This window comes from Cryptomeria japonica, chromosome 4 (assembly GCF_030272615.1).
Source record: "Cryptomeria japonica chromosome 4, Sugi_1.0, whole genome shotgun sequence".
In the NCBI taxonomy this organism is placed as follows: Eukaryota; Viridiplantae; Streptophyta; class Pinopsida; order Cupressales; family Cupressaceae; genus Cryptomeria; species Cryptomeria japonica.
Genome location: NC_081408.1, coordinates 295,053,279 through 295,125,367, shown reverse-complemented (window position 1 = coordinate 295,125,367; position 72,089 = coordinate 295,053,279). Strand labels below are relative to the sequence as shown.

At 35.3% G+C, this 72,089-nt stretch overlaps 1 protein-coding gene across 9 annotated transcripts; it reads left to right on the top strand.

Annotated features, from left to right (window-relative positions):
* Nucleotides 1–13,504: 13,504 nt before the first annotated feature.
* On the top strand, nucleotides 13,505–41,903 carry LOC131057782 (uncharacterized). Of its 9 annotated transcripts, XR_009109050.2 has the most exons (5): nucleotides 13,505–13,863; nucleotides 14,006–14,090; nucleotides 14,233–14,309; nucleotides 19,232–19,335; nucleotides 19,478–21,413. XR_009109050.2 is itself a non-coding variant. In XM_057991950.2 (3 exons), the coding sequence occupies exons 1-3, from the start codon at nucleotides 13,727–13,729 to the stop codon at nucleotides 41,760–41,762; spliced, it is 324 nt and encodes a 107-aa protein (XP_057847933.1). In that variant the 5' UTR covers nucleotides 13,505–13,726; the 3' UTR covers nucleotides 41,763–41,903. The 9 variants fall into 9 exon arrangements, 2 of the variants coding, with proteins under 2 accessions (XP_057847933.1, XP_057847934.1); XR_009109045.2 differs by lacking the exon at nucleotides 13,505–13,863 and having other exon boundaries at nucleotides 13,870–14,090; nucleotides 14,253–14,309; XR_009109044.2 differs by lacking the exon at nucleotides 13,505–13,863 and having other exon boundaries at nucleotides 13,870–14,090.
* Nucleotides 41,904–72,089: the final 30,186 nt, after the last annotated feature.

Below are 72,089 nucleotides of genomic sequence, written 5' to 3'. Positions count from 1 at the left end.
TATTTGCTTTTACCGGCAAATAGGTCCAGGTTATCTAGGGTTACACCGGCAGGTTTATCTTTTCCAGATCAGGATAGCATGCTATGGAGATGATTTATTATTGTTGTAAATGCATTTAGCCAACATGTTTAATCGATTATTGCATTGGATATTATATTGTATGAAAAATGTTTTTATTGTAATATCTTGTAGAGTCGACCTACTAAAATTGGTCTTAGGGTATGGTATAAATGTAAGATCTTATTTGTAAGATCAAGTGTGGAATGCGAAAAAGAATTGAGTGAGGGTATATGCGAGATCAAGTAAGGATATACACGAAGACATCATTTGAAGGTGAAGTTAGGTTTTTGTAGAAGCATATCAGCATTACATCGGTACTGAATCCAGCATATGAAGATGCTATTTTGTGTAGTACATTCTTATTGGATTTAACCATCCAACTGTAGTCAGTGTGACTCCCATTTTGTGATTGAGCAGTGAGCTCTAGGCTGTTGGCCTTTCTGCATGTGCAGACCCCATTTATGTACACTTACTATCTGCAGTAGTATCATCTAATTGTGGGTAAGGTTTCCCACCGTGATTTTTCCCCTTACAGGGTTTCCACGTACAAATATTGGTGTCATGTGTTGTGGATGACTTTATGTTTATGTTTCATGTATTAATCCTTATCAGTATAGCAATTTACTATTAACACTGTCTACCAGCATTCTTAACTAGTTTACCGGTATTAAGCATTAAGTTGGTTAATTAGTTTTTGGTTTGAATTTATTAGACAACTGATTCACCCCCTCCTCTCAGTTGTCTCCGAGACCTAACAATTGGTATCAGAGCCTAGTCCTCTTTTGCAGAAGTTTAACAACTTGAGGAGATCCAATGTCTACTAATTATTTCAGGAAGGACAGTCCTAAACTTGATGGAACCAACTATGGGATATGGAAGATCAGAATGGAGACACATCTGAATTGCATTGGTAAAGACATCTGGGAAGTTACTAAGAATGGTTATACTGTTGCTGTAGCTGGTCAGACTGCTCCAACTACCTTAGCTAAAGATGAAGAGAATGATTGCAAAGCAAGAGAAGAACTTTTGAGTGCATTATCAGATCAATAAATCATGGGATTATCAAATAGGTCTATTGCTAAAGCTATTTGGGATCACTTGGAAACACTGAATGAAGGAGATTCCACAGTCAAAATTGCAAAACTTGAAAGCTTCTGAGTCAGGTATGAATATCTGAAAAATGGAAGAAGATGAAAGGATTTCTGCTTTTATGGAAAGAGTAAATGAAATTGTTTTGGGTATTAAATGTTGTGGAGAAACTCTGAGTGATGATGAAATTGTTTCAAAAATCTTAAGAGGTTTGCCACCGGCATATAAAATGAAGGTTACTTCTATAAATGAGTTAAGAACAATGCCTAATACATCAGTAACTAGGGATACATTGATTGGAAAACTTTCAGCTTTTGAAATTCAGGAATTTGGTCCTGTTGCTACTATAAAGACTGATTTGGCCTTTAAAGCATCAACATCATCTACTCCATAATTTGACAAATCATACTAGAGAGCCTTTTATGCAAGAGAACTTGAAGAATCCAGAAAGGAGAATTGAGAGCTTGAAGAACTTGAAGCACTATTTGCAAGGAAAATGCCAAAAGGTACAATTGGAAGTAAGTATGAAAGTAAAGCACCCTTTAAATGTTTTAACTACAATAAGATTGGTCATATGGCTTCAAGATGCCTTGATAGACATGCTAGAATAAGAGAAGAAGCTAGAAGAACATACAAGACTAATCCTAAATATCAGAGATACAGATTTAAAAAGAACAAAGATAAATCTTGTTACATTGTTGATGAAGGTGTGACTGATGATTCTGATGAGGATCCAATAGACAATGGATGGGTTTTTGTTGCTATAATAGAAGATCAACTGGCACCTACTGCTCAACCGGTAGAACAAGCCCTAGCAGCTAAAGTTGAAGCAAAGGATGAATGGATCATTGACTCGGGATGCTCACATCATATGACTGGAGACAAAGGTAAATTCTTGAACTTTCAAGAATACAATGGAGGGTTAGTAAGATTTGGAGATGACAAAGCCTGTTCAATCAAAGGTAAGGGTTCAATATCTCTTGATGGTAAGCATAACACTGACAATGTCTACTATGTTGAAGGATTAAAGCATAATCTTTTTAGTGTTGGTCAATTAGTTGAGAAGGGATTTCAGTTACAATTTAAAAATGGAAAATGTAAAATCATGAATAGAACTGGTTTGGAAATTGCAACCGGTAATTAGACTAGAGGCAATATCTTTCATTTGAATAACAGTGAAAAGGCATGCTTAATTGCACATATAGATGAAAGTTGGTTATGGCATAAGAGACTATGTCATGTAAACTTTGATTGCATGGTAAAAATCAGTACTTCTAAGGCAGTTAGAGATCTACCTAAAATTGTGAAACCTTAGAATACAATTTGTAAGGAATGCCAATTTGGAAAATAAGTTAGAGCTAGTTTCAAAAGTATTCCAGAAAAATCCAATAATGCTCTTGATTTAATTCAGACTGATTTATGTGGTCCAGCTAGAACCAAAGGCTTACAAGGTGATAGATATTTCATGCTAATTATTGATGATTATTCTAGAATGTGTTGGGTTACTTTTCTCAGAGAGAAATCAGAAGCACTTGGAAAGTTCAAACTATTCAAAGCAATGGTTGAAAATGAAACCGGTAAGAAAATAAAATGTTTAAGATCAGATCAAGGAGGAGAATTCACATCTAAGGACTTTAATACATTCTGTGAAGTGAATGGAATCAGAAGACAGTTATCAGCACCTCGGACACCACAACAGGATGGAGTTGTTGAAAGGAAAAACAGAACTATCTTGGATGCAGCTAGAAGTATGTTATTAGAAGCAAATCTACCACATGTGTATTGGAGAGAGGCAGTTAGCACTGCTGTCTATACATTCAACAAAGTTCACATCAAAGGTGAAACCGGTAAGACCCCTCATGAACTATGGTTTGGTAATACTCCTACTCTTAAGTATTTCAGAATTTTTGGAAGTAAATGTTATATTAGAAGAGATGAGTATATTGGCAAATTTGATCCTAGAATTGATGAAGGAATTTTCTTGGTTATTCATCTAAGAGAAAGGCATATAGATGTTTTAATAAAAGATTGTAGAAAATTGTTGAGAGTACAAATGTAAAGATTGATGAACAATTCAGAGGAACTTCAAGGTATATAGACTCTGAACCGACAACAGAAATTGTGACAAATGAACCTATACTGAATCCACCAGTACAGAATGAAGATCCAGTTACCCCGGTATCATCAGAAGATTCCACAATAATTGAAGAACAACAACAAACTAAGACACCCCGGTATGTAAGATTGAATCATTCTGAAGATCAGATACTTGGAAACAAATTTAAAGGAGTTATGATAAGAGGAAGATTGGCAAATGAAGAGGTATGTCTTATTTCTCAAATTGAACCATCATCTATCAATGAGGCATGTGAAGATAAATTTTGGATTAAAGCTATGGAAGAAGAATTAGGACAAATTGAGAAAAATAATACTTGGACATTAGTTCCCCAGCCTAAAGATAAAAATGTAATTGGAACTAAATGGGTATTTAGAAACAAACTTAATGAAGATGGTAAGGTTGTCAGAAATAAAGCAAGACTCGTGTGTAAGGGATATTCTCAGAAAGAAGGAGTTGATTACAATGAAACCTTTGCACCGGTAGCCAGAATTGAGGCAGTTAGATTATTTTTGGCTTTTACAGCTCACAAGGACTACAAAGTTTATCAAATGGATATTAAATGTGCATTTTTGAATGGAGATCTTGAAGAAGAAGTATATATTGAACAACCTGATGAATTTTCTTTGACATATGACAATGATATGGTTTGCAGGTTAAGAAAAGCTCTGTATGGATTGAAACAAGCCCCAAGAGCTTGGTATGCAAGATTGGATAAGTATCTTTTGAAGATTGGTTTTACTAAAGGAAATGCAGATAGCAATTTATATTACAAAGTAACTAATGATGACATCTTGATTATTGAAGTATTTGTTGATGATATAATCTTTGGAGGAGAAGATGGATTATGTAAGGAATTTTCTCTTGAAATGCAGCAAGAATTTGAAATGTCTATGATTGGAGAAATAAAATTCTTTTTAGGTTTGCAGATTTCTCAGACTAATAAAGGTATATTTTTGAGTCAATCCAAGTACTTGAAATAATTACTAAAGAAATTTGGGATGGAGAACTCTAAACCGGTAAGCACACCTATGACTACAAATGATAAATTATCTCAAAGGGATGAATCTACACCTGTTAATCCAACTAGATACAAATCTATGATAGGAGGTTTACTGTATTTGACACAAACCAGACCTGATATTATGAATGCAGTATGTATTGTTTCTAGATTTCAGAGTAATCCTAGGGAAAATCATGAATCAGTAGTAAAAAGGATTTTCCAGTACCTACAAGGCACATCAAATCTTGGATTATGGTATCCTAAAGATGAAAATTTTGATCTATGTGCATACACAGATGCAAATTGGGTAGGAGATGTAGATGATAGAAAAAGCACCACTGGAGGAGCATTCTTTCTTGGAAAGAGATTAGTTTCTTGGTTAAGTAAGAAACAAAGTTGTACATCTTTATCAACAGCAGAATCAGAATATGTTGCAGCAACAACTAACTGTACATAGGTATTATGGCTTAAGCAAATGTTGAAAGATATAAAGGTAAAATGCAAGGAACCCATTACTATATACTATGATAACACTGCAGCAATTGATATATCTAAGAATCCGGTATTACATTCTAAAACAAAACATGTTTCTATCAAACTGAATTTTCTAAGAGAAAAAGTTGAAGAAAAGGAGATAAAACTGGTTTATGTGAATACTAAAGAACAGCTTGCAAATATTTTCACAAAACCTTTGCCTAAGGAGACTTTTGAGTATCTCAGAGATCAACTTGGAGTCATACCACCACTGGTAGAGACTTTGAAAGTTGATGATTGTCATCAACCGACAGAATTAAAAAGACAAGTCTTTTATTCCAGTATTTGATGAGGAAGCTACTTCTCAGGGGGAGTAGTTGGTATTTTGTATGAACTTGACTTTGGCATTTGATGTCAAAGGGGGAGAGATATCTATGGAAAAACACATTATCATTTTGGGGAGAGATTTTGAAAAACACATTATCTTTTTGGGGAGAGATTTTGAAAAACACATTATCTTTTTGGGGAGAGATTTTGAAAAACACATTATCCTTTAAGGAGAGATTGGTATTGAAAATTAATCTTTGGATAAACACATGTTACTCCCAGGGGGAGAAATGGAGATTGTTGGTTTTTGTATTTGGCATTTTTGTTTTGGCACTTTGATGGTTTTTCCATCTTGTGTTGCCATCAATGCCAAAGGGGGAGATTGTTGGTATTTTGGTATGGTTTTGTCATTGATGTCAACACCTACTGAATACAAGCACTTTGGAGATCCGACAACATTCACCGGTAAGCAAGTAAACTGTGCAACAGTTACTAGTATATGGTTCACCGGTAGGATATATTGTTCACTGGCACTTGGAATGATATGGAAGACACTTGGTAATGTCAAAGATATCATGTGGATACTTTGTTTTGAAGAATTAATCATTGGTATATTCATATTTGCATATTTTCTTTTACCAGCAAATAGGTCCAGGTTATCTAGGGTTACACCGGCAGGTTTATCTTTTCCAGATCAACATGGCACGCTATGGAGATGATTTATTATTGTTGTAAATGCATTTAGCCGACATGTTTAATCAGTTATTGCATCGGATATTATATTGTATGAAAAATGTTTTTATTGTAATATCTTGTAGAGTCGACCTACTAAAATTGGTCTTAGGATATGGTATAAATGTAAGATCTTATTTGGAAGATCAAGTGTGGAATGCGAAAAAGAATTGAGTGAGGGTATATGCAAGATCAAGTAGGGATATACACGAAGACATCATTTGAAGGTGAATTTAGGTTTTGGTAGAAGCAGATCAGCATTACACCGGTACTGAATCCAACATATGAAGATGCTATTTTGTGCAGTACATTCTTATTGGATTTAACCATCCAACTGTAGTTAGTGTGACTCCCATTTTGTGATTGAGCAGTGAGCTCTAGGTTGTTGGCCTTTTACATGTGCAGACCCCATTTATGTACACTTACTATCTGCAGTAGTATCATCTGATTGTGGGTAAGGTTTCCCACCGTGGTTTTTCCCCTTATAGGGTTTCCACGTACACTTATTGGTGTCATGTGTTGTGGATGACTTTATGTTTATGTTTCATGCATTAATCCTTACCGGTATAGCAATTTACTATTAACATTGTCTACTTAACTAGTTTACCGGTATTAAACATTAAGTTGGTTAATTAGTTTTTGGTTTGAATTTATTAGACAACTGATTCACCACCCCCCCCCCCCCCCCTCTCAGTTGTCTCCGGGACCTAACAATGTCCACAACAAGGACAAGCATTAACACCATTTCAAGAATAAATAAAACACATAAAATACATACTAATTATTGAGTTGAGCTTCGTAGGGCCAATGTTACTATTAATAATAGACACAAGACTACATGAGTCCTTCCTACACCAACAACATCTATACTAATCATCTACATCAAAATCAACATCCTCAACAAAATCCTTTTCAAACAAAATGCATTAGAAATGCCATCCTCAATAATGCACAAATCATATTTTTTATTGTAAGAACAACAATTCTTTCCCTCTACTAGGGTTCCCTCTACTAGGGTTTGTGTCTTCACCAACAAATTAGCAACAAAAAAGAGGATTCACCATCCTCCACAACCCTTTCATGTGCCAAAATGTCTTTCATCAGAGAATGCAAGATCAAGATCTCCATCATCTACATCCTTAGAGTCACCTTCACCTTTGCAAGATGAAGATTTCACATTTTCTATCACTAGGGTCTTGGGATTCATCATAGTAAGGGTGTGGTTACATGGAGGGGGGATTCCTAAAAAAATTCAGTGGGTGTTGCTGAGATTTTTTAGGATTATTTTAAAGCAAGGGGTCCCATTAATTTTGTAGTGTAGTTCAAGCTTGAAAGTTTAAGCTTTTAAATTTAAGGAAGGTGGTGGTCTCAATCATTTTTTTAGCATATACAATTCACATGAGTAAACAAATATTAAAAATTAAAAAATTAATTAATGAAAATTAAAAAATTGCATATACTTGACAAGTGGCAGGAAAAAAGCCTAAGATGGCAGGGCAATTTCTATCCCCCCGCCAGTAAGCCTTCGTGGAATGAACATGACCCCAAATGTTTACCAGTCATTCTTGTATCAATAGGAAACCAAAGGCCGATACCGCTTATAATGACATGTGCTATCACCATTTTGATTGATGATAATTAAATGGAATTAATGGAGTTACTATTTGTTGTGAATACACGTTTTATTAAAATTTACATGTTATAAGAAATTACAAAAAGAAAAATTGGAAGTAATATGGAAATGCACACACAACACAACATGATACAATCCCCTTGATAATATTTTTTATTCCCCTTAGATTGTCACATTGTATAATTTCAATTCATAAACTAGCTTAATTAAAATGAGAAAGAGATACTTTATTGAATTAGTAAGAGATCCAATTAGCTTGAAAGAAAAATAGTAGATAATTTGTATTGGTGATTAAGTTTTGATACCATTTTACAACTTAGATCTTGTGCTAGAAAAGTAGTAGACAAACTTGTAGTAATGATGAGACAATTTAAAGTAAATATTTTTTAATATATTTGATGCTTGTTTTTTTGACAAAGTTTGTAAACATGAAATTAGTTTCCAAAAAATGACTTTCTAATTCTTAAAATACACAAAACATCTAATATAATGTATTTATAATATATGAAAGATATTAATGTCTTAGTGCATTCTAAGAACTGAATGACCATTTCCTTCCTGTCATAGAACTTATTTCTCCTCAAAAATTCACACAATATAATCTATAGGCTACTTTAATATGATTACTATAAATTAAATTAAAGTAAATTATTTGCGAATAGGCAACCCCCCGTGGAGGTAAACCACCACTTGAATTGTCTCACGTCGCAAATTCATCATTTCCCGTTGCCGTCGATTTTCCTGGTGGTTTTTTGTGTCAACTCATCTAATGCGTGGCTAGGGTTTATCCTATAACCGTGTGAGTGCATTTCAATTCCATTTGTGGTTGACATTAGGGTTTATCCTGTAACCGTGTGAGGGGCTTCCGATTCCAGTTGTGCTGGACATTGTTGTACCCGCCTGCATGCGTCCTGCACTCCACGCGTTTGCACCATGGCGTCCAAACTCGTTGTCATCCACCACCGCCCCTGCAAACCATTCAAACCTGTCGGATATTTATATAGACAAAGGACAACAAAAAACAATCCCCAACTGCTGCAGGTTTGCTTTTAATTTGTCCAGCTCAGTTTGAATTTATTTCCCTACAATGTGTGCCTAAATGATATCCTGAGCTGCCCTTAAATCATCTTCTAGTTTGATATTTTTCAATTTCTTTGCATCATAGTCTGAAAGAGCTCCTTCAAGTTGCTTCATCAGATTTTCCATCTTTATCGGTGTCAAGATCTTTCTCAAGCTATTAGGCTTCTGAAAATAGAGGACCAAGCTCTGATACCAATTGTTAGGAATCCCATAGATACTGAGAGGGGGGGGGGGGATGAATTAGTATCTAACTGGTGAATAGAATTTCTTAACTTAAAACATGCAGAACATATTATAACAGTGTACCGGTATGCAAGAAATAATGCAATAAACGGAATCAAGAACATCCACATGAAAAACACACCATAACAAAAGGATTTAACGAGGAAACCTGGTGTGGGAAAAACCTTGGTGGGATTTGTGACCCACAATATTCACTCACTGGCCAATAAGAGAATATTACTTATAATATGGGTCTGCACATGCAGGAAGGCCAACTGCCTAGAGCTCACTGCTCAATGGGAAGTCTCATTGACTTACAATGAGGATTATACAAATCCAATATCTTGTACTGCTTTACAATAGCATCTATAATGCTTGATCCAGTATCGGTTTCTGCTCTGCTTCTTACATAAACCCTTAGCCTATACTTCGCATAATAGGCCTGCCTAATATTTTTCCTTATCGCTTACATCTCTCATACCAAATGTCTACAATGATCTCTTTTATATATAAGAGTCATTTTACAATTTGCCAAGTCGGCTTACAAGTTTTTACAATAATAAACAAAACATAATATAACAAAATCCTGTCGACCTCTATGCCGGTATACTTCCTTTCTTCTATGCTGGTGCCGGTGTCCTGAGTGCCGGTGTAGAGTGTGATATGCTGATGCCGGTATAATGCCTTTGCCAGTGCCATAGGATTGCAAGGTTGCCATCAATGACAAAACCTTCAATCACATGCAATGTCTCATTGGAGTGTGCATATGCCAACAACATGAAATAATACCACATTAATAACACACATAACACCAATATTTTTGACATGGAAAATCTGGTTAAAGGTGAAACCACGGTGGGAACACACCCACAATGAGATAATACCCTATTAGGAGTAAGTGAAATATTACAATGGGGAATGCACATGCATTTAGACACACTGCCTAGAGCTCACTGCTCAAAATATAAAACCAAAAGGGCTACAACCCTTAGGTAAGTCTCACTACCTTACAAGAAGATTCATTGTCTTACAAGAGAATTCAGATTACATCTAGAGAATCATGAACTAATGAAATAACATCTCCACATGCCCGAGTACAGTTCTAGTTAAGCTCACTGTCCGATCTTCTCTAGTACACACTTCTTGCCACAAATTCGCACAACTTCATTACTACTTAATGATTAATACATTATTTGTGCATAGCATGATATATCTCAATTATTATTTATACAAGTCATCAACCTATGAAAGATAGGCCGAATCACCATATGCTACATATTAGAAAAATATTATCACACACGCTACACTAATGCATGTGGACCAAAATGATGTTAGCTAAGACATAGTCTGGACCTAAACAACCACTCAAAATATGAACCACCTCCAAGAATTATGGCTTGATCATCCACAACACACTACAACATCATGAATATCGCATAACACAAAGAACATCACCGGACATAGAAAATCTTTAATAATTCACACAACAATCAATGCAAACCACCAATACGCATAGCACATGATTTGAAAGATTTGTTTGCAGGCATGCAGATCATGAACCACTCAAACTAGATACACGTCAACATCAAATATAGATCCCACATATTCACAACTAAATATATTGCAATTTCGGAGCAATACATGCAGATTTACCAAAACCTGTCAATCACTCAATAGCTAAAATATTAACATCAATACTAGATATCACAACTCATTTAATTCATCACGTGAACCTCTGAAAATTCCATTGAATGGACTCTAGATAAGTATCTCAAAATCCATTAATTTGCATCAGCTCATCTACAACATAGACTAAACCAACTCATTCAATCTGACTGTAGCACTAGAACACACTGAGGAATATGTTGACATCAATGACAACACAACACTCTATCCAATCACAATCCAACAATATCTACCTTATTATGTGACAATAATGGGAAGATACAATATCAATTTTCAAGGAGTGATGTAAGGCTAAACACACACAATCCAAAAATGAATTTTCTTTTGAGATCCAACATAGATTGCTAGCTAGTTATCTCATGAGCACTTGTAATAAAATAATTGCCAAGTATTCATTAAAAGAGTAGAGTGCATCTGAGTCTTATATTGATATATTAACAATAATATCTACAACCCAAATATATTACCTAGACATCATAGCATATCAAAAGTTCTTGACAAATATTATAGTAGCACATCATATAGGAGTACAAGAAACATGTCATATGATTCAAAAATTGTCATTCAATTTTTGTAATCAACCTTTGACATCTTTGAATTCTGGATGAAAAGTGTTGTATTGAATAGCATGAAGAATAAGTGAAATCCAAATCTAATCTAGCTACCTACATTCCTACATTAATTGACCTCAAATATTAGAAACAATAACACTAGCCAATTTTTCAAGATCCTTCTCCTATTTTTCATGTTGCAAAGGATTCAAATGGAAACAAAGAGAGGTAAATGTGATTGTCAATATTTTCCCAAAGTTCTACAACATCCCAAAAGATAAACTCAACCACATTGAAATATTTTGTTGGAATGAGCTACTATAGTACAAACATTTTCAAAGTATATAAATCAACATAGGACTTACCAAGGATACAATAATTGTAAATTGGAAGCAAATGAGTGCAACCAAATATGATGTATGACATGTTAATCACACCATTGATATAGAACCAAGCATCAAAGAAGAAGAGAGTGAGTACTGTGATGGACACAATAGATCTGAATGAATGGAAATTATTTTCATAAATGGACCCCTCAAACAATGTCATTCTAAATGAACTTAAGATGTTTGATAGGTGTGAGTTTGATAGAAACTACAAATGTGATAAAATTGTTGTACCTTGGGATCTTCATGAAATCCCCAAACAATTCATACGCATAAAAAAAACATATAGCAAAGAAGAGACCATGACATGTAACTTTAATGTCCCAAACTATATACTATCGCCAAAACAAAAAATATTACTCTTAGTTATTATCGATCATAGTGAATGTCTCCTAGATAAAACATTGCACATGATCATTCAAGAAATAATCAATACAAAAATAACCTACTTGATTGGTCACATAAGAAAAGCACTTGAAAGTAAGAGCCTACAACAAAAAAGATAGCTATTAAATTTAGCTCCTATAGGGATTGTTGCATTTAACATACATGCATCAACTATAGATTTAACACTTCAGACTCCTATGAAAGAAATGTCCACTACAAGGACAAGCATTAACAACATTTCAAGAATAAATGTAACACATAAAATACATACTGATTGTTGAGTTGAGCTTCGTAGGGCCAATGTTACTATTAATAATAGACACAAGACTACATGAGTCCTTCCTACACCAACAACATCTATACTCGACGAAGTGTTTATAGTACTAATTGGTGACATCACACAACTACCACATATAATGGACAAACTTATCTACACATCCCACTCAAATGCTAAAACACTATGTGACCAATTTATAAATGTTGTCAACTTACAAATAGTATTCTGTCAACAAGGTGAGACTCCACATAAACAAAATCTCATTAGATGTTGCATAATATACAAAATACATAAGAAACACAAGAAGATTGATAAGTTTTAATAACACGAATAGACAATTGACTCACATCAAGTGAAAAAGAACAATTCAACAACTCAATGCACCTAATTTCTATGAATGATTTAGTTAGACAACACAACAAAATAATGTTAAAATTGTTGAATCATATAATTGCAATAAGTTTCGCAACAAGAACTAGGACCGAAGTAAACAATGCAACTAATGATGAACAACTTAAAAAACATGTATTTCTTTGTAGAGGGCAAAAAATCATTGTCACAACAAACATATGGACACAAGTAGGATTGGTAAATGGAGCTCTTGGTAAAGTTGTTGAAATTGTTTATAGTGCTGATTCAAAATCGCTAGATATTCCAATTTATGTTGTAGCAAGGAGTGATAATTACAATAAGTCTTCGTGGAATGAAAATGACCTTAAATGTTTACCAATCATTCTTGTATTACTAGGAAACCAAAGGCCGATACCACTTATAATGACATGTGCTATGGCCATTTTGATCGATGATAATTAAATGGGATTAATGGAGTTACTATTTGTTGTGAATACATGTTTTATTAAAATTTACATGTTATAAGAAATTACAAAAATAAAAATTGGAAGTAATGTGGAAATGCACACACAACACAACACGATACAATCCCCTTGATAATATTTTTTATTCCCCTTAGATTGTCACATTGTATAATTTCAATAACTAGCTTAATTAAAATGAGAAAGAGACACTTTATTGAATTATTAAGAGATCCAATTAGCTTGAAAGAAAAATAGTAGACAATTTGTAGTGGTAATTAAGTTTTGATACCATTTTACAACTTAGATCTTGTGCTAGAAAAGTAGTAGACAAACTTGTAGTAATGATGAGACAATTTAAAGTAAATATTTTTTAATATATTTGATGTTTGTTTTTTTGACAAAGTTTGTAAACATGAAATTAGTTTCCAAAAAATGACTATCTAATTCTTAAAATACACAAAACATCTAATATAATGTATTTATAATATATGAAAGATATTAATGTATTAGTGCATTCTAAGAACTGAATGACCATTTCCTTCCTGTCATAGAACTTATTTCTCCTCAAAAATTCATACAATATAATCTATAGGCTAATTTAATATGATTACTATAAATTAAATTAAAATAAATTATTTGCGGATAGGCAACCCCCCGTGGAGGTAAACCGCCACCTGAATTGTCTCACGCCGCAAATTCATCATTTCCCGTTGCCGTCGATTTTCCTGGTGGTTTTTTGTGTCAACTCGTCTAATGCGTGGCTAGGGTTTATCCTATAACCGTGTGAGCGCATTTCGATTCCAGCTGTGGTTGACATTAGGGTTTATCCTGTAACCGTGTGAGGGGCTTCCGATTCCAGTTGTGCTGGACATTGTTGTGCCTGCCTGCATGCGTCCTGCACTCCACGCGTTTGCACCATGGCGTCCAAACTCGTTGTCATCCACCACCGCCCCTGCAAACCGTTCAAACCCGTCGGATATTTATATAGACAAAGGACAACAAAAAACAATCCCCAACTGCTGCAGGTCTGCTTTTAATTTGTCTGGCTCGGTTTGAATTTATTTCCCTACAATGTGTGCAACTTCTTCTTTGGTTAGAAATTTTAGGGCATTATTCTGATGCATCGGGCTCAATTGTGTGCATGATCGGGTTTTCTGCTTCATATAGGCATTTTCAAAGATTGCCTGAATTTGTAAGCAATGTGCATTTGGAAGGGGAGACGAGTATCGAATCACTGCCTTTAGATATCTTGGTAAGTTAATGCACTTTATAACTCTTTGGCTTGTTTATTAGAGAACCCACTCTCCATTTAGATCATTAATGGTGAATTAATTTTGCAGAGGTTTTCTTTTAATTGGTTTATGATGCATCGAGTTCTATTGTGTGCATCATAGGTTTTTCATCCTTCATATAGGTATTTTCAAAGTTTGCCTGAATTTGTAAGCAAGGTGTGTCTGAATTTCTGAAACGAGTAAGTTCTTAACCTACATTTTGTAAAATTATTGAAAATCAAAATGTCAAAGGCTCTTTGTATTCTTTAAAATGTGTGGGAGTACATGCATATTACGTGAAACATTTAATCTAATAATTTTCATTTAACTTCTCCATCCAATTAACCAGGAATATCAAATTGTCTTGAGTTGTAACATCATACAAGCCAATAATTTGTTCTAAACATATTTTTATAACCAGTACTATCATGCTGCTAGGATGTACTCAAAACGTATACTATAATAGTGTTATATCAAATGCGCGGGACACATTACACATACCAGATATTGTATCATTGGAATTACGGTCTTCAGTAGTATTAGAATATGAGAATCCCACTCCAACAGGGCTCTGTACATACAACATGTTTTATTCTGCCAAAAAAATATTTATATATCAGCTACAAGATACTTGCAAGCAGAATAAAAGGTAAATGCAAAGGTTTTTCAATGTCACTACCAAAAGCCCAGACATAAATTTAGCTTATGGGAATCCTCCATTTGGAAGTTCATTAGGGAATCTCCTACATTGTTCAAATTTTGTACTTCTAAATTTCAATCTCATAACCAGGCTTCTGAGCAAGCCAAAATGAATATTACCTTTATTCCAAGAGTATTTATTTTGCTCTAAAATGCCTCCACTAATGGGCTTGAAAGGACCATGCTCCATGAATGCCCCAAAATAAACTGATGAGACACCCAACCTTGCAATAATTGAACAAATTCATTACCTTCTGACCTTAACAAACAAAAACATTAGAAATTGAATGTCATAAACAATGTAAAATGGTAATACCCACAAGCAGATAGAACTATCTATATAGAAATAAATTAATTGTTATTACCTCCATTAAACCAGATGGTCAATGGGATAGATGTAGGATTTTTCTTTGCCTCTACAAAGTAATAAAATAAGGCTCTCCCATTTACCTTATTTGTGGTGATATACCCACTATACTGTTTGAAGCTAGTATGGGATGTTAACAATCAATGGAAAGAAAACTTGGGTTACAATGTGAAACTAATTGTTCCCTATTGGTTGCCCAAACCCTTTGGTTTTCCCTGCTAATTTCATTCTCTTCCCCAAGTCAGCGATTATATTGTCAACTTCCTATCTTCTTCATGCATATCTAATCCTCAAATGTATTGATCCCATACTTTTGTTTGCATAAAAAAATGTTATTATTCATTGCGACATGGTATCATCAGTCTTGAGTGATCCAAAATCAGACTTCTTTGTAAAGCTGATAGCTTATATTTGTAGTTGGATTTTCAATTTTCAGATCTTAATTCAAACATTCTCTGCATGCTCAGTTGTGATTGTCTGCTTAGATGTTTGGGATTTCCTTCTGCTCCTTTCAGAGTTCAATTTCTGTTTTTTCTCCAAACTATAATAGTTGGAATACATTATGTCATTGTCTTAAATAAAACACCTTCATGCTGAATTCTGAGATTGTATTTACTCCTTTAGGAGTTCATTGATATTTTATTTTTTAATTTAGAGGCATAATGTTAGTTTAGTGATAAAACAGTAATGTAACTTTGAACGATAGAATTATTTAAAAATCATTTAAATGTTGATCTTGCTTACGTACATATGCTTTTGCTTTTTTAACAATTTAATATGAATAATAGTGAGTTTAGATGCAGTGAAAGTGATATTCCTTGTTTTCTTTTGGCCATAAAATATTCATACGTGCACTTAGAACACTGTTACACCTATTTATATATTTACTATTTGCTCATAGTTGGCACGATTCAAGTTGTTCTGCAATTTCTTCCTTTTCAAAGATACTAATTGTTGTTAATTTGTATTTTCTTCCTCCTTACTTTGATATGCATTGAATGTTAATGTTGTTAAATTACATTTAGTAAAGAAGAAATTTGACCTTATTGTGATAGATAGTATCTCGTTAATTTTTATAGGATAATAAACTTCAGAAGTTAGAATGAATGATATTCCTGCAAGAACTAATTCTGACACTCACCTTCAGGACTTTTTCACATTAGATCTCCATTTGCACTCTAGAAAGACTTACAATTAGACATGAATGTGTTGTCTTCCTATTAATATTATTGTATTTGGGTTTATATCCTCTACCCCTCCTTAACACCCTCAAAGACTAACTCTCTAAAATGCCATCACCATATTAAAAATAAATGAGGTAAGCTCCAAATCGAGGCACATGGCATAAGAGAAATGCCCAAGAAGCACATCATGGAAAGAAGGCCAAAAATGGCATGAAGCACAAACCTCCACAACCAACAAAAATAAAAGAGAACACAACCAAAGAACTATTTTTATCACAATTCATAGGAATATCATCTAGATACATGACAAAACTGATGCAAACCATGCTAGAAATTCCCTCAAAAACCTCCTCAGATTTGCCAGCTTCACCAACATATAGAAATAGGGCAGCAACACTACAAGCTTTTCTAAAAATGTCATCACAATCCTCTTGAGATTCACCACCATTATCATCCCCTTCAGACTCACCATCGCCGTCACTACTCAAAAACCCAAACAAACCATCGACCCGAGCTCCTCCTCACCATTTCCAAAAAAAAAAAATGTTTATCCTTTGTTATCGTTTCTTTTAATTAATTATGATATTAATTCTTATTTTGTCACATGTCATTTTTCTATTTTCATCCCTAGAACCCTAAATCAACCACTAAGGTAAATCTCCCACCTTAAAGATTTCTCACAAAATTTGGTTAGCCTTAGAAGCAACCAAAGAAAGTGATAAAAATGATTTCTCACAAAATTTGGTTAGCCTTAGAAGCAACCAAAGAAAGTGATAAAAATGTTCCAAGGGTGCAGAATGACATTTATCAGTTACATTGGCAATTTATTAATATCTTCCAACAACATTTGCTCACTTTGGACTGCACGTGAAAGCCAAAATTGTATGGTATTGATTGTTCACCTTCAACCAGTTGCCACAATCAGTTGCACTTTTTTTGAAGTATCACAACATGTGATATAGCTATATTCACCATGGACTCCTGTAACAAATAATGTAAAAGTGCAAAATCCTTAACATAAGCTTGGGCATGGATGGATTTCATAAACATTGCCACTTTTGGTTAAGAAATCAGAAGATTTATTATGGCTTAACACTTTCTATCAGGCAAACCATTTAGCTTATGGGAATCCTCCATTTGGGAAGTTCATTAGGGAATCTCCTACATTGTTCAAATTTGGAAGTTCATTGGGGAATCTCCTACATTGTTCAAATTTTGTACTTCTGAATTTCAATTTCATAACCAGGTTTCTAAGCAAGACAAAATGATAATTACCTTTATTCTAAGAGTATTTATTTTTCTCTAAAATGTCTCCACTAATGGGCGTGAAAGGACCATGCTCCATGAATGCCCCAAAACACCAACTGATGAGCAACCTGACCCTGCAGTAATTGAACAAATTCATTACCTTCAGACCTTAACAAACAAAAACATTAGAAATTGAATGTCATAAACAATGTAAAATAGTAATACCCACAAGTAGATAGAACTATCTATATAGAAAGAAATTAATTGTTTTTACCTCCATTAAAGCACAGGTTCAATGGGCTAGATGTAGGATTTTTCTCTACCTCTGCGAAGTAATAAAACAAGGCTCTCCCATTTACCTTATTTGTGGTGATATACCCACTATATTGTTTGAAGATAACATCTTGTGTTTGGACTGACAACTTGGGAATCAGATCAGATTCAAGGGCACCTAAGGCAGCTAGAAATATAGTAGCCATGGACAAAAATTTAGAACTTTCCATCCATTTTATTCATAAATATAATTAAATTATTTTTATAGGAAGGTTAAGGGGAGTGAACTTACAATTGTCTGTGGACGAATAAACTACGCAAGTGGAATATAATAAATCATTATTACTAACTCCCTAGAGTATCTCAATGCCATTACTTAATCTACTTATATAGGCAATAAACATTTACTTTCTTCTAGATCAATAACTAATAATCTTAAGCATTACTCAAGCATAGGTGCAATCATAGCAATACCCATCAATGCCATTACTTAATCTACCTATATAGGCAATAAACATTTACTTTCTTCTAGATCAATAACTAATACCCATCAATGCCATTACTTAATCTACCTATATAGGCAATAAACATTTACTTTCTTCTAGATCAATAACTAATAATCTTAATCATTACTCAAGCATAGGTGCAATCATAGCAATACCCAATGATATGCAACCTACTTAACCATTCATTTATTATGAGATTCTATCTTTCAATGCATAGTCATTTCCTTTTTTTGTTTTAGGTTCAATTTATACACCGAGTCCAAATGTTCCTATTACCATTAACCAACCCTCACTAGACAGTTCTAGTTAGTTAGAGTTATATATGGCAGTTGGGAGTCTCAGTCGGAGTATCTAGTCTAAGTCAATAGCTGGATGATCTCGATCTCATGCCACAAATTCATCATTTCCCGTTGTGGTCAATTTTCCCAGTGGTTTTTTGTGTCATCTCGTCTAACGCGTGGCTAGGGTTTATCCTGTATCCGTGTGAGGGGCTTTCGATTCCAGATATGCTTGACATTAGGGTTCCTATAACCGTGTGATGGGCTTCTGATTCTTGTTGTGCTGGACATTTTTGTGCCTGCCTGCATGCGTCCTACACTCCACATGTTTGCACCATGACATCCAAACTCGCTTTCATCCACCACTGCCCCTACAAACCATTCAGACTTGTCGAATATTTATGTAGACAAAGGACAAAAAAAAACAATCCCCAACTACTGCAGGTCTACTTTTAATTTGTCTGATTTGCTTTGAATTTATTTCCCTATAGTGTGTGGAGCTTCTTCTTTGGCTAGAAATTTCAGGGCATTATTCTGATGCATCGGGCTCCATTGTGTGCATGATAGGGTTTTTTGCTTCGTATAGGCATTTTTAAAGATTGCTTGAATTTGTAAGCACAGTGAATTTGGAAGGGGAGACAACTATTGAATCACTGCCTTCGGATATCTTGGTAAGTTAATGCACTTTATAACTCTTTGGCTTGTTTATTAGAGAACCCACTCTCCGTTTAAAATTTTAATGGTGAATTAATTTTGTAGAGGTTTTCTTTTAATTGCTTTCTAATGCATCGGGTTCCACTGTGTGCATGATAGGGTTTTCATCCTTCATATAGGCATTTTCAAAGTTCTCCTAAATTTGTAAGCAAGGCGTGTCTGAATTTTTCAAACAAGTTCTTAACCTACATTCTGTAAAATTATTGAAAGTCAAAATGTCGAAGGCTCTTTGTATTCTTTAAAATGTGCAGGAGTACATGCATATTATGTTAAACATCTAATTTAATGATTTTTATTTAACTTCTCCAGCCAATTAACAAAGAATACCAATTGTCTTGAGTTGTAACATCATACAAGCCAATGATTTGTTCTAAGCATATTTTTATAACCAACACTATCATGCTGCTATGAATGTACTCAAATGTATACTATAATAGCGTTATATCAAATGCACAGGACACATTACACATGCCAGATAGTGTATCATTGGAATTACGGTTTTCAGTAGTATTAGAATATGAGAATCCCACTCCAACAGGGCTCTGTACATACAACATGTTTTATTCTGCCAAAAAAGATTTATATATCAGCTACAAGATACAATTGCAAGTAGAATAAGAGGTAAATGCAAAGGTTTTTCATTGTCACTGCCAAAAGCCAAGACATAAATTTAGCTTATGGGAATCCTCCATTTGGAAGTTCATTAGGGAATCTCCTACATTGTTCAAATTTTGTACTTCTGAATTTCAATCTCATAACCAGGCTTCTGAGCAAGTCATAATGAATATTACTTTTATTCCAAGAGTATTTATTTTTTTCTAAAATGCCTCCACTAATGAGCTTGAAAGGACCATGCTCCATGAATGCCCCAAAACCAACTGATGAGCAACCCAACCCTAACAAAATTGAACAAATTCATTACGTTCTGACCTTAACAAACAAAAACATTAGAAATTGAATGTCATAAACAATGTAAAACAATAATACTCACAAGCAAATAAAATATCTATATAGAAACCAATTAATTGGTCTTACCTCCATTAAACCACAGATTCAATGGGATAGGTGTAGGACTTTTCTCTGCCTCTACGAAGTAATAAAACAAGGCTCTTTCATTTACCTTATTTGTGTTGATATACCCACTATATTGTTTGAAGCTAGTATAAGATGATTAACACTCAGTGGAAAGAAAACTTGGCTTACAATGTGAAACTACTTGTTCCCTACTGGTTGCCCCAAACCCTTCAGTTTTTTCTGCTAAGTTCATTCTCTTCCCCAAGTCAATGATTATATTGCCAACTTCCTATCTTCTTCATGCATATCTAATCCTCAAATGCATTGATCCCATACTTTTGTTTTCATAAAAAAATGTTATTATTCATTGCCACATGGTATCATCAGTCTTGAGTGATCCAAAATTAGACTTCTTTGTAAAACTGATAGCTTATATTTGTAGTTGGATTTTCAATTTTCTGATCTTAATTCAAACATTCTCGGCATGCCTAGTTGTGATTGTTTGCTTAGATGTTTGGGATTTCCTTCTTCTCCTTTCAGAGTTCAATTTTTATTTTTGCTCCGTACTATAATAGTTGGAATACATTATGTCATTGTCTTAAATAAAACACCTTCATGCTGAATTCTGAGATTGTATTCACTCCTTTAGGAGTTCAATTTTTCTTTTTTTCTCTATTCTAAAATAGCTAGGATGCATTATGTCGTTGTTTAATAAAACACATTTATGCTAATGTTGATACTGTATTTTTTGCTTTAGAGGCATAATGTCAGTTTAGTGACAAAACAGTAATGTAACTTTGAATAAAATAAAATAATTTAAAAATCATTTAAATGTTGATCTTTCTTATGTACATATGCTTTTGCTTTTTTCACAACTTCATATAAATAATAATGTGAGTTCAGATGCAGGGAAAATGACATTCCTTGTTTGCTTGTGGCCATAAAATATTCATCCATGCACTTAGAATATTGTTACACCTATTTATAAATTTATTATTTTCTCACAGTTGGGACGATTCAATTTCTTCTGCAATTTCTTCCTTTTCAAAGATACTGATTGTTGTTAATTTGTACTTTCTTCCTCCTTACTTTGATATGCATTGAATGTTAATATTGTTAAATGACATTTAGTAAAGAAGAAATGTGAGCTTATTGTGATGGATAATATCTCGTTACTTTTTGTAGGATCATGAACTTCAAAAGTTAGAATGAATGATATTCCTGCAAGATCTACTTCTGACACTCATCTTCAGGACGTTTTCACATTAGATTTTCATTTACTCTCTAGAAAGACTTACAATTATACATGAATGTATTGTATTTCTATTACTATTATTATCTTTGGGTTTATGTCCTCTACCCCTCCTTGACATCTTCAAAGACTAACTCTCTAAAATGCGATCACCATATAAAAAATAAATGAGTTAAGCTCCAAACCGAGGCACGTGGCATAAGAGAAATTTCCAAGAAGCACATCATGGAAAGAAGGCCGAAGGCCAAAAATGACACGAATCCCAAACCTCCACAACCAACAAAAATAAAAGAGAAACAACCAAAGAACTATTTTTATCACAATTCAAAGGAATATCATCTAGAGACATGGCAAAAATGATGCAAACCATGCTAGAAATGCCCTCAAAAACCTCCTCAGATTTGCCAGCTTCGCCAACATATAGAAACAGGGAAGCAACACTGCAAGTTTTGCTAGAAATGTCATCACAATCCTCTTGAGATTCACCACCATTGTCATCCCCTTCAGACTCACCATCTTGTTATCGTTTCTTTTAATTAATTATGATATTACTTCTTCTTTTGTCACATGTCATTTTTCTATTGTCATCCCTAGAGCCCTAAATAAACCACTAAGGTAAATCTCCCACCTTAAATATTTCTCACAAAATTTGGTTAACCTTAAATGCAACCAAAGCAAGTGATAAAAATGTTCCAAGGCTGCATAATGGTATTTATCAGTTATATTGGCAATTTATTAATATCTTCCAACAACATTTGCTTACTTTGGAGTGCACGTGAAGCCAAAATTGCAGGGTATTGATTGTTCACCTTCAGCTAGTTGCCACAATTAGTTGCACTTTTTTTTTGCTGTAGACAACATGCGATATAGCTATATTCACCATGGAATCCTTTAACAAATAATGTAAAAGTGCAAAATCCTTAACATGAGCTTAAGCGTGGATGGATTTCATAAATATTGCCAATTTCGGTTAAGAAATCAAAAAATTTATCAGGCCTCAATTATGTTCTGGTTGAGTCCGAGGAGGAGGATGATGAAAATAAGAGGATTGATAGTCAGGACAAAGAAGGGGAGGTTAACCCGATTAAGGATAATTTGGAAACCGTGGAGACCGTGAATACCACTAGACTGCATAATGAGGAAAAAGGGGGTCAAAGTGATAGTGGTGACAAAGACACCATTAAGGCCTTCTGTGAAACCATCACTACTCTGGTGAAGGATATTAATAGCTTGAAAATTGATACACAGGCCATGGCAAAAATTACGGTTGGTAATAAGCCCTTGGCGGAGAATGTTAAAGAGTTAGTGGTCGTTTAGCATAATGCGCAAGCTATTGAATGTATGGTTGGAAAAATCTTAGCCACAGAGAAAAAGGTCAATGAGATGGGAGATAGAAAGGAAATGGACAACAAACTGAAAGACTTTGGCAGCAGAATTGACAAGCTGGAGCACAGTGTCAAGCAGATTGTTGATCAAAATTTCCAAATTCTTAAATCTTTGGTGGACAATATGAACATTTTTATCAACAGGTACGAGAACAATGCAGAGAAGGAAGGTGATAAAGAGCAGGTGAACAAGAAGGGTCATGAAAGGAGGACTAGAGCCAACACAAAGAATAAGGTCAACATCGAAGGTCGCGAGCTGGAGGATATGAAGACCTCGACAAACAACATGAAACAAATGGTTGTTCACGCTGAGGAGATCTTGAATAGTATTTAGTTCCAATTGCTGTCTTTGGTTCTGTCTCTTTGCTGTCTTTTGCTTTCCTGTTGCTGTCTGTTCCATGTTTTATGTAATTATGTAATGTTTTAAGCTATGCCCATCCGGTGGGTTCATTTTGACTTTTTGAAGTGATCAGGCACTTTTTTATGCTTTTCTTTTCTCCTGGCTTGTAAAAGGTTTGGGTACCTTTCAAATACCCGTTTTTACTTAATCAAAACACTTTCTGTTAGGCAAACCATTTAGCTTATGAGAATCCTCCATTTGGAAGTTCATTAGGGAATCTCCTACATTGTTCAAATTTTGTACTTCTGAATTTCAATCTCATAACCAGGGTTCTGAGTAAGCTAGAATGAATATTACCTTTATTCCAAAAGTATTTATTTTTCTCTAAAATGTTTCCACTAATGGGCTTGAAAGGACCATGCTCCATGAATGCCCCAAAACCAACTGATGAGAAACCCGACCTTGCAATAATTGAACAAAGTCATTACCTTCCGACCTTAACAAAAATAAACATTAGAAATTGAATGTCATAAACAATTTAAAATAGTAATACCGACAAGCAGATAGAACTATCTATATAGAAAAAAAATAATTGTTCTTACCTCCATTAAACCACAGGGTCAGTGGGCTAGATGTAGGATTTTTCTCTACCTCTACAAAGTAATAAAATGAGGCTATCCTATTTACCTTATTTGTGGTGATATACCCACTATACTGTTTGAAGCTAACATCTTGTGTTTGGCCTGGCAACTTGGGAATCCGATCATATTCAGGGGCACCTAAGGCAACTAGAAATATAGTAGCCATGGACAAAAATTTAGAGCTTTCCATCCATTTTATTCCTGTATATAATGAAATTATGGTTATAGGAAGGCTAATGGGAGTGAACTTGCAATTGTCTATAGACGAATAGACTACGCAAGCAGAATACAATAAATCATTACTACTAACTCCCTAGGGTATCTCAATGCCATTACTTAATCTACCTACATAGGCAATAAACATTTACTTTCTTCTAGATCAATAATTAATAATCTTAAATCATTATTCAAGCATATGTGAAATCATAGGAATTCCTATCACTCATGATATGCAACCTACTTAACTATTCATTTATTATGAGATTTTATCTTTCAATGCATAACCATTTCCTTTTTTTTCTTTTAGGTTCATTTTATACACCAAGTCTAAATGTTCCTATCCCGATTAACCAACCTTCGACTATTATGATCATCATTTACATACTACGATTAACCCTTACATTAACAATAACATAATTTTTCATTTATAATTAACTTCCACATAATCATTTGTCACATTACTCGAATCTGCAAGATCTTACACCTATGTTGCAAGTTGTAAATCATGCAAATGGAAAGAGAGAACAATACAAGCCATTCTTAACGTTTACCCAAAATTCTACAGTATACCCAAGGAAGAGTCGGAACATTTTGAAACATTTTGTTGGAGTGAATTGCTCTTATATAAACACTTTCAAAATATTAATACTGATATAGAAGTTACCAAGGACACAATAATCACCAATTGGCATCAAATGCATGTAAACAAATATGATGTATGGCACATCATCCGACATATCGAAGAAAATGCTAGCCCCCAAGAAGAAGAAAACAACGAAGATGAAAGGAATATAAGTACAACATCAGAGATGAAGGAGTGAGAACTTCTCTTAAGAATGAGGAATACAATCAACAACAATGTGGACTAACTTGAATTACTAGGCTGACGTGTATTTGACACCAACTATAATTGGGTTAAAACTAAAATACCACATGAATTGCACAATACTGCATCACAATTTACAAATATAAAGAAAACAACCACCCAAGATGAACATGTACCAACAAGAAAGTATACACTCACCAATACGCTATCAACGGAACAAAAGAAAGCACATTTGATAGTCTCAAATCATAACACCAGTGTGTTCAACAAACCATTACACATGATCATACAAGGAACTGCGGGTATAGGAAAATCATACCTGATCAGTTGTATAAAAAATATGTTACAAGAAAATATGCCACAACAAAAAAACCCAATACTCGTACTAGCTTCTACCGGAATTGCTCAACTATAGATTACTACATTCAATTTGAAAATCTGCCTATGCTTTAGTGAACTCTTCTACCCTTTGCCCTAATTATAGGGATTGACAAGCATAAAAGCCTCTTTGTCTTCTACCATAGTATATTTTTCTATTTCAAGGATGCATGACAAGTAATGTACAAGTTCTACAGTAAAAACAGTTCAATGAAAATGGAGCAGTAGCATACATGGGTACCCACCATCAACATTACAAGGCATTAGGCATTCCTAAATTGTTTCCAACATGGCTTTTGTATAAATTATTACTTGACACCATGAAGAAGAGAGCACACAACAGATACATAAATTTTTTAAAACAAAAATCACAATATATAACAACTAATTACATCCTCAATAAGGTTCCTACCCAATGTAATTGTCCCAAAGATCACAGTTGCATTTCATCAAAACATCTCCACAGTTGCATATTACTCTAGCACACCCACCCTCCTTGTCCTCCACACAATTTGAGTATAATGGTGACACTCTTGATCTCTTTACAATCTCATTACATGTTATTATCACTATTGCTGCTTCTACTCAGTGATGTATAATATTGTTATTGAAGGCTTGATACATACACATTGTCTATTATGTGCGTTGTCATTAATGAATCCAACCTTTTATTAAACAGTCGTATAGTGCAATGAATTAGTTTTCTCCTGGTTTCGCAGGAAGCATCCTAATCCCCTGTCTAATGGATGTACTAACTGAAAACGCAATCCAGCTTATGTACGATGGGTCCGTGCTTGTGGCTCCATGTCTCCAAATATCCGCTATATCTAACTTTGGTGATGGACCCGAGCATTGCATTCATTATAGAGTTGATCTGTCAGATGGCGTACATGAACAAAAGGCATCCTTGCCAAAAAAAATATAAGAATGACATAGATTCAAAATACATCTTCCTGAATTTGCATGGCTCCCAGTGAGTCAATAAGCCTACTATTATTCCAACAAAGTTCATAGAACCTTTACATTATAAAAAATGTAGTGATTATAATATTTTATTTTTGATTGTTTAATTGTGTAGGTGGATCGTTATTCTGAACCTAGAAATTGTATGTACAACACATGCTATACTTGGAGAACCGATCTGTAAAATTCAAGTATAGAGCCAAGCACATCCACAAAATGTAAGGGTTCCAAGCAACAAAAAACATTTTTTGGGGTCAAGCCACCTCAAAACATGGGCAACACACTTATGACAATAACTCGTATAAAAAATTTGAATCCCTACCAACCAAGATGGACCATCAAGGGCCGTGTCCTAGTGAAGAAGGACATCTATCACTACAATACAACAAAAGTAAGGGGCCACATTTTTAGCTTTGACATCGTAGACAACGAAGGTACTGAAACACGTGTTACGTGTTTCAATGAACAAGCAAAAACCTATTATGATAACATCCAAGTTGGAGTGACATACACATTATCTGGGGGAGAAATAAAGCCAGCCAATAAAATTTATAACAAGCTCAACAGTGGACTAGAAATAACCTTGGTAGATGATTCAAAAGTTATTGCATGCAATGATGACTCTTCCATACCCAAGCACAAATACGTTTTCACAACTCTTGATCAAGTGGCTACCATAAATAACAACTCAAACATTGACGTTATTGGAATTGTCATTAGTGTCGATATGAGCTCAATGATATGCAGAAGAGATGGTACAAAGGTTCCTAGGCGTACCATTAAGTTAGTCAACATGACTCGAACAAACATTGATATTACATTATGGGGTGCAAAGGCAGAAAAGGAAGGTATTGAAGTCCAACGAAGGCATTATTTACAAGAAATCACTACTCTTTCTATAAGAAATGGTCATGTGTGTGAATTCAATGGAAAGGTAATAGGTACAACATTTAATACAAGCCTCTTCATAGACCCTCTTATAGAGGAATTGGCCCAGCTCAAAGATTGGTACAACCAAAATATTCACACTAGACAAGGAATTGTGCATCAGCTTACTACACCAACTCCCACCCCTCAAAGAATGACGATTAGTGAAATCTGGGCACATGCATCAAATTCAGTGCAACACTTCTATTGCATTCTAAAGGCAATGACACAACAAATAAAATCTAAGTCATTTTGCTATCTAGCATGTCCCACCCAAGTAAATGGAAAACCATGTAAGAAATGATTAGACGAGACCAAAGAAGGAAATTAGTATTGTTCGTAGTATAACATGACCCTCTCTGAGTGTAACTATGGGTACATCCTCTAGACAAACCTATAGGACCACACAAATACAATATGGGCAATTGCATTTGATGAAGGGGCAACAAAACTTATGGGCATGCCCACAGAAACATTATACATGCTTCAATTCGATGACAATGTTGAGCAAAGAACCGTAGAGGTAATAAAAAATGTGACGTATAATCAATTCCTCTTGAACCTAAATGCAAAAATGAAACATACAATAATGAAGAATGGCTGAAGGTTACCATCACCAAGGAAAAGCAACTAGATTTTGCCTCAGAGAGCAATATACTTCTCGAGAAAATAAAAGAAACGTGTACTGATACAAGCCTCTAGCCTTAAACCCAACACACAGTTGTAAATACAGTCAAGGATCTAATTACTCCTAGCCAGTACATAAAACATTCATACAAATAGTCATATTGTTGTTTAAAAATACTATCAAAGGAAGCATACAGTTGTAAACAGATTGAAAATATAATTTACCCCTATATAATACAATATACAATCAATATTCCTTATACCAAAATATATAGATGTGTGTGTGTGCATTTGTGCGCTTGTGTGTGTCTGGTAAAGGATTGTCTGATCTTTTAAGTTATAAAGCTTTACCAATTGATGCTTTTTCATAAGATGAAAATCAATTCTTGTTAATTTGGGAACTCTATTGATAACTTGATTTCAAATGAGTCACATATGCATTCAAAGCTATTTGGAAGTGAAACTGTATATGCGCATATTATTTAATTCATTGAGGAAATTGTCAAACAATTTTTCTGGATGATCAAGCATTATGAAAAAATAGTCTACAAGAAAATATTCACATTAGATAGGCAACACTCTTTGTGGCATTTCGTCAAATAGTTCTTGTCCCTTATCTATGTTTTGAGATCTTGCAAAGGAAATTTTATCAAATAGTTCATGTGCCCTGTGTATATTTATCTTGTTAAGGCATTTTGTCAAATAGTTCATGTGCATTGTTTATGCTTCCACTTTTTACTTCATGGCTACTAGGCGACTGAAGCTAAAACATGATGAAATTTATCTATCCTTTATGCTTAGATGGACACCCTTACCCTACACAAAATATTAGTGTAGCATTATCTTAGGGGAATGTTGGAAATGGGGTTTTACCTTGCAATTACATTGGTTGCAAGTGTTTGAAGCCTACTTCATGGGGAACAATAAAGTGTGAACAAAAGAAACACATCAATTGATTAGATAGAGGAGACGCTTCCTACATGGGATGCACATCCTTTTTGGTACAACCCTGCACCACTATGGGCTTTCCAATGCCCTTTAATAAAATACAAGATGCAACATTGAAACTTTGGACACTTTGCAAATTCTGAATGTTTAACACTCTTAAACTAAAAAAGAATGTAAACTTAATGTATATAATTTAAATTGTTCTCTAGAAGACTCCCTTTGGACTAATGCAAAATATGTAATTTTTGCATTCCAATATGCAATATTCCATGTATATTATATTGTAGTGTTGATATTTAGTTCAAATCTTCCTTGTTAAGATGTTTATGCTTTTCTCGATGAATAGTGCAATCAAATGGCTGAATCCAGTGCTCAAGGAACCACCAATCACTCTAAACAAATGCAAGATCAAAGAGAACTAAGTCAAAAAAGAAGCCAAACGTATTATGCCAACCATAGGGAGAAAATAGCTATACGTAGGAATTTGAAAAGAAAATAACAAAATGAAACTAACCTTGTGAACAAAAAATCTGCAAATGTGACAAATCCTCAAGCTCACCAAAAACAAGTACAAGAATGATATCAAACAAAGCAGTTGGGTTGAATGCTAATGCTAGATTCATGACAGCAATGAAAATCTTTCATAGGAAAATAGACATGTTTTCTAACTTGGAAATATGTAATATATGCAAAGAGTCATACCCAGGTATTCTTTCACACTCATCATGCCAAACCCCTACCTATAGGAGGTGCATTAATGAAAAGGGCGTACACCGGCTCTCACCACTCAATAAAATGGACCCAGGGGAGCAACCTATTATGCTGAAGATATTGACACAAGTAGGAGAAATGATCATTGCTAGAGTGAACCATATATTACAGGTTACCCATACTATTGGAGGCCAATATAAGTACAGTGGCCATACAATTAGCTTCCCACAAGACATACAGAACATTGCAAGTGTGCTGCCACGTAAATTGGGAGACATAGATATCCTTATAGTTCGTAGACCCCAGGCTCAAGGAAACTACTATGATTGTTACGTAAGTAGGGGTCATGTTAGGGATGCATTGAAATACAAAGTGAAATATGACCCATACTATAAAGATGTGTCAATAGATTATAACAACCTAAACCAAATCCCTGAGGAAAGAACAGACGTATCAAACATGCTTCACACCATTGAAGCAAACGGTGATCTAATGGTAGAAAAAAATGAAGATGGCCTTGATGAAGACCAAGTTGAGGGTATGACGACTAATTCATCATCATTTATATCCCACCTACCAAACGAATGCCATGAACTACAGATAATTAAGAAAATACTAGAGTTAGAGGAAACCACAAATAACATCATTGACTGGCCAGAAATAGGATTATCCCCAAATATAATACCAAGGGCCTACTTGATATGGAATTTAGAAAACTCTTCCCAAATAGAATTGGATTACAAATGCAACCAAGAACTAGGGAAATAAAGATGCATGAATATGTATTACACTTAATGTGATTCCATGATCAAAGATTTAGATAACATCCAAGATTCTGATACTACATCTATAACCTTATGATGCGTCATTAGAGCCAATCTCTTGCAACAATTTTCATTTAAAAAAATGCAGAGGAGCACTTACCAACCACTATTGAGAATTTACGCGCACACTTGAAAGATCTCCCTGACTCACAACTAGCTGAGGAATTATTGCACATTGTCTCTTCCATGAGAGGAAGAAGACCATATTGGAACATGTGTCATATGGAATTAACAAACATGATTAACCAATAGGATCTCCCACCCTGTTCTTCACACTAAGTGTAGCTGATACAAAGTGGCCAGACCTCCAACAACTCCTCTCAAATAATATGGAGCTTTCCATGCATTCAAATAAGCACCATCTTGAAAATGTCATTAATAAACCACATAGAACATCATTATACCTACATCAAAGATTCACCATATTTGGTGAAGAAGTTATTGAAAAAATCCTTAGTATTATAGATTATTAGTATAGATATGAATGGAAACACCAAGGAACCGCACATGTACATGGGTTCCTATGGCTCCAAGATGCACCAGACATGGACAAGATAGATTAGGAAAATAACGAAGATGTTGATAAAGCAATAATTTTTTGATAAGTACGTAAGTGCTTAGAACCCTTGTGCCACAACACATAGGAATGACCAGATATACCGATCTCCATGTGATGATCCATGCCTCCTAAACATGATAGAGATTGTAGCCACAAATCCATTAGATGATTATGAAGAGTTAGTGAACCGTGTGCAAAGACACACAAAATGCAGAGAAAGAACATGCTTACGGAAGAAGGGTAGAAAACTAGAATGCCGATATAAAGTTCCATTGGAAGAACATCCTACCTCGATCTTATTATGTGATTAAACAGGCACAAAGAAATATGAACCTGCAAGAAATGATGATAGGCTTAACATCCACAAACCAGAAATGATTTTAATATGGAGAGCTAATATCGATTGCCAACTCGTCATATCACGTGAACTTGTACAGAAATACACTGCCAAATATGCATCAAAAGAAGAGAGAACATCTGAAAGTTGTACTGCTATGCTAACAAGAATATCCACAAATCAACAAAGAGATGACCCAATAGTAGTAGCATATTGAAGATTCATGATAGAGTTTGTAGTAGAATGTGATATCGATGCACAAGAAACTTGCCATATGCTGCAAAAATTACCCTTTGTTGTTTTGTAACAAACTATTTACAACTTTAAATATTGGACGAAAAGTGCTACACCAATTAACTAAAACACAAAATGAGACTATAGTAGAAAATAGTTATTTACGCTCTTATGTGGGCCGCCCTCCAGAGCTAGAGACAATCACATTAGTCGAATCTGCAAGATCTTACACCTATGTTGCAAGTCGTAAATCATGCATATGGAAAGAGAGAACAATATAAGCCATTGTTAACATTTACCCAAAATTCTACAGTATACCCAAGGAAGAGTCAAAACATTTTGAAACATTTTGTTGGAGTGAATTGCTCTTACATAAACACTTTCAAAATATTGAGATTGATATAGGAGTTACCAAGGACACAATAATCACCAATTGGCACCAAATGCATATAAACAAATATGATGTATGGCACATCATCCAACATATAGAAGAAAATGCTAGACCCCAAGAAGAATAAAACAATGAAGATGAAAGGAATATAACTATCACATCAGAGATGAATGAGTGGGAACTACTCTCAAGAATGAGGCATACAATCAACAACAATGTGGACGAACTTTAATTATTAGGCCGACGTACATTTGACACCAAATATAATTGGGTTGAAACTAAAATACCTCATAAATTGCACAATACTACATCATAATTTACAATATAAAGAAAACAACCACCCAAGATGAACATGTACCAACAAGAAAGTATACACCCACCAATACGGTATAAACGGAAAAAAAGAAAGCACTTTTGATAGTCTCAAATCATAACACCAGTGTGTTCTATTGTCATTTTTAGTTTGTTGACATTTTGCATAGAGATTGCATTAATGATATGTTGTCATTGATGTCAACTGAACCAGTAATGGTATTCATGTTATTACTGATATTGTTGTTTCTGATATTGGCTAAGTAACCAGTAAGATGAGATTTGTGAAAGATGTTGTAAACCAGTATGTTAAGTTTGTGAGTTGAACCGGTGTAAATGATTAAACCTTTCTATGCAATGTAACCGGTAAACCCTATCAGTTGTTAAACCCTAACTGATCAAGTTTGTTGGTTTATTATCTGATGAGTGGTAATTATGGAGGCACACATGATCATTATATGAGGATAAGTTCAAATTGTTTTGGCACGCTTGTTTATTGTCTATGGAAGGAGCAAAGTGGATTGCATCTAATGCACAATGCGTGATGAGTTACAAAGTCCGATAAAGTGGTGATCATGGAGAGGTTGGATTTTTCTTGAAGAATGTGAAGAGATTGTCATGATTTCTAAACGGTCAAGATTGTACCAACTTGTTTGTAATCTCGATGATGAGAATTAGGTTTTTGTTGTGTTACCGACCTAATTGATTTGTATTTAAGGTCGATTTAGTTGTTTGTAAAAGTTGTTGGCAAGATTGGTAGAAACCTGTTGAGTGTGTAGTTGCCTAACCAAGGAATGGATCTGAACTTTGAGTGAAGGCATATTGAATCTTAAAAAGATCTGATCAAGCAAATGTAGTGCTATTCAAATAGATCAAGAAAACCTATTATTTTCTAATAGTTATAGAAGAAGTGAAATCCTTTAACCGAGTAAGCTCTAACAAGCTTGGTTACTCATTAAATCCTCTAACAAGGTGGTCCATTAACTTGGATTCTTAAATCCTCCAGCGAGGTTACTCCTAACAGGGTATTGTTCTTTTCATCAAGGCATATTTTTAAATCCCTTAACCGAGTGATTCTTAACTGGAATTAGTTCTTAACAAGACTTATTGTAAAGCTTTAATAGAATTGGCTCCTTAAAGGGCGAACTTCAAAAGAGTTCAAATAACTATCCTTGTGAGTCTCATCTCACCATGGTTTTTACCTATTTGGTTTTTCCATGTATAAACATTTGTGTCAAGTGGTGAATGTTTTCGTGGTTATCATCTTATTTGTTGATTTGATTAACTTATGATAAGGCATGATAACTGGAAGAATTGAGAGATGAATATGTTGAGTTATGATTAAGCATTGTTGATATTTACAAGATTTAAGTTGTTTACTATTAAGTTGTCATAACAGTCAAACCGGTTGATGTCAAGTATTCTTATGAATATTGATCTTGACTGAGATTTGTTTACTCTGTGTGATTGAATTTGAGTTTGGGAAATTTGTATCAGTTTTTCAGTATACTGATTTACCCCCCCCCGCTCAGTATTCTATCGGATACATATTCTTTCATCATACCATCAAATGGTATCAGAGCATCTCAAGTCCTCTTTAATCTAAAATCTTAACAACTTGAGGAAAAGATCTTGCAGATCTTGATGAAGAAAGAAGGTCCGAAGTTATACAAAGATAACTATAGAATATGGAGCGACAAAATGAATATTTACATCAAGAGTCTTGGTAGTCAGTATTGGGATCATACATGAGCTAAGTATATTACACCTAGTGGATTCCTGACTGATGATCACAAGAAAGAACAATAAGAAAATTGCATTAGAGGCTATTATCAGTTACCTATTTGATGTTGAATATGTAGATGTTCATGGTCTTGAAACTGCACATGAAGTGTGGCAAAAACTTGAAGAGATTTATAGCGGTGATGAACATGTTAAGATTGCAAAATAAAGAGTCTAAGAGGAAAGTTTGATGACATGAGAATGTGTGAAGGTGAGAATATCCAGTAGTATGGTCAAAGGATCAAAGAGATAGTTGGTGAAATAAAGAGTGCAGGAGGAAAAGTGGAAGATGCCACAATGATCAATATGGTACTAAGAACCCTACTACCGATCTATGCTATCCAAGTTGCAGCTATTTAGGAGCTTAAATCCCTTGACAAGACAAAGGTAAATCTTGACTCTATTATTGGCAAACTTACTACTTTTGAACTAAATGGCTATGATGGTAGTTTACAAAAATTAGAATCTACATTGAGAGCTTCTGTCTCTAACCCATCTATGAGAAGAAGTAGAGATACCGACCATGGTCACGAATCTATATCCAACAAAGATGTTGATGATGAAGACAACTTAGTGGAACTTGAAGAATTGTTGGCAAAATGACTGCCTAGAGGCATTGGTAAATATAGAGGCAAGCTACCTTTAAAATGTTTTGCATGCAACAAGATTGGTTATATAGCAGCTAATTGCCCTAATGGTGAAAATTAATACAAGAGAGACAAATTTAAGAAATATAAGGGTAAAAGCAAGAGAGATTGTCTTGTATCTATTGATAGTGGTATTAGTGATGAAGAATCTAATGATGATGTTAGTGAAGATATTGTGTTTGTAGCTATTAAGGAAGAAATATCAGATCAGAAGGCACTAGTATCCAGGATGGATAACTCTGATGATTGGATCATTGATAGTGGATGTTCACATCATATAACCAGTGATCGGAGAAAATTTATTTCTCTGAAGGAATTTGATGGTGGTGTTGTCAGATTTGGCAATGACTCACCCTGTATGGTTAAAGGTAAGGGATTCATTTCTCTTAATGGGAAGAGCAGTGCTGATGATGTCTATTGGGTTGAAGGCCTAAAGCATAATCTTTTGAGTGTGGCACAACTTAACGACAGAGGATACCCACTGGAGTTTAGAAATGGTATGTACAAAATCTTTGACAACAAAGGTGAATTGATTGCAACCGGAAAATAGACCAGAGGTAATCTATTTCATCTAAATCTTAAAGTTAGCAATTGTTTGATTGCAAAAATAGATGATATAAATTTTGACAATATTGTTAAAGTAAGCAAGTCTAAGATAGTAAGAGGTCTGCCTCAGCTAGACAAACCAGTTAATTCTCTTTGTAAAGAATGTCAGTTAGGAAAGATGAATTCTTCAACTTTCAAGAGAAAGTCCTTCTCAGCACAGCACTTGTTAGATTTGGATCATATAGATCTATGTGGACCAATAATAACAAGAAGCATTCAAGGTGACATATATTTCATGATCTTCACTGATGATTATTTAAGGATGATGTGGGTCACATTCTTGAAGGATATGAATGAAGATTTTGGTAAATTCAAGGCATTTAGGGCCTTAGCCTGAGAAAGGGAGTGGAAAAAAGATAAAATGTCTGAGAACATATCAAGGTGGTGAATTTACTTATGATGAATTCACTAAGTACTGTGATGAGAATGGTATCAAGCGACAACCTTCTACATCAAGGACACCACAACAAAATGGTATAGTAGAGAGAAACAACCGGTCAATGGTTGAAGCTGCTAGGACTATGTTGATACAAGGAGGTGTAGCAAAAACATTTTGGAAAGAAGCTGTAAGTATAATTGTCTACACAATGAACCGAGTTCTAGTAAAAAGAGGTAAGGACAAGACCCCTTATGAATACTGGTATGGGAGATCACCTAATGTTAGCTATTTTAAGATATTTGGAAGAAAATATTTTATTAAAATAGGTGATTACATAAGCAAGTTTGAAGCTAAGAGTGATGAAGGCATATTTCTTGGCTATTCCACCAAGAGTAAGGCCTATACATGCTTCAACAATCGGACACAAAAAATTGTTGAGAGTGTCGATGTTCGTATAGATGAATGTCCTGAAGTATCAGAAGAAACTAATTCAAAGAAGAAGGATGAAGATCCTTGCATTTTGCTTTTGGTACCTGAAACGGTTAAATCAGAAAATGGTAAAGCAAATCTTGATGTACTTGTTCAACCGGAACAAATAAACTCAAAAGAAGATGAACCTAAAGAGAATGATCATGTTATTCCTAGGTATGTGAGACTGAATCACAGTCCTGAACAGATTATTGGGGATAGGGATGCTAGAGTACTAACTAGAAGGATAATAAGAGAGAACTCTTGCATGATTTCCACCTTTGAACCTAGAAGTGCTAAGGAGGCATTTGGTGATGATCATTGGGTGAAAGCTATGGAGGAGGAGTTAGATCAAATTGAGAAGAACAACACTTGTACCTTGGTACCCCGACCGGTATACAAGAATATTATAGGTACTAATTGGGTGTTCAGAAACAAGTTAAATGAAGATGGCGTTGTAGTTCGCAAGAAGGCAAGATTAGTATGCAAAGGTTATGCGCAAGAAGAAGGAGAAGATTATGGAGAAAATTTTGCACCAGTAGCAAGAATGGAATGTGTTAGAACTTTACTTGCATTTGTAGCTCATAAGAAGTTCAAGGTATACCAGATGAATGTCAAGTCTGCATTTTTGAATAACATATTGGAAGAAGAGGTTTATATAGAGCATCCTGATGGTTATGCATTGACAGATAAGGAAGACATGGTATGCAAATTGCATAAAGCTTTGTATGGATTAAAACAGGCACCTAGAGCATGGTATGAATGGCTTCATACTAATCTGATGAAGCCATGCTTTGCTAGAACTAGTGATGACAACAACATTTATCTCAAATCTGAAGGAGATGAAATAATGGCCAGTGAAGTATTTGTCGATGATATTATATTTGGAGGTAATTATGACATGAGTAATTGTTTTACAGATGAAATGAAGAATGATTTTAAGATGTCATTAGTAGGGGAAATAAAAAATTTCATAGGTTTATAGAGACAACAGATGAAGAATGGTAATTTTCATTACTCAATCCAAGTATGTGAAAGAGGTTTTAAAGACTTTCAGTATGAGTGATTGTAAACTAGTTGGAACCCCAACGGTTACAGGTTGTAAGTTGTCCAAGGAAGATGCATCTAAGTCTGTAGATGAATAGGAATACAGGTCAATGATTGAAAAATTATACTATGTTGTTCATAGTCGATCCAATATTGCCCATGCAGTCGGTATTGTGGCTAGATTTGAGAAAAATCTAAAGGAAGCACATCTGATGGAAACCAAGAGAATTTTTACATATCTGAAAGGTACTGTTGACTATGGGTTATGGTATCCATATGGTGAAAATTTGACTTGAAGGCATACAAAAATGCTAATTGGGCAGGAAATATTGATGACCAAAAGAGTACTACCGGTGGAGCATTCTTTCTAGGAGGAAGGCTAGTTTCATGGCGTAGTAAAAAGTAGAGTTGTACTTCACAATCTGCTACTGAAGATGAGTATGTAGTGGCTTATATGAATTGCACACAAGCTATGTGGATGAGGCACATTTTGGAAGGTTTGAAGATGAAAATCTCAGAACCAATAAAGATTTTGTGTGATAATACAAGTGCAATAAACATTTCTAAAAATCTTGTTTTGTATGCAAGGACTAAGAACATTGAATTGAAGTATCACTTCTTGAGGGAAAAATTTCAATGTAAAGATGTTATCTTGGAGCATGTTTCTACCAAGGAGCAACTTGCAGATATCTTTTCCAAACCTCTAACTAAGACCACTTTTGAGTATCTTAGAAGTCAATTGGGGGTTGTCCCTCTTCATGAAGTTAGTTGAGCATGATGTTGATTGCATTAGTCCTTGAATTACTTGTAGAATCTTACATGGATTGATGAAGAAGTGGATGTATTCCACAGGGGGAGCATCAAGTTGTAGTAAGATATTGTTGCATAGCGACAACAAAATTACATGTTTTTACTTTCACTTAGGCATTGATGTCAAAGAGGGAGAAGAATTATGTGTCTAATTAGGTGAACCAATGACAGGTTGAAGACACACAGAGAAAGGTGAATACTTGGTAATGTAAACTAAGATTTCTATTCACCAATCTCAGCAGCAATCAGAGGCGTTGATATTTGTATTGCCATCAATGCCAAAGGGGGAGATTGTTGACATTTTTAGTTTGTTGGAATTTTGCATAAAGATTGCATTAATGATATGTTGTCATTGATGTCAACTGAACCAGTAATGGTATTCATGTTATTACTGATATTGTTGTTTTTTATATTGGCTACGTAATTGGTAAAACGAGATTTGTGAAAGATGTTGTAAACTGGTATGTTAAGTTTGTGAGTTGAACCGGTAAACCGGTGTAAAGGGTTAAACATTTCTATGCAATGTAATCGGTAAACCCTATTAGTTGTGAAACCCTAACCGATCAAGTTTGTTGGTTTATTATCTGATGAGCGATAATGATGGAGACACGTGTGATCATTATATGAGGATAAGTTCAAATTATTTTTGCGCGTTTGTTTATTGTCTAGGGAAGGAGAAAAGTGGATTGCATCTAATGCACAATATGTGATGAGTTAAAAAGTTTGTTGAAGTGGTGATCATGGAGTAGTTGGAATTTTCTTGAAGAATGTGAAGAGATTGTCATGATTTCTAAACGGTCAAGGTTATACTGACTTGTTTGTAATCTCAATGGTGAGAATTAGGTTTTTGTTGTGTTACCGACCTAATTGATTTGTATTTAAGGTCAATGAAGTTGTTTGTAAAAGTTGTTGGCAAAATTGGCAGAAACCTGTTGAGTGTGTAGTTGCCTAACCGGTGAATGGATCTTCACTTTGAGCGAAGGCAGATTGAAGCTTAAAATGATCTGATCAAGCAAATGTAGTGCTATTCAAATAGATCAAGAAAACCTGTTGTTTTATAATAATTACAACAGAGGTGAAATCCCTTAACCGGGTAAGCTCTAACAAGCTTGATTACTCATTAAATCCTCTAACAAGGTAGTCCATTAACTTGGATTCTTAAATCCACCAGCGAGGTTACTCCTAATAGTGTATTGTTCTTTTCATCAAGGCATATTTTTAAATCCCTTAACCAGGTGATTCCTAACCGGAATTAGTTCTTAATAGGAATTTTTGTAAAGCTTTAACAGGCCTTGTTCCTAACAGGGCAAACTTCAGAAGAGTTCAGATAGCTATCCTTGTGAGTCTCATCTCACCGTGGTTTTTACCTATTTGGGTTTTCCACGTATAAACATTTGTGTCAAGTGGTGAATGTTTTGTGGTTATGATCTTATTTGTTGATTTGATTAACTTATGATAAGACATGATAACTAGAAGCATTGAGAGATGAATATGTTGAGTTATGATTAAGAATTGTTGATGTTTACAAGATTGAAGTTGTTTATTGCGAAGTTGTCATAACAGTCAAACCGGTTGATGTCAAGTATTCTTATGAATATTGATTGACTGAGATATGTTTACTTTGTGTGATTGAATTTGAGTTTGGGAACTTTGTATCAATTTTTCAGTATACTGATTCACCCCCCTCCTCCCTCAGTATTCTATCAGATACTTATTCTTCATCATACCACCATGCTCAACAAACCATTACACATGATCATACAAGGAACTACGGGTATAGGAAAATCATACCTGATCAGTTGTATAAAAAATATGCTACAAGAAAAAAATTCACAACAAAAAAACCCAATACTCGTACTAGCTCCTACCGGAATTGTTGCATTTAACATTCATGCGACAACAATTCATTCAACACTATGAATCCCCATCAAAGAAATTCAACCACTACATGGCTAAGCACTAGCAGTGTTCTAGGAAATGTTGAAGGACACAAGATATATACTCATTGATGAGATGAGCTTTATCGGTCCGAAACTATTGTTGAAAATAGATATCCAACTTTGCGAAGCTTTCCCTCATCATAAACATTCATACTTTAGAGGCGTATCTATGATTCTCATTGGAGACCTCACCTAACTGCCACCTATAATGGATAAACCAATATACACATCACACTCAAATTCAATAACACTTTGGAACTAATTTAGAAAAATTATCACCCTACAAACGATGTTTTGCCAACAAGGGGAATCTCTAACGCAATCACAATTTCGTCAAACACTACTAAACATACGCAACGCACACCCAACCAAAGAAGATTGGCAAAGCTTGATGAAACGAACAAAAGAACAATTAGCGCCAATTGTGAATAAGCAATTTGACACTGCAGTCCACCTCTTTGCTACTAATGATATGGTATCCCTTCACAATAAACGAATGCTAAAGGAATTAAATCATCTAGTTGCAATAAGTAGAGATATGATGACTACAAGCAAAACAACTATTGATGTTGACAATGAACAACTTGAAAAGCAAGTCCTACTATCACTAGGACAACGAATCATGCTCACAACTAACATATGGACACAAACATGACTTGTTAATGGAGCTCTTGGTGAGATAATTGAAATAATTTATAGCCCCGACTCCAAGCCACCTAACATACCAATGTATATCATGGTTAGATTTGTTAACTATAATCATCCCTTGTGGCACCCAAACGACCCAAAAGTTGTACCAATAACACCAGTATCACTAGGCAATCTTAGGCAACTACCAATAAAAATGGCGTGGGCTATGACCATACATAAAGCCCAAGATTTAACACTACAAAAGGCAACCATCAATATTGGTGCAATAGAAAGACAAGGACTAACATTTACTGCAGTCTCCAGAGTGAGATCCTTGGAAGACCTCTGGATTGAGCCAACATTCTCTTACGAGTGGTACAGGAAAATAGAAAACAATCCATACACTGTAACAAGGAAAAAGGAAGAAGCTCGACTGCAACAACTCTCCAGATAAAAAAAGAAGTATGCTTCATGAATCATTTTCAGTGAATTTCATCTATATACCATCCATGAACATTCTTAACAAGTTTTTATGTCATACACATGCTTCACAACTAAAGAAAGAAGCTCACCTATAATTATCTATGATGGGAAAGCACTATATACCTTGGAATTTTGCCAAAATCAGGTATGCATCCTTTGACTGACACTACTTACTTTATTTAATCTTTTATTGGAGATCCCTATATGTCACATCATCATGTCTATGTTCATCATCCCACAGTGATGAAAATCACCATGTTGTGCACCCAAATGCTACCTTTTCAGAGAATAATGCTTTAGCTGAGCCAAATTTCCTACTTTTTGAAATCCAGTGCTGAAGATCACCAATATTGTTTTGTTCGACATATCTCCATTAGATAAAGACCCCCTTTCCTGTAGAATTGACCACTATGTAACTCAATCATCAAAAGGAATTCGATCTTCTTAAACTGATGCTCGGTTAACTGGTGAAAGGAAAATATTTTTGAGTATTTTATGTATACAAAACATTTACAAATTTAGAGAGGGCAAGAAGAATTAATTATTTTGTTTTCATAACTACCTTCCATTCTAATATTTTTGTTTCTTGTGTTGTTTTACAGATCAAAGAAAGTGAAGCTTTCTGTTTATTCAAGATCAAAGAAAGTGAAGCTCTCTATTTATTCAGCCTCTGTAAATATTTTGAAAATACATTTATACATTGATTTTGTAACATTCTGTCTGACACATAGATGATACAACCCTAAACTATTACATCATTTTCTTTAATAGATGGATAGATCGATTGGGATGTTGTAAATGAGATGATTTTATGGAAATATGTAATGGAGATAATATTCTTGTCTTTTGTTGTCTGCGAGCATATCCTTCCCATTGTCCCTTCTGAATGACCGAATTTTGCATTTTGAATGAGTAAATTTATTTTAATACTATAAAATTGTAATGTGAATGACATTCAGGCATGATGTTCTTCAGCTTCATAGGACCAACCGCTAGTTAATATTTTTTTTTTGCGCATGTCTCAATTGTAGGCCTCGAAAGGGTCACAACAAATCTCTAACTCTTTAACAATGTTTATCCCGACTGTAGTACTATTCCATGATCGTAAAACCCATTATGAATACATTAATATAGTCTTACTCTCAGAGGACAAAAATAAATGCACACGACATCTTATGGAATTGCAGATGACTTTGGCGATAATATTTAAACAAATGAACCTTGACCTTAAACAAATCAATGATTGGTGAGAACCAACCGATGCGCACATGGGACAAACGTGAGCAACATTTCATTTCCAAAAATAGATCAGGTGAATCCATTGACCTCTAACTTGGGTGTAAATTTTTCAATCATGAGAATCACGAGGATATAATTGGATACAATGAATGTCTTTTTTACATAAAATAATAAAAAGTTCTAAATATTTATGCATGATCAATGTTTAAGGTTGGCTAGTAAAAAAGAAATATTTTGCTAAATTGTAATTGAAATGATCAAAATAAGGCTATAATGAATAACTTGTGTTCAAGAAAAAAACTAAATTAAACAATTAGGTAAGATTTATATCCAATAAGATTAGATAGCGATTTTAGATAAATGATCAAAGTTAGATAGATGAGTCAATATATAGGGATTGTGTGCATATAAGAATAAGGATAAGAAATAAGTAAATGCCTACTTGCAAACAAGGCTAGGAAAATAGGCCTTACTATTCATAAATGTGTGACATTTACAACTATATAAATATATTAAGATATTTCATCAACTTACATACAAAGGTATATGAAGAAACACATAAAAGATGCATTATAACTATTATATTTTATTTATTTTTTTATGCATTAATTTCTAAAAATGAATTATTAATAAATGTGAATGTTCACTAAAGAATTTTAAATTTATTTTAGTATTAGTAGAACAAAATATCATTATTGTCATTGATGTCATTGATGTCAAACCCGGTGATCCAGATTGGTCTGGATATGGTGCATAACAGTGGAAGATAGGTATGTATGATATATGATGCAGAGTAGTGGAAGATAGGTAAGTATGATGCAGATTAAAGTTACTATTTGTTGGTTGTGTATTGAAGACATGTTTATTGCTTCAAAAACATGTATTGTCAATATGGGGATACTTTTATTGTGATACAAGAGATTTGGTGTTGGTTGTGGCAATTGGTTTCATGCTCCAGTCATTCATGTAGTCTACTAGTATGCAGTTAACTTGTTTCAGAGGTGCAATCATCCATATTTGTGTCTTGATGCAAATATGGAAGTGAAATTTGATATGCTTATTTTCATCATTTGAAATTGTTGTATTGTGGTTTTGGTTCTTTGGAAGTCATGCTCCAGATGTTGTGTTCTAAGAATGTATTCTAGTATGTTCAACAATTCGTATCAGAGTTTGGTCCCTTGTTGCTAGCTTGACCACTTGAGGGAGATCATGACTTGAATAGATGGCTCGTATGGATATGGATGGAGAATATCATTTGGATGAAGAATATAAGACAACCCTTGAAGATATTGAAAGTGTGGAATTTGAAAATGAAGACTTGAAACAAAATTTTAATGTAGCAAACGAGTGTGTGAAAAAGCTAAGAGATCAAATTCAGAAGTTCAAAACAAGGCATCAAGAAGTTAACAAGGAATTGAAGAAAGCGAATGAGACTATTATGAATCTAAAGTTGCATACTTAATAAATAAAGAAAGTGGAAGAAATATTGAAGAATACAATCAATCTAAAGAGTGAAGAAAAGGGGAAGTTGGAACAAGAATTATTGAAGCTGAAGTCAAAAGCTAAAGTTAGTGAAAGTAGTGCATTATTGGATAAACTATTAACCATGTAGAAATCTCACAAGGATAAGGAAGTATTAGGATTTTCCAGTCAATGTTCGAATAACAAAAGCAAAGGCAAGGAGAAAATCGAAGTTGAGAAGAAACTTGAAGATTTAAACAAAGTCTCAAATCTTGGACATGTTGTAAATAGACCTTTGGTTAAACAACCTAATGCTCAAAGGTACTCATCATTTAATATCTATTATTTTTAGTACAATTATTTTGGATGTAAAGCTATAGATTGTAGGCAATATGTAAACCAAATATTCAATGCTTTACATGTAGAAGTTTTGGACACAAGGATAATAATTGAAGTAATCAAATCATGAATAAAAGATATATACTAGTTGTGAATGGAGTAAATGGATCACTTATGAATAAGCCCTTAAGGTTATTATCACATATGCTATAAATTTGGTCATAAACCTAATTAGTGCAAATCTAGATAAAACTCAATGAATTTATGACAAAGGAATGTGAAGTGTTACAATTGTGACAAGTATGGACATTTTGCTAACAAATGTAGGAATGTGAGTGCTCTAGTGAAATCAGATGATCTTAAGAAGAATCATTCTATGGTAGCTACACCTGAGTCCGGTGTTTGTGCTTCTTCCTTCGAAAATTGATTTGGTAGCTTTGGCTTAAGGGGAGCTTTAAAGAATGATCTATTTGTCCCCCCTTTGTGAAAGAGATGCATGCAGTAAATTGTGCATGATGGTGTCATTGTTGGAGTTAGTAGTATTTGTTCACGTGTTGTTGAGATGGGGGCTTTTCCTTCTTGGGCATTGGTCTAAGTTGTATAGTGAACATCAATTTTTTTTTGTATATCTTTACATAGATGAACTTGAATGACAGTTAGTGTCAATGGATGGAGTTCCTTTGCGACTATTATTTTAAGGTCAAGTATATTTATGAGAAGGAGAATGTTGTGGGAAATGTGTTGATTCACAACAGAAATGAGTTATCAACGATAATTCTCGGTGTAGATTTGAGGAGTCATATTTTTAGTGTGTTTCCTTTAGATGCTTAGTACTAAGAGGTGAGAACAAAGATTTCTTCTGGGAGAGTTCTAGAGGGGAGATTTGCTAATTTTTTGTTAGAGAGATGATATTCTTCATCGTTTGGGTCATATTTATGTTCCACCATCAGAAGGGCTTTGCATTTTGATCTTGATGGAGGCACATCATGCACCTTACTTGGCACATCTAGGTATCAAGAAGATACACACAGATCTTTTACAATTGTACCATTGGTCCAGTATGAGACGAGATATAGAAGATTTTAGTGTCTCAATGTCTAGAATGTAAGATAGTGAAGGTCAAGCATCAACATCTTGTCGGGTTGTTGTAGTTGAATCTAGTTCTGGAATGGAAACGAGATGTCATTTCAATAGATTTTATTGTTGGTTTTCCGATTTCTTCTTGCCGACATGATACTATCATGGTCACTATTGATAGGTTGACCAACATGGCACACTTTTCTCAGATTTGATCTTCCTATTTGACAACAAAAAAGGCTCAAGTTTTCATGGAGTATATTGTGAGGTTGTATGGGATTCGTAGTCAGATTATATCAGATCGAGATCCTGTATTCATTTCAGTGCTATGGACTTCTCTTCAATATGCCTTAGGAGATTAGTTGAACTTTAGTTTAGCATATCACCCAGAGATAGATGGGTAGACATAGAGAGTTAATCAGGTTCTTGAGGATATGCTTGAAATGTATTTTATGAACTAGTAGTCATGATGGGAGGATTGCCTATATTTGGTGGAGTTCACATAGAATAATGGGTACCATAGTTCGATTGGTATGTCTCCTTTTTGGGATTTGTATGGTCAACCTTGTTGTATGACAATAAGTATGGATTTTCTAGAGCATAGAGTTATTTTAGGGCCAAAGATGCTACATGAGTCAGAGTAGCAAGTGGCTCACATCCTGGAGTATTTAGTGGCAATGTAGGACAAACAAGAAGCATGCAGATGCTTATCGTGTGGATCAACAATTTTCTATCGGAGACAAGGTGTTTTTGAGAGTTTGCCCTCAAAAGAGTCCTATCTATTATGGAAAAGACTCTAAGTTGGCATGTCATTTTTTTGGACTATTCGAGATTTTGGAGAGGATTAGTCCTATAGCTTATCATCTTTCCTTGTTGATCAACTTGTCTCACATCCATGATTTATTCCATGTATCAGTTTTGAGGCCATATTTTCTTGATGGGACACATGTGTTGGATTAGAATGCTTTGTAGGTAGAGGACATGTAGCTCTATTTAGAACCCATGTGCATTTTGCATTGTTGGGGGCTAACCCTCAGGGGTCACAATATAGAGAAGGTAAGGGTTCAATGGGACCCGAATGTTGAGCCTTCGGCGACATGGGAGGATACAACGCGGATGAGATATCTCTTTCCCTATTTGTTCTCAGGCTTCTAGGAGTAAGCCTAGACCTAAGGGGGAGGATGCAGTGCCCTTCCTTATCATACTCTTTTATGATACTCTTGATAGATACTTATGGCTTTATTTATATTTTTTATGCTTTTAATTTGATGTTAGAGATGTCATACTAACAATTGATACATTATGGTTTATGTGGATGATGACATACTCAAGACTATTATGATGATGGGACATATGTTTGACTATTTATGTGCACTCATGGTATGCATCTTGATGTTTTATTTGCTTATGATGATTTTGTGCCTTATACCTATTTATGATGATGTGTGCTGTGTGCCAACCCTACCTTATGCTTATTAGGATATGATGAATTAATGATGTTATGGTTTCCTTGATTGTATTATTGTTGTAGACATCAAAGGGATGATGTTATGCCACTCATTTATGTGCAGGATGTGATGTCACAATTCTCTTTCACCTGTTTAATTATTTTATGATGCCTGCAAATGTACATATTATTGTATAGACGTTTGGTATTGTGCAGGAATGCAAACACTAGACATCGACTCCACCTGGTTCTATAGGTCTATGCATGTCTCTAATCCTAATTTCAAGTTGATCAGAGGTGACATAATGTCTTATCACACTCTAGGCTTAGTTGTTATCTTGTCAATCCTAGTGTTTTAAATAGAGTTGCCTTGTTAGGTGTTATGCAATATTTTATTTAATTCCATTTGGTTGATTTTATGAGTTGAGATAATGAATGAATTAATGAATTAATTGTTGTACATAGTTTATTAATGTTAAATCTATATGATGGTTGGTTTGGATATTTAAGTATAAATATATATTTATTTAATTGGTTTCATAATAAACTAATGTTAATTTTGTGAGAATTATATTTAGTTGAGCTTCTATGTTATTTGTAGAGTTATTTTATTTGGTTATTTATTTATTAGATTATTTTATTGTTTAACCTTTTTATATTTCTGTTTAATTGTTTATTTACTTACCCTTTCTTAGTATTGGTCTTTGGGAGTTTTATTTGGGTAATAATATTATTTAATTTTTTTCTCTCTCGATTTTCATGAAGGGTTGTTAATAATATTATTATTTTTATTATTTTTATTTTTAGGGTGTTGAGGTATGACTATTACAATTTTTGAAAATTATTAAAAAGAAGGATATGGCTGTGAAGTTTTGACTGGGGAAGTTTTGAAATCTCTGGATTTTGGATTTTGGTTGTTGGAAAATGACTTCTATGATTTCTTAAGGATTGGAGCTGGTTTTTGATTTGGATGTTGTTGTGTATGCTTGAAGGAGATGTTGGATTGTGGATTATTTTTTTTGTGCATTTTCTTCTTTGAGCTTTCTTGTCCAATCTTCGTATTTCCAAGTTGGTGGTTCTAAATCTTACTTTATGTACCTTGGTTTTGAAAAGAAAAAGGATTGTTTGGAAAAAAAAATGATTGTTGTGTGTCTAGATAATATCTCTATATTTTGGGAATCTTTTGTCTCTCCTTATATTTGTTGGTTGAATGGAGGCTTGGTTGTTTTTCCTTGAGGAGGCTATGTTTAAGATGTTTGATTAAGCATGTTTGGGTCTATTTTTTCAATAACTACTGGGGCACATGGTTATCTATATAATTTTACTGAATTCTCATTCGCTAGGATAGTTACATATGATAAATCTAGCTGAAGATGTCCTCCAACAACAACAACCCACTATCTAGACAGAAGCATGGCATAATGAGGCTTAGTGTCTGTGACTATTACATCCATTTTATTAGTAGCTTCAGGGAATGCTGCTATTTTTACTTCTACATCTTTCATAGTACCCACAACAGACACTTCTCTAATATTCATAGCATAACACCATCCATATGAAGTGTGTATTGACAAACCTAGATCTCTCACAACTCCATAAGGCATTACATTAGTAGCTACACCAAAATCTATCATGTAATTTTTTATCAATTTGTTGTTTACTAACAATGTGACATAAAAGGGAGCAATCTGATATGGTTCCTGATTAATAGTGGTGCCCACATAAACTTCTAGGACCTTTTTTTCTTGATCCTTCTCATCCTTTACGATTCCCTTTTTAGAAGAAGAATCTACACCTGATATACTTAAAATCAAAGAAAAAGTAGCCTCTCTATGTTCTTTTAATTTCAACAACTCTATCAAAGTTACTGAAACCTTCATCTATGTTAAAGCTTGGGTCATATCAAAAGTAGTATTAACATTAGACTCAACATGAGCTTTAACCTTCTTTGTCTTTTGGTGACTTGTTATCTTGTTACAAGTAGTTTTTGCATTATTACCAGTGGTATCAACAATATCAGGTTCTCTGAATTACTTGACTAATCACTTTTAGCCTGATTATCTTTGATAGGATTTTTGTTTTCAGTGGTCCTTTTAGAAGAAATTTCTTTGAAAAACATAGAACGTGGCTTACCCCAATCTTCATCATCTTTTCTGCTTCTCAGATTATAGTTATGCTTAGCTTTGGCTATTGCAACCTTAGTAAGATTCTTGACTTACTCCTCACTAGACCTTCTGAGATGAATCTCTTGATCTTCTATTGTGACTACATTCAAAGTGGGATGCCAGTCAATAGTCAATTGCCCTTGGCAATTTGCATTGCTTCTTGAGACATCATATTCACTTACTTCATCTTCCGAAGACTCCCAGTCACTGTCCACAATATACTCAAACATATTGACTGCAGGTTCACTCTCATTTCTCATGGATTCATTTAGAGATTGAGCCACATCACACTGATAAGGGGTATTTGGCCCATCACATGCCATACACCAAGGGGTATTTTCCATATTATGTACACTTCCTCCCTTTAAAGGATCAGGGGTGTCCTGATTTTGTGTGCCTTTTGATCTATCTTGCACAGGCTTGCCATCTTTCCATGCAGTGTTATATGGCATATCATGCAATCTAGAAGGTCTATCTTGCCAGTTGTAGTGAGGCTTCTCAGGTTTACTTACTTTGGTAGTAAGATCCTTAACAACAGTCATTAATTTTTCTATTTTATCCTCTTCTTTAAAGGATTTATTTTGTTGTGGTTTTTGTTCCTGCCACAATATTCCATCAGTCCTTCTTCCCACTTTACCTAATGCTTTTCTGTTTCTCTCTACATTGATTGCAATTCTGAAAGAATCTCTTAAACTATGTGGGTCTTATCTCTGAGAATGTAAGCCATTTTAGGATCAAAGGCATTGTAATAAGTGGTTAGACATACATTCTCATATAACCTCATACATTGAAGGAGCCTATGCATTGCCTTTTGAAACCGTGCATTAAAATTTGTAACAGCCTCATTATTAGACTTCCTGATATTGTTAAATTTGTTGAGAATGAAGCTCACATTTGTCTTATCTCCATATTGCTCTTTAAAGCAATTCTTGAATTCCTCCCAAGAACTAATGCTATCTATAGGTAACCCTCTATACCAATCTCTAGAATCCTCAACCAAAGATTGCACAAATAGCTTCATGATGACATCCTCATCACCAATTTCATAGCCATTAATCATGTCACCAAAAGATTTCAAATGCCCTTTAGCACTAACATCATTATTCCTAGCAAACTTCTAGAGTCTATCCCTCATTTAAATAGGGACATGGTTTGGATATCCTGTAATTCCATCAAAATACAACTGCCTATACAACTCAACATTTATAGGTCTCCTTTGAAACTGATTTCCACTAAAGTTATTTCCAGCATTCACCCTTGGGCCTGAACCACTAGCTCTAGGAATTTGATGACTTTGATCATGGGATGGTCCATGATTGGTTTAGTTTGCTAGAATTGTACTAGAGGGAACAACAAAATTATTTGGGGTAGCATTTTTTTGCATCATTGGTTGAGTATTCAACAGAGAGGCAGAAGCATGTTGGGATGTAGGATTACTATGGTCTACAGGTGGGAAAGTTATAGGAGGAGCTTTTAAGCAATGTATCTTTCTTCTGAACTCAGCCTTAAGTGCTTCTATTTCAGCCTTTTCTAACTCCCTTTGTAGGTTTTCATTTTCTTTCTTTATCCTTTCTACCTCAATCTCGTGCAAAATCATTTCCTTGGGTCCTTTTCCACTTCCTGACACTAGATCCGCATACCTATTCTCCACTTCTTTTTGCTTCCCTTTATCAATAATGGGTTTGGTAGGTTGGGGATCACTGTGAACCTCCCTATTAGGTTGTGTTGCAACTTTAGGTGCAGAATCAATTTTAGGATCCAAGATTTTTCTAATAACAGGATCATGCTCTTCACTCCTATGTTCTTCCTGAGCAAACAACTCAAGATCTTCGATCTGTCTTAATAATCTTTCTCTTATAGAAATCAATTGATGTACTCTCTTATTGAGAACCTCAATTTCCTAGGACACTTCATCTTTGTTTGGTAAGGTTTCCTCTAAATCCGACACATTTAGTTGGTCCATATCAATTAGACTGATATTTCCTTCCATAGTTTTGGGAGTGGAACTGACCCTATTACTTGTACTATGCCTATCTCTCCGAGAAGCGCTAGTATTAGACAATGTTTGGTGAAAGGTTTGGATATCATCATTGGTACCAAACATGCCAACATGAAAACCCATAATATCATGGTCAGAGTCATGAGAAGAGGCATTGGACCTTGCATATATGGGATGCTCAGAAGACTTACCCGCTTGATTACTCTTATGTTTTCATGACCGATTTGACTGGTCAGGAATAACAGTTCCTTTCCCGCCCTTCTTGACTGGTTTAGGTAACCCTTCATGCAACTTCTCTTGAGGTTTTTTCTTCATATAAGACCTAGTATTCATTCCCCTATTCATCTTGCTAACCTTTTGAAGTGACTGTGATTTTCTCTGAAAGAACACTAGTTTTTTCCTTACTTCAGAGTCACCACCCAATATCTTGGGAATAAAATATATTTCAACACAGTGAATCACTTTTATACAATAAAAAAATAGATCTGTAGCATAAGACTTATCTTATTTGACTCTCCCCAACAGAGTCACCACTTTTGTTGTTCTCCATTTTGAAAACCTATATTCCCTCTCTTTTAAAAGTAAATGTTACTGCCTCTGTGTTACAATGAAAGAGGACCTCAAAAAGTTTGAAATGAAAACAACAAGATAAGGTTTCAAATGAGGAAACCTCCTTCACTTTAGGCTTAAAATTTTTGGGCAGGTGAACCCTTTTACGACTATTTTCTTACAAAAATATTAAAAGTTTTACAGAAAACTAGTATAAATTCCTGTAAACTTTCCTTACTGACTGGTATAACTAAACATGAATGGAAAGTTGATTTGACTTTTTGAAAAGGACCACAAAATGCATCAAAAAACCAACAGGTAAACCAATGCTTTATCCGGGTAATAGAGTCATCTATAATAGACTGCAACCTGACAAAAGAAACTCGTACACAAGTCACAAGTTAATGATCTATCAACTCTATATGTGCTTGACATATATAGAGTCCTAATCTGTACCAGACTTCATTATTAGATCCACACCAAAATAATGATATCAATGACTTTGTTCAAAGTACTTTTATATTTCCTCCTTGAAGAAAAGACTTAAAACAACTTCATTAAATGCCTAACAAGTCATTCAGATAAACAATCCTTGATTACTTAAATGAAATGAATACCAGTACAGTGACATAGAGACAGTACAAATCTGAATTTTAAAACCTATGGACTATATATTTATTTCTCCATCAAAAGATTACAAGTCTAACATATCTGAATCAAAATTGCTTAAGAAAATGGTCTATATTAATTTTGATAGAGTTTTTTCTACAAAATTTTGTGTCCCTTCTCTAAGTAGTCCTGGTATCCATTTATAGAGATATGGATGCGACAAACTTCAGACTTCCCTAGAAAACAAATATTCTCAATCCTAACCATAATCCCCCCTAAAAAGGTTACATTGTTTACCATCAAAGGAGAAGCATAACAAATTAGTTAACCAGCTGGAGAAAGGCCAACTAACTACTCAGTATTTCACACAAAACCATTTCTGGTTGCCTGAGATTATTGCATATTGGAATATCGGTTAATTCTTCTTTGTTTTATCCCTTTCATCACATATTTACCTTTCAATTCTTGTTGTCGGAGAAATCACAAAACCGCACCTATTTTCTCTGCAAATCCCCTTGAATACCTCTCTGCAAGTTTACACTTCAAAATAATGTTGGACGGGAAGCCGCATAGTTCTGCCATTAGTCCTTTTGAAAATTAAAATTTTGGTGCCAATGGACTAGGAAGGCTTTCTTCTAAGCACTTTTCCTTTAGTCGCTGATCTGCGATGACTAACGGTCGAGATTCTTATCGTAGCAGTTCAACGACAGCTGTGCGATCATACAAAACTAGTATGCCCTTTAACTTACCCGAGCCAACCACTTTAGAATGGGTCCCACCATTTGGTCACTGGTCCGCGAAGGGTATTCATCGTGCAACTCTGCATAGCGGCTCAGCGACAGTTGTGAGATTGGTTCCAACTCGCTCAACCTTTAGGGGTCACCAGCACCTAGCCACCAACCATAGACTGTGTGCCTTAACCACTGCTGCTCACCTTCTGCTGCTAGTGGTTTGTCATTGATCTGCAAACGATAATCATCATGCAACTTTCCATAGCGGCTTAGCGACAACCATCGATGCACAAAAACTTATCTGCACTTTAAGACACTTAGAATGCTTCCTAAGAGTGGGTCCCACCATTTGGTCGCTAGTCCACAAAGATTAGAAATCGATCAACTTTCAATTGTTGTACAACGACAACCGTTAGATCTTTTATAACTTGCACAGTTTTTACCTCACCTACAGACCCTTTCCATGTGTCACAATCTAATTTTCCCATGCATCCACTTGGGCACCACCTCAATACTATTGGATCCACTTGCTAACACACCTGGGCCACCCACAATAGTCAAGCCCACTGCCTAGTCTCTAGTGTGTAATGAATAAAAACTGAGCACTTTTCTATTGCGGTTCAGCGACAACCGTCAGATCAGCCCCAACTTGCTCAACCATTAATCTCTCAGAGCTGCTCCCTTCTACCACATGTCTTCTTTTAGTTCGCTCACAAATCCACCTGAGCACGGCCTCATCCGCCACTTCAGCGCCACCGGACCCACCATTTCACTTTGGTTTGTTCGATATTATTCTTTCGGCCAAATGTCCTCCTTCGATGAGTTGTTCACATGTGTCATCGATTCTGTAGTTTCATCGATACTTTTTATTTTATTGGCGAGACCAGTCCTGATTTCTTCGATGCACTTTATGTCGATGGAACTAATGCTTTCAGTGAATCCTTTTAGAGATCCATCGCAGCCAAGGTTTGTTCGATAAGTCATTTTATGAGTACCTGACTACCATCTCATCACCGTCGGACCCACCACCAGAGCTTGGTCTTATAACCTCTATTCTGCCACGTGTCACCTTAGGCTTGGCCTATCAGATCCTCTTGTTTGCCAACTCACCCACCATGTTTGCACCATTAGACCCGCCTTTTTCACGGGCCCCACCACTTGGTTGTTGATCCGCAAAGAATAATGGCTAGGAAACTTTGCATGGTGGATCAACGACAACCACAAGATCAATAGGAACCTGCTCAATCTTTAAACTTCTTCGATACCTAGCCGCCTTTAGTTAACCGTCTGCCTCGACTTCTTGCATTAACTGTCTTCCTGGGCCTGCTAATGGCTTGTCGCTGGGTCGCAAGGAATAACATTCGTGTATCTTTATGTTGTGGTATAGTGACCACCATGAGATCTAAAGAATCTTTCTTGATATTTAGGAAACTCGACAGATAAAAGGAAAGGCTTAGGACTTAGGAGAATAAAGCGAAATATTTCAAAATTACAGAAACTACCTAAGCTTAGACATAAAGGGGCCCCCCTCTACAATGATGCAATGACCCTTCCACTTAATTGGAAAAAGGAATGGGCAAAAATAAGTGACATGAAGATAATATGACAAAAAGGTTTAAATTTTTCAAATGCTTTTGAAAAGCCCAAAAACCCTAAACCCTTAGAACCATACACTTGCAGACAAAGGTCAAATTTCTGAATTTTGATGGACTCCAATAGCTAAAAGGCAAGATTTTCAACATATTTAAAAAAGTGATAACAACGTCTTTAGAGGACCCCTTGGTAGATCTCAAATTCATTATTCATAACCTTAATACTCTGGTTGTTGCTAATAATCCTAGTGATGTGGCATATTGTTGTATTACGAATTCTGATGAGTGGTAATCTCATATCATAAGATATTTGACTGATGGTACCTTTCTTGATTCCACAAACAAGAATACTAGGACTAGGATTTGCAAATTGGCCACTAGATACATTATCCTTTCTAATGTTCTTTATAGGAGGGGTTATAATGGTTTTTTCCTGCGATGTCTTAACAAAGATGAAATCCTTGTTGCCCTGGAGGAATCACACTCAGGTGCTTGCGAGGGGAATTTTAGTGATAGATCTTTAGTTCAGAGATTGCTCTAGATGGGATATTATTGGCAGAGCATGAAAAATGATTCCTTTGCGTTTGTTAAGAAAAGTCGTCAGTGTCAGTAACATAGCAATTTGATGCATGCTCCTACCCAAGAAATTTGATCTCAAGTAGTTTCTTGGCCCTTTTCCACATGGGGTTTGGATCTTATTGGTAAAATGTCCCCTCCATCATCTCAAGGACATACTTTCATCATCACTAAAACTGATTTCTTTACGAAGTGGGTAGAAGTAGTTCCTCTTCGTTCCAATACCACTGAAGTAATTTGTCAATTTATCTTAGAAAACATAATTTCCCTATTCGGAATACCTTCCACTTTGGTTTCAGATAATGGAATGTCATTTAAAAAAAAATATATGAAGAAGTTTCTTAAGAAATATCATATTCAACATAAATTTTCTACACCATATTATCCTCAATCAAATGGCCAAGCCGAGTCTTCAAATAGGATAATTGAGCAAATTATTAATAAGACTATAAACAAGAATGGTAAGGATTGGAATACTCAATTAATCTATGCTCTTTGGGCTTATTGAACGAGTGTACATATTGCTACAGGTTGTACTCCTTATAATCTTGTTTATGGTACTGATGCCATTATGCCTTTGGAGTTGGAAATTCCATCTTTAAGAGTTTCTCTTAAGGATATAATGGATGATGATTCCTATAGAGAGAAAAGACTTCAACCACTTGAGATGCTTGATGAACGATGCAAAAATTCTCTTGAGCATATTCAATCATATCATAAAACTCTACAACAAAGCTACAATGATAAAGTCATTCAATGTTTCTTCTCAGTAGGTGACTAGATACTTTATGAGAATCAGTGCAACGTGAATGCCTTACCCGTGGAGAAAGGAAAATTCAGCCCTAATTGTCTTGGACCATACATTGTTGTCAAAGTCTATGGATCAGGTGCTTACAAGATAGTAGATGTGGAAGGTATGCCTCTCAAGGAACCTATAAATTCTATGCACCTTCATAGATATTATGCCTAGATTCTCCCTCTACCTCTCTCCTTCTAAATTTATTCTCTCTCTCTCTCTCTCTCTTTCTCTCTCTCTTCTTGTGTCTTTCCTTTCTTCAAAATTGGATAATATGTTAGCTTATCATCATTAAAGTATGTAGTATTAAATGATATTTTATTATTTGGTATATTATTTCATTCTTGACAAGCATGTTTCTTCACTTTATTGTTTGTCTTGGATTCATTTATGTAAATTGTAATAGATTTACATTTTATATGTGCTAGCATGTTATACAATTTATTATGTGTTAAATAAGGGTTATATATAAGGGTTATATCATGTTGTGTTTAATAAGATTTAATCAAATCACATTAGTCATATAACTCTCAGGATTAACACATTTTACTCCTACATCACCAAAGTAGCATTTAATTAAATACTTAGTTATATAATTAAACCACACATGTATCAATTTAATCATGAAGCGTTGAGAAATAAATCGAATGGAAATTAAATTAGACATACATGTTCATTACCGAATATTGTATTTTTCATCAAAGAAATGCATACATTGTTTCATGAATTAAAATAACATGTTTGAGACAAAACATAAGCATGAATAGATATATTTCGATAAATGTAATAACATGTATATCACTATACATCAAATATATCATATCATAATCATTTCCTATCCCTACGAATAGTATCTAGAGGATGGTGACTAGATGTCCCCTCCTGATCTGGCCGTGGGGTGGGCCCATGGTTGTATATCATGATGTTTAGTGTGAGTGACCCCGTGAAGAGCTCCTACGATCCCTCTCCATCATGATACCTAGGTATGTAGATGCCTCCTCCCGAGATGCTTCTAGGTCGTGCTTTGTTTGTTATAGTCTCTCTAGCAAAGATCTCTCCCTCTCTTTCGAGACCTCCATCTTGAACCGAATAGGGGTGAACAAGTCCTTGTGCCACCCTGTATTCCCTTGTGGTCTATGCACTATCTGCAAGAATCTAGGAATGTGTGTGGTCATGATGAGATCTATCGCTGTGTTTTGGATCGGGGATCACCACTCTTGGACACTAAGTGCAAAGATAGAGAGAAATTTTCATCATTATCATTCTAATCAAAACTAAAATATTAAGATGCATAAATTAAATAATCACAAAAAACTTTACCTGGATCTCCCTCTCCCCAATAGGGATTGAAGAAAGGGGCCTCTTGTGACTGGGACCCGCTAGGCTCTCCATGCTTGTAGTGTCTCTACATAGTGGGAATAGGACGGTGAGGACTAGAGTCAAGACCCCTTATAGGGTCTTTCTCCACTCACGATGGAATGCTTTGTGGATCTAGGGATATGGTGTCATCCCTTGAGTGATGAGGAACTACATTTGAATCGTACTCCTTGGCCTCCTCATCATCCTCTCCCTCCTCGTCCTCCTCATCCTCTCCCTCGTCCTCGTCCTCCTCTCCATCCTCCTCATCATCACCATCCTGATCTCCCTCTCTTGCATTGCCAACCTCTTGTTGCCCTAAATCATCATCTTGATCATCTATGTCCTCCTCACCAGGATCCTCAAATGTGTCAACCTCCCCCTCATCACCTATGTGTCTCCATGGTCTGAGGTTCCCTCTAGGATAGTCTGCTAGAAATATGGCTCGAGGGTATTTCCTACCCCACCATGTGATGTATCGTCGATGTGTGCCCACATCATCTCAATAATCGCTCGTGAAGTTTTGATCTGACCCATCTGAATCTGTGATGTCAATCTCATTACTGGTAGGCCTTAGAATGGCTCTCAGCCTCAGAGTCACAAATGAGTGCCAAATATAGATAGGCACGTCTATTAGAACACATTACTCAAACCCAAACTTCCACCAGACTCGGTCGAAGTAGAATGGGACCACGATGTGGCTGTACTGTCCCTCTAGTAGACGGTTCTACTACATGCATAACAACTACCTATATGTGCCTGCACACATGTACATCCTGAGGTAGGGTCTCTATCTAATGGCCTCTACTCTCAATCTGTCAAAACTCACTCTCTAATACAATAGATCCCCAAACCACCACTCATGGGTAAGTAGATATGCAAACACTCTAGGTTGCTTCAGAACTAGGTCAATGGGAACCCCAGCGGGTCTAGTGCATGTAATGTGCTCTAATATCCATATCTGAAGTATTTTGTAGGTGATCAGGCTGCATCACTATCCAAATACGTACTCTCCTAGGTCATTATAGAGGTGGGCTAGAATGCTCCGCCCCCAAAAGAGTACCCTCTGATGTCTCTCCATGTCTCTAACTATGTCAGTGAGACCTCCATTCATATGTGTCCCACACCCATTAGGGCACATGACTAATGTAATGGTCGCAATCATTAGTTGTCTCACTAGAAAAGCCTCCTCGGTGGTATGTAGGAGCTAATTGATCATAATACAACCCCTAGTCTTACCAAGCATCTCTCTCCCGATGCAGTAGAATACTCCCTCCTATAATCAGTAGAGGTGTGATTGACTCGATATCTCATTGTCTCTCCCCTAATGGGTAGATGAAGTATGCAATATACATCCTCAAGTGTGATTGTCATCTCCCCCACAGGTAGCAGAAAGGTGGAGGTATCCATGTCCCATCTCTCCATCAGTGCCATTTACATTGCTAGATAGAACTTGATGGTAGGCATGGTCATCATGTACCAGAACCGTACAACATGAAGAAAATCTCTATCCTCTGGTGAGAGCCATGGAATTTGACTCCGCAAGCTCCGGACGGTGTGACCAATAGTATGCTCATGAATATAGGGAAGAATCTATAAATCAAAAAATCAAATCATCAGTAATCACTCAATTGATCATCATCAATCTGTCCAACACCTGATCCTATGTGACCCTTGGCCGCTCTGAGCCAGGACCAGGGCGTCTTGAGTGGCACAGGGCACCCTAGGAGGACCAAGGCACCATCTTGGAACCAGGGTGCCCTAGGGCCCATGGGGCCCCCACAGGGGGCACATGCAACATCAAGGTGGTGACATCATCAAACATGAAAATTAAAGTAAATAGAAAAGTCAAAGGAAAGTCAATGATAGGTCAACTCACCTCGTCAAGTGGTATGATAGTTAGCACTACTCGATGCAAGATCTCCATTCATGTGGGTCGAAATCGAGGCATGATGACTAATGCATGGGCTCCTATGCAGTGAATAGTGTTGAAAGTCAAAAAGTGACAAATGAAGGTGTCACTTTCATATTTATGTGTTATGCACTTTTTCATTTTTTAATTTTAAGTTATAAACCCTAATTTCACCCTTTTTACTCAATATATCATAGCTTGAGCTAGGGAGATGCGATTTTCATGCCGTCGGTGTCATTGGAATCGTGAATTTTCTCTCTTGCTCCACTTTTATTCTATAAAGTGCTTGGATGCATAGTCAAGCCTTGTTGTGAACATGTTTCATCAAGGTTTTCATCACAATTTATTGTGGTAAACATGATACCCTATTTCACCTCACTAATAAGCAAGCCAAAATAGGGGCGACATTTAACTACCTGCGAATTTCATCACTTTACTTAGTAAGCTTTAGGTGATTTTATGATCTAACATGTGGTTTTGTAGGGTTCTATTCCTAACTATGTACTGCAGATACCATTGGGGGCTTCATTCGATAACTTATGGATATGTCCTTTTTCAAATGATGTTTACTTTTTCTATACTTTAGCTTGCATATGCACGTAGTGTCATATGAGTGCTAAAGTGGGGGATAAATGTAGCGTCGTAAATTGTATGCCCTTGCTAGGGTGGTACAATTCCACGTTTGGTTTAGCACCCGCCTTAGTGTGTTTTGCATCTTGCATTTCTCATCTCCTTTAAGAATTTAATTAATTAATTAAATTAAATCTAAAGTCATATTTCATCACTTCATACATCATAAAATTGGGCCCTTTACCCTAAGTGTGCCCCTTTTTATTTTATTCCTCCACTAAATTATCATAAACCCTAATTATGTCCTATGTTAGCCTTTAAGGCCCAATTTTGCATATCAAAACATCTCTAAAATAGCTTTAACTTTGGGATTCACTCTAATATCATCATATCTAACGATCCTGAAAATTTGGTGAAAAGTTGGTCAGATCATGTGCACTTTGCACATGGTCCCCGACATTTTTCCCAAAATTTTGAGAGCATAATTCTATGATATTATAATGCTTAAGTGCAAAATATTGGCAGGAAATTCAAATCCTAGGTCAGCCTAAAGATGAAATTAGGATCTAGGGTTTCATACATAAGAGATCTCTTTCTTCATTTGAAGGCAATCTAAAAAAAAAAGGGAATCTAGAGAAAGCTTTTGGAGAAACCTTCTATGTAGTGAAAGAGAAGATCTTGTGAATTATTTAACAACATTCAACAACAATTATCAAGCATTCATCAAGAATTATTTCATCATTTGGGGGCTTTTGAAGATGTAGGAAAGCGACAAGAGATCACCGACTAAAGATTGGCTTGTACCATCCCCTCGTAGGGCTTGGTATGGTTTCATGTTCTTTCCATGTCTTGGTATGAGCTTCATTATATTAATTTAATTAACATTTATTCTTTAGATCACTTTGCATCATTGATTTATGGCATTTCTATTGTCAATTACAAACAATTAGGCTTTACTCTTTATGGTTGCTCTAGATTGTTTTCTCTCATTATAGGATCTTGCACACACACAAGGTTATTGCAAACACTATTTTAATTTAGAAATCGACTATTTGTTGAGGTGGAAAATACCAAAATGGGGGTTTTACTAAGGCAAAACCCTATATAGCCACCCAAAACCCTATTTTTTTAGCCACAGGTGCAGATTCGGATCCGAGCGTCGCTACAAGTTTTTGGACCGACAGAGTGCACAAAGACTATTTTGGAGGGAAAAAATCATCAGAAAATCTTGGGACAAGGGCATGGCGCCCCGGTCCTGCCCAAGAAAGGGGCATGGCACCCTGTTCTTGCCTAGGAAAGGGGTGTGGTGCCCTGGTCCTCCCTGTTTTCAGCAAGATTTGGTAGAACAACAGGTTTCAAATCTCAGTTTCTATGTCTACAGGTACAACTCCAGGTCTGCAGAATCAAGACAAGGGCGTAGCACCCTAGTCCTCGACATTTTGGCTCAAATTTTAGACACAGGTTCACCTTTATATTTTCCTCTTACTTTTTATTTTTCAATAGCATATCATTTATTCTTAGGCCCGCATTTTAAGATTATGTGTATTAGTGTATACTTGCATCTTTCCTATCTCTCATTCACAGCAAAGGAATAGAAACCCTAAGAGGTAATCCTCAACTCTCTCTTCCTCATAAGAAGTAGTTGAAGTGTGTTACCTCCCTAGGATCTTTCATATTCTTTGAGTGTGTATGTAAGAGTGGGATTAGGGTTTGATTGCTTAGTCTTACTTTTTACCTTACACGGTGGGTTACTTTGATTGAGTGAATTTGTGGGGGGGGGGGTATCTCTTGTGTTCTTTCATTTTTATTCTATGGGTTCTCCTAAGTTTCCTCCCTTAACTCCACATAATTATGCTACTTGGAAATTGATGCATGGGGCAAAATAATGGAAAAAGGATTAACTCATTAAATTGATGGAACTAATGTTGCTCCCGTTGATCCTAAGGCTAATCCCAATGGTCACTTCGATTGGCTCACTAAGAACACCATGACAATTGGTACCTTAAGAAAGTATCTATCAAAGGATCTCAATTTCATATTGAGAAATGTACTTTAATTAAGGATGCTTGGAAAAGGTTTCAGACTTTTATGGTCAAGTTGATGAGATTAGGGGATATCAAATTGAGAGTGATCTCACCATGTTAGATCCCAATAACTTTGATACAATATAAGATTATGTCACTAAAGAAAATGAGTTGAGGGCACAACTCAAATATTGTGGCATTGATAAGAAAGATACTCAATTAATCTACAATTTGATGGGAAAACTTCCACAAGAATATGCAACATTTATTTCTAGTTTCCAAACCCATAGGATGACAATGGGTTCAAGCTACACAATGCCTAGATATTTGATGCTTTCACAAACATGATGATGATGGAGAAAACTAAGTTGATAAGCATGGGCATTCTTAAGACTTATAAGTCACAAGCATTGGTGGCAACTCAAGGGAATAAAGGAAATCAAGGAAAGGACAACTCAAACAAGAAGAAATGGTAATCAAAGATTAAGGACAAAGCACCACCTTCTCCATAACAAGGGAATTCATCCTCTTCAAAGAAGGACAATTCACCAAAGAAGGAGAGACTAACTTGTGCCTATGATAAAAAGGTTGGTCATGAGGAGTGTTGTTGCCATTCTAAGAAGATTGATGAGTTCCTACATAACCTAAAAAAGAACAACATCAATTTTCCTAATGTGTAAAAGAAGGAGGATTCATCACCTTCTACTTCCTTACAATCAAAGGGAAAAGGGAAAGCATTTATGGAAGCAACAAGCAGGAAGGCTCACTTTTTTGGGACAAGAAAAGGACAAGATCTTTGTGCTAATACAAGTTATGATTTAAGAGGATCGATTCTAGATTTAGGGGCTTCTCATCGTATGGCATCTTCGCAGTCTATGTTCTCTTCATTTGAGCCTTGCACTATGTCATAGGTTTTGATGGGAAATCATACATACGTGGATGTGATTGGGAAAGGATCTATTTCAATTGGGGATAACTCCTTCAATGATGTATTATGTGTACCCCATTTGACAAACAATCTTCTTTTCATCTATCAAATCACACATGCGGCACAAAGGAAAACTATGGAGTTCACACCTAATTTAGTTATCATTAGAGACTTGGAGAGTAGAGATATCATTGCAATTTGGGTTGTAGATCATGCATCTCGGTTGAACTCCTTTGCAAATTTTGTTCCTATTGATGAGGTTGATTCTTCATATGTTGATCACACTTATTGTAATGATTCAGATTTTGAAGAGAACTTTGGGTACTCGAACTTGGTGATTCTCACATGTGACCTCGTTCTTGAGCCTTCCATTTCATCTCCTCCTCTTAATATCACATCATCTATTGCACCTGATGATGTAGATGATGCAAAATTTTTTCCTTCTTGTGAATCAATGCAACATGATATACCTTGTCTTCCAGCTTCAATTCACTGGGATGACTACTTGACATAAATTGCAAGTTTGTTTCTGGAGTCCTACATTGCAGATTTGGGAGACATCATTGATGATATTCATGTTTTCTTTGATGAAGATGATCCTTCTTCAATTGTTGTGAGGGAACACTATGACCCTCGTGTGCATTTGTTTTGAGGTTGACATGATTGTGGATTCTTATGTACAACTCTTGGAGGAGGTCTCTTTATCCTTAGATGAGGCATGTGAGTCTTTGGAACTTGTTCTACATTCATCTCCACTAGATCTTGGAGTGCCTTTTCTAGCAGTGTGAATCGGCTCACCACCTTTGGAGGGGGTACCTTTCAGCATTGACATGGGGACACTTGAGCAATTTTTAGAGACTTCATAAATCTTGAGTTTTTTTCCTATATATTCCCTTCATGATTGGGGAGAGTTGATGGATACACCTTTGGTTTGTTTCTTCCTAAAGTGAGGAATAATGTTCGATGTTCATAGAGAATTTTATTCATTCAGTTTCGCACTTCTACCATTGGTACAAATTCTACAATGAGGGGGGGTTACTTGGTCTCTCTTCTTCTATCATATGGGGGGGACTTTTTCCTGACATGGGATTTTGTCCTTCACATACTTCTTTGAGAGTTCTTTGTATAGTTTTCATCTCTCTTTTTTTTCTTTTTTTTTTTCTTTTTTTTTTTTTAGGGGGGGGGGGTTTCCTATTGGGTTTTTCTCTCTCTCACCGCTTTATAGGAGATTGCATTTTCATTTGTACATGGGTACTTGTAGTGTCATAAAGTTGTGACCGTAGTAATTTTTTACTGCCTATGTTATTTTAGGGTAGGACCCTTCCTAGAGCATTCCTTGTGGGTTATGCCTCGGGCGAGAAACCTCCCCGATGTCATCCCATGACAAAATTCAAATCAACCAAACATTTATTTAAGGAGGCATACATCCTCTCATTTGCATAAGTTGGATGGGTCAAAGTTGGAGAGATTGAAGTTGCACAAGTGATCAAGCATTCAAGCATTCTTTTCCAGCATTGAGCATTCTTAAGTCTCGCTTCAAGGCTAGGTGTTGCATTCAAGTCAAGGATTCAACCATTGAAGAGGATATTGATTTCAACATACAGTTTCACATAAACATTTCTATCAACATTACTACTACAACCTCCCTTGAGGTGATTTACAATTCAGTCTTTCATTTACATCTTCTTGCAAGTACTTTATTTTATTCCTTAGTTAATTCCAAAACTGGGATTTGACCTAAAGGAAAACCTCCAATCCCAACCCATTTTTCTCTCTTTTCTATGTGTAGGTTGTAGGTGTGCAATTGTACTTTCAAATTCATGCTCCATTTGTAAAGGAGAAAAAATCCTTTTTGTTTCGTAGATATTTCAGAGGACCGTGTACATTCCCGCCATAGTCCAGACAAATCTTCATCAATTTCGTAGGGCAACTTCGTCTCAACATTTTACTACTAGATCCAGGTGCACAACTTCATCCTGTATCCTGATCTTAAGTTATAATCGATTATTTGTCACTTTTGTACTACATAATTCAATCAATTCCTTTCCAAATCAAACAAAGAAAGAGGGGGATCATCCTAACATTCTCAATTCATTCAGAATTCAATCTATCATCTTTGTGTGGAGATTGAATCTAGTGAATTATCTCATCGCCTTCTTTCTAATGTAATGGTGAAAAAGTGTTTGAAGGATAATCAATAGTGAAACTCTTATCTCTCTTTGAGGGAAATGGTAGTTTTTCTTTTGACACATCACTCATCATTTTCCCACCATTACATTTTGGTGAACCCGACATCTTGCATGCTTTCCTTGAAACAAATTGCATATTTTTCATTTACAAGTTTCAACTTTCTACAAACTTAGTGGTCAAATCATTAAAAACCCTTGTTTTTAAATTTAAAATTAAACTTGTGATTTGTAAAAATTGCTTGTGGTTATCTTAGATCTGAAAATTGCTTTGTTCGTCAAATTCAATTTCGTCATTGTCTTGTTCAATTTGCAATTAAAATTTACAAAATTAAGAGGTTGCTTCTCAAAACCCTAATTTTCAAACATCATCTTCAACTTGTGTAAAAATATTGGATTTCAACTTAATTTTCAGATTTCTGATTGTTCTCAGATTTGTCTTCATTCCTACAATTCGAATTTTCAGTTTTCCCCCTTTTTCCCAAAATTCAAATTTCAAAATTAAGTGGTTAGGTCATCAAACCCTAATTTTTAAAATTAATTGGATTTTGTGTGAATTTCAAATCAATTTCATTGACATTTAGATTTCTAAACATTTTCCAAGATGTCCCTATCCATTAGGTTTGACCGTTTTCAAAATTATAATTCAATTCTTCTTTTTCTTCAAAACCCTAATAGGGTCCTATTTTCACCTTTGTGCCTTCATTTCGCCCATCTAGAGATCATAAAATTCACCAATCTTTTGGGGTTAGCTTTAAAATCATTGTAATATCTATCCCTAAAAATTTTGAAAAAAGATGGTCAGACCATGTGCATTCCCGCCACAGTCCTCAACTTTTTTCCCAAAATTTTGGGAGACTGTTATGACTGTATTTATAGCCTAAATCCTAAAGATTGGCTGATTTTATCAATTTTTGATCCCTCTAGAATCGGAAATACCTTCAAAATTCAACATTTCAACTCTCAAGAAAAATTTTAAAATTAAAAGGTTAATTATAGTCTGCCCTGATTTTAAAAGAATTTAATTTAAAAATTAAGTGGTCATCCCTTGGCCCTAATTTTAAAATTCCATTTCCTTTCCTTTTTTGGAAATTGTGTCATCCTCTTCCCCCAATAGAATTCAAATTGTGTAAACATTATTTTCTTGAATTTTGCATTACTCAATTTTGTAAGCTTTGTTTCACAATTCAAAATTCAAATTTTTCCCTCTAGTGCATGAGTTTTACCACTATTATTCCTGCCTATCCTATCCATGTTAGACAAAGCATTAGAATTAAGGTTTCCCAAGGTTTAATTCCCGAAGAGATGGAGCCTAATTTGGGTGACTTCTTTAATGAGGATCATGCTAATTCTTCTCATCATAATCATGTGCCTATTGATGAATCTCATGATGAAGAAGGAGATTTAACTAGGGTTTCTTTAGATCAACTTTCTACATTGGATAATCACTTTGAAAGTTTTCAACAATGGATGTCCCAAGAATGCCCTAATAGTGAAGCTCTTCCATTTATTGAAGGTCTTAAACACATTCTTCAAAGTGATAAGAATGGAATTGATATATTACATGGCATTGCACATATTATTGATTTTAACATCATGCCTATCAAGAGTTGTGTCGAAACCCTAGGTTACTCACAACCTTCAACACAAGTCAATTCCTCTATTCCTTTGACTAATCCTATGACTAGTATTCCTACTTTCACATCTAACATCATGGCTACTTCTGTTGGTATTATGGATGTGTTGCATTAGTTTTTTCATTGATGTCAACACTTAACTTTCTAGAGAGCTATGGTTTTGTTACCAGCACAATATGTTCACTGGCAAGTTCAGTGACTTATGCACAGTCACCGGTATATGTTCACCGATAGGTTATATGGTTCATTGACACTGATGAAGACTTGTTATCATCTGGAGATCACTTTATTATATCAAAGACATGGTTTGGATATTTGGTTTTGGTGTTTTGGTTATTGGTCTAATCAGGTTGACATATTTGTTGTTACCGAAAAATTGGTCTAGGTTATGCACCAGCACACGTTATCAGCACAAAACGTTATGGAGATGAATTATTGATTGAATATTATTAATATATTGAGCTAACATGATGCATCACATCTTATCTTATTTGTAATTGATTTGAATATTCTTAGTAAGCCGACCTACACATTTGGTCTTAGGCTTGGTATATATGTAAGATCTCATTTGTGAGATAGGACATGGTATGGTAAGGTTGCGGTATTTGGTATATGTGAATATAAGCAGAGCTATTCACACAGACATCATTTGAAGGTTCAAGGAAGGTTTGAAGGAGTTTATCAGAGCTTAACCAATACTGAATCCAACATTGGAGATGCTATTTTGAGCAGTACATTATTCTAGGATTTAACCATCCTACTGTAGTCATTCCGACTCTCCTTTGAGTAGTGTGCTCTAGGCGGTTGGCATTTTTGCATGTGAAGACCCCATTTATGTGTTAGATTCAATGATTCTCCCAAAGACACTGAGGGGGGGGTGAATCAGTGTCTAACCAGTTAGCAGAATATTTAAATTTATTTATAACTTTGCAACCCAAAACAGTGTACCGGTAAATAAGAATTATTGCAGTAAATAGAGATAGTAGAGACAACATAGAAACACACCATAACATAAGATATTTAATGAGAAAACCTAGTGTGGGAAAAACCTTGGTGGGATTTGTGACCCACAATATTTACTCACTGGCCGATGAATAAATACTACTTACAATGAGGGGCTTGCACATGTAGGGAGGCCAACAACCTAGAACTCGTTGCTCAATAAAGGGTCACATTGACTATAAAAGTGGATTATCAAATCCAATACAATGTACTACTCAAAACAACATCTACAATGCCAAGTTTAGTACCGGTTTAAGCTCAGTCAATAACCAAAACCTTCGTTGTCAACTATATGACCTTGTACAATATTTATGTCTCCTCTCATTCTTTCTGTCATATTCTCATTACAAAATGACCTATAAGATCTCATACATATATGTCTTTTACAATATACCAAGTTGGATTAGAAAATATAATTACATTACAATAAACAAAAGTTCATCCCATGTTGGCTGGGGTGCCGGTATGCTTTGTTACCGATGTAAGTGTCTATCGATGTTGGTGTTTGTTGGTGTATGAAGTTGTGATGTCGAGCATGTAGAAACTAGTTGCCCTTGACTTGCCAGTTTTTTACCATCAATGACAACATCAACTATTCTCATAAGAGTGTAGAATGCCAACAATCTCCCCCTTTGGCATTGATGGCAACACTCATGCAAAAATAAAAAACTGCTATCCAAAAACTAAAATCCAAAAAGATGTGCTCCCCCTGAGCAAGTGATCTCCTCTTTACATGAATTTTTCTCACCACTACTCCCCCTTTGACATCAATGACAAAGGATGTGATAAATAATCAAAAGAGTACAAAAATGCTACCTCAAAGTCTGTAACCGGTGTCATAATCTCCCTCAAGCTATTAGGCTTTTGAAAATAGAGGACCAAGCTCTGATACCAATTGTTAGATTTAATTATAGTCCCAAAGACACTGAGAGGGGGGTGAATCAATGTCTAACCGATTAGCAGAATATTTAAATTTATTTATAAATTTGCAACCCAAAATAGTGTATTGATAAATAAGAATTATTGTAGTAAATAGAAATAGTAGAGACAACATAGAAACACACCATAACACAAGATATTTAATGAGGAAACCTGGTGTGGGGAAAAAATTGGTGGGATTTGTGACCCACAATATTTACTCACTGGCCAATGAATAAATACTACTTACAATGAGGGGTCTGCACATGTAGGGAGGCCAACAACCTAGAGCTCATTGCTCAATAAAGAGTCACACTAACTACAAAAGTGGATTATAAAATCTAATACAATGTACTACTCAAAACAACATCTCCAATGCCAGGTTTAGTACTAGTTTAAGCTCAGTCAATAACCAAAACCTTCGCTGTCAACTATATCACCTTGTACAATATTTATGTCTCCTCTCTCATTCTTTCTCTCATATTCTCATTACAAACTGACCTATAAGATCTCATTCATATATGATTCTTTTACAATATACCAAGTTGACTTAGAAAAGATAATTATATTACAATAAACAAAAGTTCATACCATGTCAGATGGGGTGCTGGTATGCTTTGTTGCCGATGTAATCTGAATGCTGATGTAAGTGCCTGTCAGTGCCGATGCCTGCCAGTGTATGAAGTTGTGATGTCGGGCATGTAGAAACCAATTGTCGATGACTTTCCACTTGGTTTCCATCAATGACAACATCAACTATTCTCATAAGAGTGTAGAATGCCAACATTATGTACACATACTATCTGCAATAGTATCATTTGATTGTGGGTAAGGTTTCCCATAGTGGGTTTTTCCCTTACATGGTTTTCACCTCAAAAATATCTATATTATGTGTTGTGGATATTGTATTTATTTTTGTTTCATGCTTTAAGTTTCACTGGTATTGATATTAACTATTAATTTGTTAACCAACATTAAGATTGGTTTACTAGTATTAAGTATCAAGTTTGATGAAGTTATATTTGGGTTGAAATTCATTGACAACTGATTCACCACCCCCCCCCCCCCCCCCTCTTAGTTGCCTTTCGTCCTAACAACTTCAACTCAAAATATCATTCCTACAACCATTGGTCATGGGGGAAGTCCCTCTTATTCATTTAATCCTCCATCTTTACCCATGACTTCCATGAGTATTCCTACTATTCCTCAATCAATTAGTGTGACACAAGGGGGCAAATCCTTCAACAACTTTATTCCTCCTTTAAGTGTCCCTTTTCCTACCCAATCATCACCAATGCCTACTTATCATAATGTCCCACCACCTTATTCTCAGTCCATGCCTTCTTTCCATAACATCACACCACCTTCTCAATCACCTATCTCTAACATCAATTTTTCTACTGAAATGACAATTAACAATCTTGCTCAAATTGTGTCTTCCTTACAACAACAAATTGCTTCTATGAGTCAATCCAAGTTTAGTGTGCCCACCTTTTATGTTGTGAGCCCACTTTCTCTTGATATTGTTAAAGTCATGCCACCTAAACATGTTGAGATCCCTCATTTGGAACTCTATAATGGAAAAGGTGATCCTCTTATGCATGCCAAAACATTTCAAACCTTGTGTACTGATTTTTCTTATGATCAACGATTACTTGCAAAATTGTTTACAAGAACACTAAGAGATAAGGCCTTACAATGGTATTTCTCTTTGCCTTCTTATTCTATCACTTCCTTTCAACAATTAGCAAATGCTTTCATCCAACAATTTCCAAACAACATTGGTCCTAAAATCACTTTGCTTGATTTAATGCATTGTAAACAAGGTGTTAAAGAAAAAGTGACTGATTTCATTAGTAGATATAAGTATTTGTGTGCTCAAATCTCTTTTCATGTGCTTGATAATGATATTCAAAGATTTGTCATTTCTAATTTACAAAAAGATATCAGGGAAAAGCTTCTTTTGTCTGAGTTTACTTCCTTTCCATAGTTGTGCGCAACACTCCATAATTATCAACTGGTTGTGAGTCAAATGGAGCAATCCACTCATATGGCTCTGAGTGATAAGGGGGAGAGTGTTCAACAACCATTTGTGAATTTCAAACCAACAAAAAGATACATCAAGTTCAATGATCCAATCAACAACAACCATGTGAATTCTACAATAGGTGTGCCTTCTATTTCTATTTTTTTCCAAAGAGAAAGGCAGTTTACTCATTTGAATGAATCTTTGCATAGTATTATGTCTCAGTTGTTACATAGAAATGTTATCCAACTTCCTCCTATAAAAATAATTGATCCTTCCAAACTTGCATCTCCTTATTTTGATAACAATTCCTTTTGCCAATTTCATCGTCAACCTGGTCATGATACTAAAAAATGTTTTGCATTGAAAAATAAGGTTCAAGACTTGATTGATAATAATAATATATCTGTGGCAGGTGTGAATGATAAAGGGAATAAATTAGTTTCTCCTCCTAATCAAAATCTTAAGATTTTTACTGATCCCTTGCCATCTAATGTCTCTAACGTCATTGAGATTGTGCCTAATTCTCTCACTTTTGAAGAATTCACCTGTATGGCTCTAAACCATGTTAATATGGTAGAAATACAAGATACACCTAAGGATCCTTATTTTACATTTGACCCTAGCGAGACAATTAGAGCACTTGATGGCCCTTTATACATAGTTGAGAAGGTCAAGGATATCCCTTGCCATGGTGCCTTAATTGATCCCTCTTGCATGGTTAATATCATACATGAAGAGTATCTTTTAAATTTACGATAGCATAAACCACTCTATGATTCTTCTAATGTGGTTGTGGAGTTATTTGATGGCCTCTCTTGTCCTACCATTGGCTCTATCACCCTTCCTATTGAAGTTCATGCTAAATCCATGAATGCTGACTTTGTTATCATATTTTCTTCTGAGCAATTCCATATGAAGTTGGGATATCCTTGGATATCTTCCATGAAGGCTATTGATTCTCCAATCCACAAGTGTCTTAAATTTACTCACAATGGAGAAATCTTAACCGTGAACCATAGCTTATTTTGTCCATACAAAAGAAGCCACGGTGTTCCTATTGATCTCTTTTGGCCTAAACAATGTCAATCTCTTCCATCAAGGAGCGATGCTCTTTTTCAATCTTATCAAAAATAAAATAATGATTTGATTTTATCCTTAATTCAACCTAGATCGCCAACACTTGACATTCCTATTATTCTTCAAGATGAGGTTATTCCCCTCTCGGATAGAACTAATCTCCCTCCTAAGGAAAATTGTCCACCTAATCCTATGGATGCGACTTTACCTTCTCTTAAGGAGAACAAAAATATTCCTCCTAAGGTTAGACCTATACTTCCTCCTCATGGTGGAATTGGTCTCCTCCTTACACCTAATATTCCTCCTTTCTATGGCACAATTCCACCTCCTTCCTCTTATTGAGAGAAGAGCCATGCTTCTCCTATTGTTCAACAAAAAAGACCTCAACCTAAACCTTCCACTACCAAGGAGAGAAACGTTCCTACTTTTTCAATTGTTCCTCCTACTTCTCAGCCTTCCACTAAGACTCGATGGTATCTTTGTGTGAGAGAACACCGATGAAGATGTCGGGTTCGAGCTCATGAAGCTATCCCTCAAAATATTCACTCTCCTTAGACTCCAATAGTTGACATGATTCCCTTATTTCCTAAGCAAGATGTTCAACCAACATCTCCAAATCATAAGTTGCATAAAACATGTGATGGTTTTACTCCTATTCATGTGCTTGATCCTCTTGCTTTAAAAATTGATGAAGAAATGGGTGAAAATGTTATTCATAATGGAAATACAACTCCTAATGCTTCTGATAGTGAGTATGAGTATGTTGATGTGGAAAAACATTTATCAAATGAGTTTTCACAAACCCTAATCAT

What these genes read in the sequence shown, in the direction of transcription:
- LOC131057782 (XM_057991950.2), top strand. Translation starts at nt 13,727, where the DNA reads ATGCGTCCTGCACTCCACGCGTTTGCACCATGGCGTCCAAACTCGTTG. An exon ending in ACAATCCCCAACTGCTGCAG is followed by an intron (nt 13,864 to 14,005) that starts GTCTGCTTTTAA and finishes TGCTTCATATAG; the next exon opens with GCATTTTCAAAGATTGCCTG. An exon ending in CACTGCCTTTAGATATCTTG is followed by an intron (nt 14,091 to 41,660) that starts GTAAGTTAATGC and finishes GTTGTTTTACAG; the next exon opens with ATCAAAGAAAGTGAAGCTTT.